Here is a 72089-nt window from a genome sequence, read left to right on the forward strand (position 1 = left end):
ATTTCTTTCTTGAGCTTCGCCTGACTTGAGCGTCGGAGGGTCGCCGTCGGGAATCCCTTCCCGGCCCGACTTCTGTGCAGGTTCGCCGGAGCTTTGTGCCGCCAGTCGAAGATCCACGCCAGCAGCCGGAAGCGCCACGTGCCCAGCATCCGTTGATTCGACATTCGGACAAGATCATATATAATATAAAATATATAATTAAAAAAGAATAAGAAAAAAAAGATTTAATATATTATGTATGTAACGTGTAACATATATGAAAATAAAGTATATAAAAAAAGAGATAAATAAATTATATGACTTGAAGGATAAAATTTAGACAAAGTCTTAATCTCCATCTCTTTAAAAACTCTACCTCCAAGAGTCTCATCCTCTTGATGTGCCGCCGACCCTAAGGAGCTCCTCTCCTTCCCATTGTTCTCCATCAGTTCTAGAGCCCCAAAGGAAGACAAGAAGTGGGAGTTGGTAGAAGGCGTGTTCTCCACCTTGTTATGTAGTAATTAGCCCCTATAGTCTTGTGTAATTTCAGAATTTTTATAGCTTGTAGGGTTAGCCTATTTTTTTTCTTGTTAATGATATCATGTTTCAACCTATATGAATTTTTCATGTTCTCTATCTTGTTAATGTTTTAGTTGGTTTCTATAGTTTGGGAATTTCGGATAACATGGTTGATGTTATGATTTATTGTTTAACATTCATATAGTTTCTTCATTCTTTTGAAATGTATAATGACCCTAAAAATTAGAGGACTCATGGCTACTATACGAAGAACATTTAGATGAATTAAACCCAAATTTAAAGTCATTTAATTACTGGTGAAATTGTTAGGTTCGCTCATGCTTCATAAAATTGGAACATTTGGCTGTTGTTTTAATATTCATGAAGTTTCTTTATTCTTTTGATGTATATAATGATATTAAAAATTAGAAAACTTATGGTTACTGTATGATGAACATTTAGATGAATTAAACCTGAATTTAAAGTCATTTAATTGCTGGTGAAAATGTTAGGTTTGCTCATGCTTCATAAAATCGAAACATTTGGTTGTTGTTTTAATATTCATGAAGTTTATTCATTCTTTTGATGTGTATAATGATCTTAAAAATTAGAAAACTCATGGTTACTGTATAAATAACATTTAAACGAATTAAACCTAAAATTAAATTCATTTAATTTTTGGTGAAAATGTTAGGTTCGCTCATGCTTCATAAAATTGGAACATTTGGTTGTTGTTTTAATATTCATGAAGTTTCTTCATTTTTTTTATGTGTATAATGATATTAAAAATTAGAGAACTCATGGATACTGTACGAAGAACATTTAGATGAATTAAATCCGAATTTAGAGTCATTTAATTGCTGGGAAAAATGTTAGGTTCCCTCATGCTTCATAAAATCGGAACATTGTTTGCTGTTTTAGCATTTCATGTAGTTTTCTTCATTCTTTTGGATACATATAATGACCCCAAAAATTTATAACTCATGGTTCCAATATATAGAACATCTATGTGAATTAAATCTGAATTTGTTGTCATTTAATCACTGGTGAACAAGTTAGGATTCTTCCCGCTTCAATAACTCAGATTCTTATATGTAGTTTTAACTTTTTATGCAGTTTCTTCATTTTATTGATGCTTACAATGACCCTTAGAATTATGGAACTCATAGTTACTATGTAGAGAACATTTTAGGATATTTTATCATAATTTAAGGTCCCTTAAATGCTGTAACAATATATGGGGATCTTTAAATTCGAGGTATTAAGGTCATCGAATGATCATGTTAATTGTTTAATATTACATGTTATAGCTTAAATTTCATGATAAATGTTAAGAAATCAGTAACCTTAACAACTTATCAAAGTGATAATGATAATAATAATGATTTAATGAGGATACCGTGAGTGAGAAGGCCCTAGAGAGAGCCTGTTTACGAGAGAAGACCCCAGAGGGAGCCCGTTTATAGGAGAAGGCCCCAGAGGGAGCCCGTTGATAGGAGAAGGCCCCAGAGGGAGTCCAATATTGGGTAAATTAATTAATAAAAATTTAATGAGGATACCATGAGGGAGAAGGCCCCAGAGGGAGCCCGTTTACGGGAAAAGACCCCAGAGGAAGCCCGTCTACGGGAGAAGGCCCCAGGGGGAGCCTAATATCGATAAGCCTATTGCGACAACATGATGAGGTTTGATGGGAATACTGTGAGGGAAAAGACCCTGGAGGGAGCCGGTTTATGGAAAAAGGCCCCAGAGGGAGCTCGTTTATGGGAAAAAGCCTCAGAGAGAGCCCGTTTATGGGACAAGGCCCCAGAGGGAGCCCAATATTAGTTTCCATAATATGTTATGAATAAGTTATGTTCAGATAAGCTAAATTCATATGCATGTTATGCTATGAATACGTTAAGTCCATAATATGTTTATGCTATGAATACGTTAAGTCCATAATATGTTATAAAAATGTTAAGTTCATGATATGTTATGTTCATACCCACGATTAAGTCTATTCATATGCTTATATTATGCTTATGTTCATGCTCATGATTATGGTTGTTAATATGTATGCTTATGTTTATTCTCTCTTGCTTATATCGATGCCTATGCTTACGTAATAAGTTGAGGAGGTGTTTGGCTAGAGTGTTTCATAAGATTGTTTATAAGATTGTTACAGGTTAAAGGTTCAAATCCCAGCTTATGCGCACTTATTTTTTTTATTGTAACGACCCGACCCCTCGGGCCCTTGGGCGACCACACTGGCGGCCCATTTGGCGACCCCTTGGCGGTCCCTTGGGGGGCCCAACTGGCGACCCCTTTATGTCGTCAACCGACGACCCTCGGGCGTGTGCCGTTACTCACAAGGTCTTTCCATCCTTGGCTAGTGGATTTTTGCCTTCCTCAGGATTCGAACTCTAGACCTCCAGATAAGTACTAGAGTTTATGAATCCTGGTAGCCAAGTGAGCACCCAAGAGCCTGAGGGGTCTCGATCCATTTGGCGGCCCATTTGGTGACCACTTATGTCGTCGACCGTCAACCCTCGGCCGTGCCGTTACTCACTAGGTCTTTCCACCCTTGGCCAATGAATTTTTGCCTTCCCCAGGATTCGAACTCTAGACTTCCAGGCTAAGCACTTGAGTTTATGAATCCTGGTAGCCAAGTGAGCATGCTAGTAGAGAGACCCCAAGTTACCTTGTATGTGATTCCCCTTAGTACACTAGATTATATTTGCTAATTAATTCATAACACTATTTCGAACATGTTGAGTCTCTCGACTCACAGATTATACTTTTTTCAGATAATGAGACAAATGCGACAGGAGGCATTGACCAATGAGCTAACTCAGAACAATGGCAGTACAACTTGAAGACCATCCAGATTAAATTCTGTATTTTGTTATGTTTACTTTTGAACCATCTATGTAATTCGAACTAAGAAATCATTATGAAAATAAAAATAAGTGGCGTCCGCAGTTTATGTTTTATTATGTGTTTTTTTAAAAAAAAACTAGGGGTGTTACAATATGTATGCCCAACACAAAATATGCATCTTCAAGTGTTGGTGTAATTGTACCCTAAGTGGCCAGATTCAATCTTGAGTTTTGATGTTTATGCAAAAGGTTTTTGTTAATATTGTATTTGCATTTGATATGTATATTAAGTTGTGTAGGAAACTTGACAGGACACACAGAGCTTGGAGAGCTCATGATTCAACGAAGTTGAATGTGGATGATGATTTGGCATGGCCAAAGCAACATGCTTATCAACTTAGAGGCCTGATGGAGTCATGGTTCTAATCTACTGGAGCAAATTCCAATCAATGATTGGAAAGATAAGTCGGCTAAGGAGTCAACTCAGGATGATCAACTAGCAAATAAAATATTTCTATTCGTGGCTGAGTTGATTGGACAACTAAGTAATCTATAGTCACTTAACTAAAGATGAATTCTACTCGATTGATGCTACAATACGAAAGGTAGAAGGAGTTGTTGATTTGACAAAGTTGCATTGCAATGGTAGATAATGGACCAATTGATTAATGGTGGATTTCAGATGACCCAAATAGCCTTTGACAGAGTCAAGTTGAAGTGATTAGGAAACTAGTCGATAAATGGTGGATTCAGTCGAACCGTCATTTTTTAAAACTTTCCTTTAAGGTTTTGAGATACTTTACGATCACAAAGAGCACTTAACGTCACTCTTCATTTCAACTTCCTACTTATATCCAATGTAAAACATATTTAAACCCCTCTATCCTTTTGCAAAAACAATCCTAGATACTTAAAGTTCTCGGTTACATGTAATTTGTCATCTCCTAACTTAACAATTGTCTTGCTATATTTAATACTACTAAACTTAAATACCATATATTATTTTTACTAGGCCTAAATTATTCTACTTTCAGTATTTCTCACCAAGATTCTATCTTACTATTTACTCCTTTACTTATCTCATCAATTAAAATAATATCATATGTAAATTATATATACCATGATAACGTTTCTTGGATGTATTCAATGCATTCATCCATAAAATGTAAAAAGTCCTGTCTTTATAGGAAACACTTCAATTAAAGATGTGATTTTTCATGAATTAAATATAAATACCCATAACGAGAACAATTGTCTATGAAAGTACTATAATGTTATTGACCATTCCAAGAAGGTATAGGAAATGGACCACAAATGTGAATATGGATTAACTTCAAGACATATAACTTCTATTGTGACCTACTTTTCAAACACTTATTTGATTTCTCTTAATGCATTTAACGCATGATTTAAAATCCAAAAAATCAAAGGAAATTAAGGATTTCTTTTGACACAAGTCTTTGAATTCTTTGTTTAGAAATGTTTATGCACAATATGGAAGAATTTGACTACAGTTGCTTATACAGAGTTTCATTAATTTGCTAGGCATTAAAATCTATTTTATATAGATTATCAACTTTAAAATGGATACCAATAATATTTGAATTTTGAAAAAGACAACTTTTTATTTCCAAGTGAATAAGAGTAACCAAATTTGTCCAAATAAGAAATAGAAATTAATTTCCATATAATTGGTGATATTAAAAATATCTTATCCAAAGCCAAATAACAGCCACATTTTCTAGCTGTGATCTAAATAACCTTATAGCTTCAACAGGAGTCTTGTTGCCATCACTCATATAAATGAATTTTTTAGCACCAATTGGTGGTCTGCCCCTAAAACAATCTTGCATTGTCACACTTATATTTGAGTAGTGACATTTGAATCTACCCATTTGCCAAATGTGACTGGATACTAAAACCAAATTAACTTTTAAACAAACAAAATAACTCTTAAAAAAACAAAGTTAAGAAATTCACCCTTTATTACAAGCCGTTTTGCATACTTAGAACCATCCTTTTTCACATGTTTGACTTCTTGAATAAAATAATAGATGATTTCATTATTTGTTTCTTTTGCATCTTAGGCCGTGATGTTCCAACATTTATTTCTTGTTGGTAGCATTGCTATTGGAAGAAAATGCTAAGTGAGCACTCTCTATCTTTTCTTTCAATCTCTATTCCTCTTGCACATATTAGACATGAGCTCATTAAGAGTTCATTTCTCTTTGTGTTGTAATTGATCTTAAAATGACTGAATTGTATAGGAGAGATCAAGATCATGTGCATGAGAATGTCATCAAACAATTTTAACTTTAGTGACCTCAGTCTTGTAACAAGATTAGATATTTTTATAATGTATTGATATTTCCTTTTACTTTATGCAACATTGAAACGAAACTTTTTGTTACTAGTGAATTGTTCTACCATTTTGCTCAAGAATTTCTTAGCATTTTCTTCTTCAAGCATTGCACACCTGATTGTATCTAGAATAGGTACTTTGTGATCATTAGACTCATGCAGTTAGAATGCTCCTAGTTCTCATAAAGTGCCCTTTGTGTAACAAAACTGCTACGAGTATGGGTGTGAGGTTATTCCATTTAGATCACATATTCTAGATTCATACACCCAAGGACAATTGTAATATGCTCCTATCATTTTCTAGAGTTAGTACCATTAAGCACTAGAAATCATTTACCTTATATAGAACAAAATAATAAGCTCACAATTAATAATTATGTTATTCTATCAAATATATATAACACTGATGGTTGCTACTCGGAAAATCTAGAGATTTCATTGTACAAAAATTTTGTACAAAGATCTGAACCTTTTCCTAGCTACCATGTGTTCTTTTAAATTAAATTTTGGATCGCCTGCGGAACTTAACACGTTTGATCCAAAACTTAATCTATTCGTTCTTTTAGGTTTTGACTTGGGTCTCCTGCGGAACTTAACACGTTCGACCCAAATCACCTTAAATTATTAATTTCATTAAATATTAATTTCCATAATTGGTTCCCAGTACTGACGTGGCGAGGCACACGACCTTCTTGGATATGGGAGCAACCACCACCGACTAGACAAAACCTTTTATGGAAAGCTAATATTTAATTTCCTAAAATAACTTTAGGTTAAATAAAAAGAACAATCAAATCACAAGGAAAAAATAAAACAAAAGAACACAACATCGAAAAACATATTCGAAATACTAGAACGTAAGTCTCTTGTATTTGGTATTATTTCCATAAATAACTAGTATGATGCGGAAAAGGAAAAACTACTAGTTATACCTTCTAGAAAGACCTCTTGATCTTCTACCGTATTCCTCTTCTAACCTCGGACGTTGTGTGGGCAACGATCTTCCGAGATGAGAAATCACCAACCACCTTCTTCTCCTCCTAGCTAGGTTCGGCCACAACAAGGAAGCTTCACCAAGGAAGAAGATCAAAACATCAACCAAGCTCCAAGAGATGCTAGCTTTCTCTCCTTCTTCTTCTTCTTCTCCAAGTAGTATCCGGCCACCACAAGAGCTCCAAGGGGAGAGAGAGGTTCAACCACCACAAGAGGAAGAGAGGGAGAGGATGATGATGGTCGGCCACACCAAGGAACAAAAGAGGGAGAGAAAATAATAGAGGTTGTATCCTATGAAGGCACCCTCACCCCTTCTTTTATATTCTTTGGCCTAGGCAAATTAGGAAATTTAATTACAATAAAATTTCCTTAATTTCCTTGACATGATTTAATTGAGAAAAATAAAATAAAATTTCCCTAATTAAACTATATTGGCCAGCCACATCAAAAGGAAGTAAATTAGACAAGTTTTAATCAACAAATTAAAGCTTCCTAATTTGTTTCCGAAAATTTTAAAATAAAATTTCTCTTCAAAAATCTCTTCATGGTTGATAAAAAGAAATTTCTATAATTTTAATTTAACAACATGTGAATAATTTTTAAAGAGAAAATAAAATATCTCACCAATCTACAAATAAGGAAAGAGATCTAATCTATTTCTTTAATCTTTTGTAGATCTTTTACAAGAGAGATATTTTAATTTTAATTCTCTTTAATAAATTATATCTTCCACATAATAAAAATTAAAATTAAAATCCTTTTTAATTTAATATGGCCGGCCCCTCTAGCTTGGGTTCAAGCTAGGGCCGACCACACCAATTTATGCTTAGGCCGGCCCTAGCTTGGTTCCCAAGCTAGCTAGCTTGGCCGACCCCTATTAGGTGGATATAGAAAGTGGGTATAGGTGAGTATAATACTCTATAAATAAGAGGCTACGATAGGGATCGAGAGGAGGAATTGGTTTTGGTCTCCCGATAAAATTAAGTATCCTGTGTTCGCCCCGAACACACAACTTAATTTTATCAATAATAATTCATTCCACTAGAGAACTATTATTGAACTACCGTACCAATCTCAAATTACATTTTTGGGCTCCTTCTTATTATGAGTGTGTTAGTCTCCCTGTGTTTAAGATATCGAATGTCCACTAATTAAGTGAGTTACTGACAACTCATTTAATTAATATCTTAGTCCAAGAGTAGTACCACTCAACCTTATCATCATGTCGGACTAAGTCTACCTGCAGGGTTTAACATGACAATCCTTATGAGCTCCTATTGAGGACATTATCAACCTAGTATCTCTAGGACACAGTTTCCCTCTATAATCAACAACATACATTATAAGTGATACCATTTCCCAACTTATCGGGCTTATTGATTCATCGAACTAAATCTCACCCATTGATAAATTAAAGAAATAAATATCAAATATATGTGCTTGTTATTATATTAGGATTAAGAGCACACACTTCCATAATAACCGAGATCTTTATTTTTTTATAAAGTCAGTATAAAAGAAACGACCTCAAATGGTCCTACTCATTACACTCTAAGTGTACTAGTGTAATTATACAGTAAAGATAAACTGATACCTAATTACACTACGACCTTCTAATGGTTTGTTCCTTTCCATTTTGGTCGTGAGCTACTGTTTATAATTTATAAGGTACTCATAACATCATCTTCTGCATGTAGCACCACATACTATGTTATCTACAGTATAAATTAATTGAACAACTACAACTAAATATAGACAATTTGACCAAATGTGATTCTTTATTCATAATGAATGTTTACAAAACTTAGGCTTTCAGTATACACTCCAACAAACACAACATAAGAAATAATCAATTGCCCATTATAAGATACCAAGCATAATCAAATTTAGTCATAATCAAATTTAGTGTTTGGACCCAAATAACAATTTGTAAATGATACTTATAGAAAATATTGGTCTTTGAATATTGATAATAAATCCTTCCGGTCAATAATATGTTTTTCTTTGGAACAACATATTGTATACATGGAAAACACTAAAGTTTATATAGATTTACTAACTTATGTAGTTATGATCTAGTTAAAATAATCTTTCCTTTGGGTTGATTAATTTTGTATAAACTTAAATAAAAACACTTAGTTTCTTTAATAATGTTGATATACTTTGTAAAAGATAAATTTGCATAACAAAGATCGCTTTAGTAACATATCACTTTAATTTAATTTATTTTGAAATTGTAAATATAAATTCTTATAGAAAGGAGAATAAAGCAATAAGGTGGGAGGGATGCTGGTCGACGATTGCTGACCAAAGCCATTCAGCAGATTGCACTAATGTCATCTAACAACCAAGTGTTGTTGATAGTGATCAATGGCGGTCAGAAATAATCAGCAGTCAACCCAAGTATTGGTTGAAGATAAATTAAGGGGGCGTTTGGTTTAGGGTAATAGGAGTGAGGAATAGGAATAGGAATAAAAATCATTGATTCCCATTGTTAATGTTTGGATTATAAGAATAGAAATACAAATAAGGGAATGAATGCTTGAAATTGGGTAATAACTCATTCCCATGTACCTCCCCTTCAATGAGTCATTACCCTATTTTCATCAATAAAAATATTCCCTTATTCCAAAAATACCCTTGACTTAAAACTAAAATTTTCTCCATTAATATCAAATATCAAAATATGTTTATTTATTTTTTCTTTCATATCACTTATCTCTCCTTATTCTCTCTCATTATATTTTCTCTCTCATCTTAGTTTCTCTCTCATCATTTTATCATACACTTTCTCTCTCCTTAATCTCTCTTATCACACACTCTTTCCTCTTTTTTTCTCATTACACTTTCTCTCTCATCATACTTTCTCTCTCCTCAATCTCTTCCATCGCACTCTCTTCCTTCTTTTTTTCCTTATCACACTTTCTCTCTCCTCAATCTCTCTCATCACACTTTCTCTCTCATCATACTTTCTCTCTCCTCAATCTCTCCTATCACACTTCCTCCTTTTTTCCTCAACACACTTTCTCTCTCATCATACTTTCTCTCTCATCAATCTCTCTTATCACACTTACTCCTTTTTTCCTCAACATACTTTCTCTCTCCTCAATCTCTCCCATCATATTCACTGTTCTCTTTTTCTCTCACCATACTTTCTCTCTCCTCAATCTCTCTCATGATACTCTCTCTCCTCATTTTTTCTCACTATATTTTCTCTCTCTTCATCCTCTCCTATCATACTTTCTTTCACATCATATTTTTTCTCATCATGCTCTCTCCAATCACACTCTTTTTTTTCATTTTCTCTCATTACACTTTCTCTCTCTTCATTCTTTCTTATCATACTTTCTCTCTCATAATACTTTCTCTCTCATCATTCTCTTTCATCATATTTTTCTCTCACATCCATCTTTCTCTCACATCTATTTTTTTTCTCTTATTTTCCTTTAAGGGTAAAAAAGGAAACTTTAATTTATTCCGATAGAAGATATACAGCTAACCAAACATTGCTTTTAAGAGTGATATCCATGCTCATACCCATTCTCATTCCACAATACAATGATTCTCATTCCGATTCCTATTCCTAGAAAAGAACCAAACACTTCCTAAGTCATGGGTCAATTAAGGGCTAAAGCAACTCTGGTTAAAGGAAACCAACTCCTCTAAAATATAAAATTGCCTACAGCTGGCAATCCCATTACTTTCAACTCACTACTCCAAAATGAACGTGAAACCACCCACAATTGAAACTCATCGCACTTTTTAATTTTAGAATTCCCACAATTCAACTTGAATACAAGCGAAATTATGGATATACCTACATTATGCACAATTTAATAAGCCACAGTAATCACTAAGAAATTGTAATTTATAGACTCAAATTAAAAAAGAGATAATAATAGGACAATCTAAATTTATATGATTGCTCTGCATCAACCTTATAACCGAATTTAGTTTTGAAAATAATCTCTTATTGTAGAAAAAAATAATCTCTTATGTGGCAAAAAGTGATTTGCTCGCCCCAGCGCTCCCCCAACCCGTCCTTGGTTAATACAGAGAAAGTAAATCATTGATGATTATATTAGTACAGTGGCTAAGACATGAGGGAAGGTATGCTTAGATGCGTTGAGTTTCGACCCATGACCTAATGTGACAACATCCCATGTCTCAACCATCGCACTGCCCTGAGAGACAAAAAAAAATGATCTTTTATGACTTAACATGAGATAACTTTAATACCACTTATGAGAAAAGCTATCATATTATTGGAAAGCTTCAGCATAGATAGAATCTAAATCTTATGTTAAATTATTAAGAAAACTTAATCAGAAACATACTTGAATTCATTGATGCAAAACATGATAACGCTCACGCCAAGTGCCCTTAATCATCGGCCCCACGGTGAGATGAAGGGAGGCAAATCATAAGTGGGAGGGTTATTTGCCACAGATGTGACTGGAATCCTTGCCCATTGATACAAGTCTACCACTTGAATACAATATACCTGAATTCATGGAAACAAAGAAGGTCAAGTTGATAACTTTCCACGTCCAGAGAACCTAAAATTTCACTTATTTTATTTTTGGTCCATCATAAAAATAAAATAAAACAATTTGATCTCTATACACCAAAGCAAGCTCATCCCATATGAGATATTTTAAATGTCTAATAATTTAGTAAGCCTTATTTAATCACTTTTAATGGAAAATAAATAAATAACCATTATGCAAATTAAATTGATATATGTGGACCCACTTTATTTAATAATTTTTTCAACAAAGCTATCCTTTGAGTTGTCTAGTTTGAACTCACGTAAATGAAGAGGATGAATCACATTTTAATAATCAACAAGTGTTAATTAGCTTTGGGTTCAATTTTGGGTGGATGAGTTACGAAGAATTGATGCTTAAATTTGTCACTTGAAATATTTATCTTTCATCTTTGCCCATTCATAAAAACAAGAGAAAGAGGTTTATGCTATTGTGGGGTATGAGTATCGAAAGGATATTCATCTTGGTATCTCATTTTTGATTAGATTGTGCCTTGTTAGGATCAGAGCCTTCATAGTGTGGTGATGTTTGAGCTAGTACCCACTTTGACAATTTTGATATTTTAAGATGGTAGGTGGCATGAGAGACTATAAAGACTTACCTCCTCTCTTCAGCTCCACATGGTTAAAGGAGTTCCTCTTGGGCATGCATAAGTGTCAACTGGGCCTTCACTTAAATACCTCAATATTTTGGATAGGATTGCTGTAAAATACCGAAAAAAAAAATGGTGAATAATGATAAGGGAAATTTCTGGAATTTTTGGAAATTTTTCGGAAATTTTTCAGAGCTCGTATGGATGAGTTTACGGGAATGAAAACTAGGCCTCGGGAAAACATATTTGGGTTACCCTGTTTTAACGAGGAAATATTTATTTTCCTAAATTCTTTTTCTTTTTCTATTTCTTATTTCCTCCGCCGAACAGTGTTGCGTGCCCTAACCCCCTTCGGCGTCGATTTTCCTCCTCGACTCCTCCCGAGCTCTTCGTCCTCCACCCGACGGCGCCCCTTGCTCCGCCACATGTCGAGCCGAGCGCTGATCATCGTCCATAGGAAGCTAGCACGTCGCCTGTGCCCTAGCGCCTCCCGACGCCCTCTTTCTCTCCTCTGGCCGACGCGACGCCGCGATCTTCCACCGGCCGAACCCTTGCTTCCCTTGTGTTTTCTTCTTCCGGCCGCCGAGCAGAGCTGCCTTCCTTTGCCCTAGCGCTTGTGCCGTAGCCGCCCGGCACCGCCCGAAACCTCCTGGCACAGCCGGATCTCTTGCACTCCGCCGAAAGCTTCTACCTCTCCCTCACGAGCCACCCTTACTACAACCTGTGCCCTAGGCACCACCATCTCCTCTCTGTGCCCTAGACTTGTCCCTGCGCGCCACTGCCGATCGCCAGATTGGGCTGTTCCAGCCTCTCTGAGAACCATCATCGCTGCATGTTGCGGTGTTGTTGCGACCAGAGGCGGCCAGCATCTGTCGTTGAGTTAGGACCATCGTTGGCTCTGGCATTGCCGACATAAATCTGTGGTAAGGTTATAGAATCAAGTTTGATTTGAATTACAAGACTAATTGGTGGATTTATTAATTGGATTGTCATGCTGCAAGGAAGCAGGTAGAGGACAATAGTGGATTGTTGTTGTTGTTGGTCGGGAGTCATTTCCAGTACCCCTAGCTGCTAAACTCGGGGACTTTGATTGAGACGGCATCACGACGTCAGATTTGGATCGGATTGGACCTTTCTATTGGAGGCGGGTACCTCTTGACTTATCATTTATGATATTGTCTTTGGATATACATAGTACTTTATAACTACAAGCAATAAACATATTTGCCTTTGGTATGTCACTGTTTGATATCCATAGCATGTTAGGTTTGTCGCCTGTGATGTATTCGTGCTTATATCACATGATTTGTTGCCATGAGTATCTTATTGCCATGAGTACTTTGTTACCTTATGTATCTTAGTTTCTAGAGTAAGTGACATACCATGTTTTACTGAGGTTAGGACTAGGTTCTGGATTTTTGGTTTTAGTCATGTGTATCTAGATTATCTGACACTTAGGTTTTTATGCCATGACTGGCTTGTGTACCTCTGTTTGTTTGTCATATATGATTCGTGTACTTAGACCTTGTGGTTTTGATCTGTGCATATTGTTGGTACATGTGCTATGGAAGGGGGATATGTTTAGGACCTAGGTTGTTATACCAAAGAGGACCTGTATACCCTACATCCGTGGATTTGACCTACTGATACTGTGGTACCCATATTATGTATATATGGATTTTTCTATGCTGATCAGGATATTCCATACTTATTATGTTCAGGACATAGGTTTTTGATATTCTATCTGACCTGTGTACTCTAGATCTTGGTATGTGACCATCGATTTTACAGTACTCATTTTATATATATGGATATGGTTATGTTGATCAGTTTTGCTATGCTTAGTGTCATGCATCATGATTGCATGCTGTGCGATTGTCGGCTCCACTATAGTTGAGCCCATCGCCAGTTACATGTACTGCACACACCACCACTCATGGATTAGTGGTTTATCAGGCAGGTGTGTGTCGGTTCTGCTGTTTGGCTCCGTTGGTCAGGTGACTCAGCGTGGTAGCCGGCAGACAGTTCCGCTCTGTTTGGCTCCGGCTCATGGGTAGTGTGACTCAACGTGTTCTCCGGCAGAGATACCTCCCCGTCTTCGTGTACCGGGAGATGAGAGCATTGAGCTCCCCATTTATGATTTGGGGTAGGAGGATCCCGTCCACTCGGTCACTCATCAGGAGCAGTGACGACAGAGTGCACGGTTGTCATAGCCCTACCCACTCGGTCTCACCATTTGTGTGTGAGATGACTGACTGGCGTCAGGGGTGACCAGGACGCATCATTAGCATCATATGCATTGATGCATTTATATTCTTATGATTGTGTTTGCTGCATTTGGTTGCTGCATTTTGGTTGGATGCATACTTTTGACCTGCATACAGGATTATTGACACTTTCGGTTTGACGACCCTTTTGTCTGGATAGGAGTTCCTGGTGAGTACAGCTTCCTCAGTTACCTTTCAGTTTTGCATATTCCCTATATATGATTAGGAAGTTGTATTCCATGTTTGTTGCTGTTAGATATATCTTACTACTCATGTTCATTGGTATTCGCTGAGTTGTTGAACTCACCCCCGTTGACACTATCTTTTCAGGTACCAGGTTATTTATGGTGTCGCTTGGAGCATCCTGTCTGTTGGTCCCCGCGTCACATCAGAGACATATCGCTGTCTTTCTGTTGTTTATCTTGGTATATGAAATTTCTGTATTTCGAATTGTGTTCTGGTTTTGTTTCCGGGTGTTATGTTGTTGGTTGTGTAAGCCTAGCCGGCTAGCAGTTTTGTGTTTGACTGTATTTGGTTTCTGTCAGTTTTTGTTGTGTTTTGGTTTTGGTACAGCCGAGTGGGCTACTTTACTTTTAACTGCGTGGTTGTGTCAGCCAGAGGCTGAATTTGATATTAACTGCGTGGTGTTTGTTTTCTTTTATTGTTATGATTCCAGCCGCATGTGGCTGAGGTATATTATGCCTGTAGATGTGCTTCAGATTGTCACCCGTACAGGGGAGGTGCTGCCGAAATTTCTTCGGACAGGGACTCCTCTGGGGCGTGACAATTTAGTGGTATCAGAGCAGGTATACGATACTTGCTATGTGTTCTGGATTTTCGAGATTTATCTGATATCAATTTATTTGGTATCAGAGATCGACTTACGTGTCTTATTTTTCCGGTGTTTCGGATTTTGTGTTTTGGTCTTTTCGATGTGACTTTTCGGATTTTGGGACCTGGCAGCAGCAGGACATCTCCAAGCTATAGGAGGTATGTTGGTATACTGTTATCCTACTATTTAGTTAGAGTATGCATTGTTGACTGTGATAGTTATGACACTTTGTATCTGGTATCTGTCTGATGTTGTAGCCATATTACATGTGAGGGGTTAGCCACAGACGATGATCGACCTTAATAGAGATTGAGGGATTACAGTTTCTGGTGATTTTTCATATTGATCCGGTCCGGAAGCTGAGTCGGACGGACCGTCGGGGGAGGTGTCGAGAATGTTGACGAAGTCGCGATGTCCCGGAGGGGGGGTGTGCTGAGATGGCTCCCGTGTTGACCAAGTCTTCAGAAGTCCTCTGGTCAACGCTACCTGCAGCCAGCGACCGGGTTGACCCGGCCCACGGTACCCCGATGCTCGAGGCAGATCCAACGAATATATGAGTACAGGTAGCGTTGACCAAAGGACTTCTGAAGACTTGGTCAACACGAGAGCCATCTCAGCACACCCCCCTCCGGGACATCGCGACTTCGTCAACATTCTCAACACCTCCCCCGACGGTCCGTCCGACTCAGCTTCCGGACCGGATCAAATTTGGCGCCGTCTGTGGGAACACAACAACCTGTTCCGGAACGTGAAGAGGGACAATGTCAGGAGGTTCTCTGCCATTATCATATCACAGTCCCGGAGGATCCCGACACTTCTATCCTCACTCCACTGGTATTCGGGAGTCGAGGGATCGAGTGGAGCTTCAGCTGGCTGACAGGTTAGTTTTTCCATTATGTTTTTTCCCTGACTTCACGGGTATTCGGGAGTTAAGGGACCGAGACAAACCCTTAGCCGGTTGGCATGGCTTCCCAATCAGGTACGCTACGAGCTCTGCTCTCTTTTTACGATTATAGGAACTGTTATATTTCCCTGATAAAAGAGTAAGAGCCTAGTTCCTCGACCAAAGACTAGAGCCTTCAATTTCTGATCGGACACTTGGGGCCCAGCTCCCCGCTCATACACTTGGGGCACAGCTCCCCGCTCATACTCTAGGGGCACAGCTCCCCACTCATACACGTGGGACACAGCTCCCCGATCATAGACTCGCAGTACCACTTCCCGATCAGGACCTAGGGGCCTCACTCTTTGATTACCGGCTAGGGACCTTACTCTCCGATCAGGGACCAGGGGCCCAGTTCCTCCATCATGTGTGCTACAGGCTCTGCACCCTTCACCATGAGGCTCTGCATCCTCTTATTGCTACAGGCTCTGCATCTTTCACCATGGGCTCAACATTCTCTTAATGTTATATGCACCTCACTCTACTATTATTATTTGCTCTGCATCCTTCACTTGTTGTGCAGCCTCTTACATCTACAGTTGTTGCTCTCTTCACCCACGGTGCTCTGCTTCCTTCTATAGCTATGGGCTCTGCTCCCTTATATCGGCTTCCCGCTCTTTATCTTCTCCCCTCACTCCACGGGTATTTGGGAGTTGAGGAATCGTGATAGATCCGCAGTCGGTTTGCATCACACCGCTGTCAGGTATGACATAAGATTTATTTCCTCATGCTGCTACATGCTTCGCTTTTACTAGCTTCAGGGCTTATCTTCCCCCATTCTGGGTTGAGCGGTTTTCACTGGTCGCGGACCAGCTTATTGGATTTCATATTTCCCCCGTTCTGGGTTGAGCGGTTTTCACTGGTCGCGGACCAGCTTATTGGATTTCATATTTCCCCCGTTCGGGGTTGAGCGGTTTTCACTGGTCGCGGACCAGCTTATTGGATTTCATATTTCCCCCGTTCGGGGTTGAGCGATAGTCACTGGTCTCAGACCAGCTTATTGGATTTCTTATCTCCCCCGTTCGGGGTCGAGTCATCGCCACCGGGCGGGGGACGATCCATGACCAAACGCCTTCGGACCATCGCCACCGGTTTCGCGGCCTTGATCGCCAGCACGGGCGCGGGCCTCGCGCAGGACCATGGGACGCACGGCGCGGTTGCGCTGCCGGATGCCGCGAGCGCGACCTACCAACCGGGACCGCCGAACCTACCGAAGGGCACGCAGATCAGCATGGTCTCAGGCGATCCGAGCAAGCCCGGCCCCCATGCGAGAATTAAAAGTGAGCTCTGTTCTCACGCCCAACGACCTTTCAGGTCGGTAGCCCCAGACTCTCGCCTCAGTGCGAGTTATAAGTGAGCTCTGCCCTCACGCCCAACGACCTTTCAGGTCGGCTCCCATGCGAGAATTAAAAGTGAGCTATGTTCTCACGCCCAACGACCTTATAGGTCGGATGCCCCAGACTCTCGCCTCAGTGCGAGTTATAAGTGAGCTCTGCCCTCACGCCCAACGACCTTTCAGGTCGGCTCCCATGCGAGAATTAAAAGTGAGCTCTGTTCTCGCGCCCAACGACCTTTTAGGTCGGATGCCCCAGACTCTCGCCTCAGTGAGAGTTATAAGTGAGCTCTACTCTCACGCCCAACGACCTTTCAGGTCGGCTCCCATGCGAGAATTAAAAGTGAGCTCTGTTCTCACGCCCAATGACCTTTTAGGTCGGATGCCCCAGACTCTCGCCTCAGTGCGAGTTATAGGTGAGCTCTGCCCTCACGCCCAACGACCTTTCAGGTCGGCTCCCATGCGAGAATTAAAAGTGAGCTCTATTCTCACGCCCAACGACCTTTCAGGTCGGTAGCCCCAGACTCTCGCCTCAGTGCGAGTTATAAGTGAGCTCTGCCCTCACGCCCAACGACCTTTCAGGTCGCCTCCCATGCGAGAATTAAAAGGGAGCTCTGTTCTCACGCCCAACGACCTTTCAGGTCAGTAGCCCTAGACTCTCGCCTCAGCGTGAGTTATAAGTGAGCTCTGCCCTCACGCCCAACGACCTTTCAGGTCGGCTCTCATGCGAGAATTAAAAGTGAGCTCTGTTCTCACGTCCAACGACCTTTCAGGTTGGTAGTCCCAGACTTATGACGGTCAGGCCTCAGATTATTCTCTTCTTCCCTTGCTCCACGGGTATTCGGGAGTTGAGGGATCGATGCGGATCCTCAGTCGGTTGGCAGCACTTTGTGATCAGGTATGATAAAGGTTCTATCCCTTTATATTGCTACAGGTTTCGCTGTTATGGGCTTCCAGGTTTATCCTCCCCCGTTCGGGGTTGGGCTATTACTACCGGTCTCAGACCAGAGTATTACCCCCGATCTCGGATCAGAATATCACTAACGATCTCTTGGTCAGGCGGTCAGACCAATGCCCATTCGGTCTTCCAGAGACCAAGTCGTGGTCAGACCTTCAGATCAATTCCTGGTCAGACCTCCAAACTGCTTCTTTCAGGCCTTCAGATTGTTTCTGGGTCAGACCTTCATATCAAGGCTGGGTCAGACCTCCAGCTTGCTTCTTTGTCAGGCCTGCGGATTGCTTCTGGGTCACAAGTCTTCAGATCGAGTACTGGTCAGGCCTTCAAAGCACCTCCCGGTCAGGGTCCCAGACTCTCGCCCCAGTGCAAGTTATAAGTGAGCTCTGCTCTCACGCCCAACGACCTTTCGGTCGGCACTCACCACTCTGCTCGCAGCTCTGCCTGACACTCACCACACTCGCTCTGCTCACTTGCCGCTCTACCCGGCACCCATTATACTCACTCTGCTCGCTGCTCTGCACGACACTCAGCTCTCACGTTTCGCTCATTGCTGTTGCTCGGTCGGCATTCACCGCTTTACTCGCTGCTCTGCCCAGCACTCATCGCACTCGCTTCCCTCGTCGCTCTGCCCGGCGCTCAGCATTTGCATCTCGCTCACCCCGTTCTTATTTTGCTTGATGGGTATTCTCTCTATTTCCATATCGACATTATTCGATTGCCCGATCGGGATTCATTGTCGCTCGGTCGGCGGTGGCTCGGGCATGCGTTTGATATCGCTCATTCACTGTCTTGCGACCCGCTCAGCATTTTCTGATGGATAGGTTATCATTATTCGAGTGCCCGATCGGGATTCATTGTCGCTAGGTCGGCACTCGCTCGGTCTGTACTCGCTCGGTCTCACTTTTTATTGTCAGATCGTGATTTATTGTCAGTCGGTCGGCATTCGCTCGGCAGCTCGCTCATATCGCTCGACGTCTCACTCATATCGCTCGGCTACTCGCTGGACATTCTCACAATCACCCGATCTGCATTTGCTCAGTCGCCTACACGACCTCGTACGAGCGTCTTCGCGATATCACTCGGTCTCCCTCAGCATCTGATCGATCGTTTGCTTGACATGCGTTTCAAATTATTTCTCGTCGCTCATCCGATTCTGTTTGAGTCACATGCTTGACATTGCCATCGCTGCTCGTTCGACGTTATATGATAGACCCGCGTTCAGTAGCGATTCCTTGTTTTGGTTGGATGGGTCTAGTCAGTCGGACTTGCGTCTCCTTCGACTAGATTTGAGGGGGAGGCTTGTGATACGGATAGGGCTGAGGGGCAGAAAGGGAGTTTGAGGGAAGGAGAGGGGCAAGAGGGTCATTCCACTGTTAGGGCATTAAGGGAGGAGGAGGTTACTGTGGAAAAGAGGAGGGGATTCTTTCGTGCGTTTTTTCTCCGCCGCCAACGACCCTTCTTCTTCCCTCTCCGACGTTGTCGCCGGAGCTGATGCCGGCCACCCCCTCTTCTCCACTCCTCTCCTTCTCTTCACCACTGGCCGCTACCATTCCTCCCTTTCCCTCTCTTTCTCTCCACCGCCAACAGGGCTGCTTCGTGGAGGAAGCCGCCGCCAATTCCTTTCTCCCTCGGACGTTGCTCGCCGGCGCCGACCGCCTCCTCTTCTTCTCCCTCCGATCATCTCTGCTCCTCACCCACGCAACCCTCGCCTCGAATGTCACCGTCGTTTTCTCCAGCGATGTCGCAGCTCCTTCTTCCTCCTCCTCGCAGCGTCGGCTGTAGCGACGGCAGCCACTCTCTCCTTCCTCCTCCTTGCAGCGATGACAGCCTTCTCGTCCCCCTTCTCCTCACGACGCTACCACTGAGCAGCAGCATAGCGCCGCCATCCTCCTCTCGCCATTGCCGCCGGACAGATCGGCCACTGCTTCCCTTGTCCTCCTCACGGTGCCGGCCGCAGCCCCCTCTGCTGTTGGCCATCGTCGACACAGCGTTGCCGCCGTAGACTCGTACATCTCTCAACCCCCTATGCTGCTGGTTGGGGCCATCCACAGCCAGGTGGCACCGTCTTCGGCGGTTGACGATGTCCTCCGAACCGTCCTCATCAGTGTGTACCCCTCCGATCCATCCAGTCATACATGTTTGATTACGGTCCAGCATACCGCGTGGTTTCTCTCATTTAGATTGTCTCCGGCCTTCGTGCTGTTACTGTGTTTGGGTCTTCGCGCCTATCTAGCTTGCGCACTATGTTGCAGTGTATGTGTTTATCTCGTCTGTGTATCGTTTCCCGGCCTGCGTGCCGGTCTAGTTTCCCGGCCTGCGTGCCGATCTAGTGTCCCGGCCTGCGTGTCGATCTCGTTTCCCGGCCTGCGTGTCGGTCTCGGTTCCCGGCCTGCGTGCCGGTCTCGTTTCCCGGGCTGCGTGCCGATCTCATTTCCTGACCTGCGTGTCGGTCTCGTGTTCAGGCCTGCGTGCCGCTAATACCATCGGCCTGCGTGCCGGTGTTTTATCCCGACCTGCAGCTCGTCTTTCGAGCCCGTGCCACGTCCAGCTCCTCGCCGTCAGATCCAGCTATATAGCCTGATTGGAGTCATCCACTCTTCCGGGTCGCGACAACTCGAGCCGCGTCCCATCCGAGGGCGCCCCCCTGGGCCAGGGTACGTCCTCCGTTTATATTCCATACGCATTTTATTATTTTATGGATTAGTCTTGTACTCATATATTCGTTGGATCTGCCTCGAGCATCGGGGTACCGGGGGCCGGGTCAACCCGGTCGCTGGCTGTAGGTAGCGTTGACTAGAGGACTTCTGAAGACTTGGTCAACACGGGAGCCATCTCAGCACACCCCCCCTCCGGGACATCGCGACTTCGTCAACATTCTCGACACCTCCCCCGACGGTCCGTCCGACTCAGCTTCTGGACCGGATCACATATCATACACCAGTAGTTTTAGTTTCTGTTATTACTAGTTGGATAGCGGATTGAGGTACATACCAGCCTCTGCTATTATTATTTGGGTAATAGATAGTATCTATATCGTTATGTTGACCTAACCAGTTGTATACCATTTTATTTTAGTAAATTTCATTAGTAAATATTTATTTACTCATGTTAGATCGGTCAGTAGAAGACTGATTTACGTTTGTCGACTTGGGTTGTCATAGATTGATATACCTTTATGATTGTGGAGGATCATTTGTGGGTTATTTGTGCTTAGTTATGTATCTATAGCACATTTAAGTATATGACTTGTACTGGCATGGAAAAGATTGAATTAGCCGTATACCATTGTCGGCTTGGTCAGTCTACAGAGGATCGATGTATCCTATTCTATGGGTAATTTATTTTTTTAGATTGTATGTACCCAGTTGGATAACTTAGAAGGTGACCCTGCCGTTTCAGAATGCCAGGTTGATTGGGTCAAATATGTTGATTTTTCCTATCTTTGTGTCGTGTACATATGATTGTTATAAGTTGTAGGAGTTCTATGATGGATAGTTCATTTGCAGGTAGTGTGAGTATTCACATTTAGATATGGTTATTGTAGGTTTCTTGTGGATTATAGCTATGTAGTTAGCTGTACGTGTCTGATTTACATACTGGATGTATCTTATCGATTTAAATCTGTGACGTGATATGTGCACTTGTGTTTGGTGTAGTATTTGAGGTATTTTGTTGATTATATATGATTAGTGAGTGCACTCGTGTCTATCTTGATATGTTGGAAGTATTATGTTGATCATACTCAAGGTGTATGTATATATGGGGTGAGTATTATTGGAGGTATATTGTCGATTATACCTATGTTGATTTAAGCACACGTGTACGGTATGTGATGTTGGAGGTATTATACTGAATATACCTGAGTTGTGTATATGTTTGGTGTACAATAATTGGAGGATTATGTCGATTATACCTATGTTGTGTGTGCACGTGTGTCAGGTGTATTATTGTAGTATCATGAGGATTCTACTTATGTTGAATGCAGGATGTGGAGTGTCTGCATTATGTCATTTGTTGGACTACCTTGTCAACCCATTTTCTTATCAGCGGGTGACCCACTACGATGTTGATAGAGTTGACTATAGATTTAATTTGCTTACTGGGTTGTTAAACCCTAGGCTACCCACAGTGATTTGTGGTAGAGAGATCTCGTGCAGTCTCTAGTTGGATAATTAGGTGCCTTGGACACTTATGTATTATTTATGATGGAGCGTTGCTCCCACAGGTTATGGATCATTTGTGGTGGAGTGTAACTCCCACATATTATTGTTTGTTTGTGGTGGAGCATTGCTCCCACATATTACGGATTGTTTGTGGTAGAGCGTTGCTCCCACCTATGTGGTATTTCGTGTGATGGAGCGTTGCTCTCACACTAGGGGATCTATTCCTTGGTGATTTAGGTTGTTGGTGATTAGATTTCCAACTTATTATCAGAGATCTTATGGTTAGAAATGTCTGTGATACGGACATTTTGTGTCTTGATTTTACCATTAGGGCTTGGGAAGCCTTAGATGTTTTAGAGACTGGATGATTTTAGTATTCCCAGGATGTTTGGATCGGTGTCCATTGTCGTGTTGACGATGTTGTGATTTATTTTGGATCCGCGGTGAGACACGCACACCATGTTACATAATTCTGGAGATGTTTCGACGAGAACATCTATATATGAAGATCAGTAGTGCGTATTTTGGATTGTCTTTTGTGATGATGTTTGGGACACACGGTCACCGGTAGGAGCAACCATGGTAACCGTGGTTCCACAGGAGATCGAGTTGGTTACCGTTGGGAGTAGACGGAGTCTATAGAGAGGCTCGCAACTTCCTTTGTTTGGCCAATATTTCTGGAGATACGTTGAGGGTTTCTCACGGATTGCTATGCTACTTACACGCCTGACCAGAAAAGGCGTGAAGTTCACTTGGACTGAGGATTGCAAGACCAGCTTCTAGGAGTTGAAGCGGAGACCAGTGTCGGCTCCGATTTTTGGTTTTACCTTTTTGGAGAGGACGGATTCATGCTTTATACCGACGCATCTTTACAGGATTTGGCACTGTTCTGATGCAGCATGATACGGTAGTCTTCTATGTTTCTTGGTAGTTGAAGGAGCATGAGGAGAACGACCTAGTACATGACTTGTGGCTGGCTGTCATTATTTTGCCTTGAAGATTTGGCAGTGTTGTCTGAACAGTGTTACATTTGAGATTCTCACTGACCATAAGAGTCTCAAATATCTGTTCACTTAAAAAGAAACTTAATCTCCGACTGAGGAGATGGATGGAATTTATGAAGGATTACAATTGTACCATTAGCTATCATTTGGGGAAAAGCTAATGTGATTGTCGATGTACTTAGCCGGAAGTCAAGAGAGACTTTGGCTTGCCACTGAGTTGTGGTTATGAACTTGATTCAAGGTTTCTCCGAGTTGGGCCTTGAGGGATAAGGACAGACAGAGCAGGGTATTCTTGTTACCATGGTTGCTCAGTCGTCGATCAGGACGAGGATCTGAGAGCCCTAGGTTGCTGATCAATATTTGCAATTTATTAGCAGCCAGATAGCTTCCGGGCAGCATACCGAGTTCACACGAGACGAGGAGGGTGTTATACACTTCCGAGGCAGATTATGCGTACTTCAGTCTCATCCGGTCTTATAGGAGTTACTTCAGGAGGCTCATCGCTCTCGATTTGCGATCCATTCAGGTGGAACCGCATGTACCGAGATTTGAGGCGTTCCTACTGGTGGAACGGTATGAAGAAAGACATCGTGGAATTTGTAGCTAGATGTCTTGTCTATCAGCAGGTGAGGGCTGAGCACTAGAGACCTGCCGGATTATTTCAGCGGATTCCTATTCCTGAGTGGAAGTGGGATCACATTACCATGGACTTTGTGGTGGGTTTGCCGAGGACACGACGAGGTCATGACGCGATTTGGGTAATCGTTGATCGATTAACCAAATCCGCGCACTTCTTAGCGATCCGGAGGACTGATTCCCTGGATCGATTGGCAGATCTGTATTACCGGGTGATCATCAAATTACGTGGTGGCCCATTGAGTATTATTTCAAATAGAGACCCTCGGTTCACGTCTCGTTTCTGGCAGAGCCTGCGGCATGCCTTGGACAACCAGCTATGATTTAGTACAGTTTCCATCCGCGGACAGATGGACAGTCAGAGTGAATCATTCAGACTTTAGAGGACATGCTGAGGTAGTATGTATTGGATTTTGGAGGCAGTTGGGATGACCATTTTCCATTGGTAGAGTTCGCCTACAACAACAGTTGTTATTCGGGTATCCAGATGGCACCGTTTGAGGCGTTGTATGTTAGGTCTTGTCGAACACCCACCCTCTGGGATGAGGTTGGGGAGGCCCAGTTGTTGGGACCTCATAGAGCTCAGCATGACGCAGAGTTGGTCCGTACTATCAGACGGAGGATGTTAGAGGCGCAGGACCGCTAAAAGAGTTATGCTGATCGAAGACGCAGACTTCTATTGGCGACCATGTATTTCTGCGAGTTTCACCCACGAAAGGGGTGGAGAGATTTGGCCTTAGAGGTAAGCTAGCTTCGCGATTCATTGGGCCTTTCTAGATCTTGGAGAGGATTGGAGCAGTAGCTTACCGGCTGGCACTACCACCGTCCCTGACAGGCGTCCACGATGCATTCCACGTATCTATGCTGAAGAGGTACGAACCCGACCCGACACATGTGCAAACAAATATCTCAGTATCTATTCAGCCTGACGTCACCTATGAGGAGGTTCCGGTATGGATTCTCGACCGGAAAGAGTGTCAGTTGCGGAACAAGACTATCCGAATGGTTAAAGTCGGATGACAGTATCATTTGGACGAGGAGGATACTTGGAAGCTCGAGAATATTATCCGAGCTCGATACCCCCATCTTTTCACTTGAGGTATGTGAGTTATGGTTCCGTTCAGCATTCATACAGTTTAGCTTTTGCTAGTACCTGCTGATGACAGATAACGAAATTTGGGGACCAAATTTTTATTAGTAGGGGAGAATGTAAAATACCGGGAAAAAAAATGGCGAATAATGATAAGGGAAATTTCTGGAATTTTTGGAAATTTTTCGGGAATTTTTCAGAGCTCGTATGGACGAGTTTACGGGGATGAAAACTGGGCCTCGGGAAAACCTGTTTGGGTTACCCCGTTTTAACGAGGAAATGTTTATTTTCCTAAATTCTTTTTCTTTTTCTATTTCTTATTTCCTCCGCCGAACAGTGTTGCGTGCCCTAACCCCCTTCGGCGTCGATTTTCCTCCTCGACTCCTCCCGAGCTCTTCGTCCTCCACCCGACGACGCCCCTTGCTCCGCCACATGTCGAGCCGAGCGCTGATCATCGTCCATAGGAAGCTAGCACGTCGCCTGTGCCCTAGCGCCTCCCGACGCCCTCTTTCTCTCCTCTGGCCGACGCGACGCCGCGATCTTCCGCCGGCCGAACCCTTGCTTCCCTTGTGTTTTCTTCTTCCGGCCGCCGAGCAGAGCTGCCTTCCTCTGCCCTAGCGCTTGTGCCGTAGCCGCCCGGCACCACCCGAAACCTCCTGGCACAGCCGGATCTCTTGCACTCCGCCGAAAGCTTCTACCTCTCCCTCACGAGCCACCCTTACTACAACCTGTGCCCTAGGCACCACCATCTCCTCTCTGTGCCCTAGACTTGTCCCTGCGCGCCACTGCCGATCGCCAGATTGGGCTGTTCCAGCCTCTCTGAGAACCATCATCGCTGCATGTTGCGGTGTTGTTACGACCAGAGGCGGCCAGCATCTGTCGTTGAGTTAGGACCATCGTTGGCTCTGGCATTGCCGACATAAATCTGTGGTAAGGTTATAGAATCAAGTTTGATTTGAATTACAAGACTAATTGGTGGATTTATTAATTGGATTGTTATGCTGCAAGGGAAGCAGGTAGAGGACAATAGTGGATTGTTGTTGTTGTTGGTCGGGAGTCATTTCCAGTACCCCTAGCTGCTAAACTCGGGGACTTTGATTGAGACGGCATCACGATGTCAGATTTGGATCGGATTGGACCTTTCTATTGGAGGCGGGTACCTCTTGACTTATCATTTATGATATTGTCTTTGGATATGCATAGTACTTTATAACTACAAGCAATAAACATGTTTGTCTTTGGTATGTCACTGTTTGATATCCATAGCATGTTAGGTTTGTCGCCTGTGATGTATTCGTGCTTATATCACATGATTTGTTGCCATGAGTATCTTATTGCCATGAGTACTTTGTTACCTTATGTATCTTAGTTTCTAGAGTAAGTGACATACCATGTTTTACTGAGGTTAGGACTAGGTTCTGGATTTTTGGTTTTAGTCATGTGTATCTAGATTATCTGACACTTAGGTTTTTATGCCATGACTGGCTTGTGTACCTCTGTTTGTTTGTCATATATGATTCGTGTACTTAGACCTTGTGGTTTTGATCTGTGCATATTGTTGGTACATGTGCTATGGAAGGGGGATATGTTTAGGACCTAGGTTGTTATACCAAAGAGGACCTGTATACCCTACATCCGTGGATTTGACCTACTGATACTGTGGTACCCATATTATGTATATATGGATTTTTCTATGCTGATCAGGATATTCCATACTTATTATGTTCAGGACATAGGTTTTTGATATTCTATCTGACCTGTGTACTCTAGATCTTGGTATGTGACCATCGATTTTACAGTACTCATTTTATATATATGGATATAGTTATGTTGATTAGTTTTGCTATGCTTAGTGTCATGCATCATGATTGCATGCTGTGCGATTGTCGGCTCCACTATAGTTGAGCCCATCGCCAGTTACATGTACTGCACACACCACCACTCATGGATTAGTGGTTTATCAGGCAGGTGTGTGGCGGTTCTGCTATTTGGCTCCGTTGGTCAGGTAACTCAGCGTGGTAGCCGGCAGACAGTTCCGCTCTGTTTGGCTCCGCTGGCATTTAGTGTAGCAGCGTGGTAGCCGGCAGACGGTGAACTCTGTTTGGCTCCGTTGGTCAGGTGACTCAGCGTGGTAGCCGGCAGAGATACCTCCCCGTTATCGTGTTCCGGGAGATGAGAGCATTGAACTCCCCCATTTATGATTTGGGGTCAGGACAGGAGTACTCCGACAGCATCCCATCCACTCGGTCACTCATCAGGAGTAGTGACGACAGAGTGCACGGTTGTCACAGCCCTACCCACTCGGTCTCACCATTTGTGTGTGAGATGACTGACTGGCGTCAGGGGTGACCAGGACGCATCATTAGCATCATATGTATTGATGCATTTATATTCTTATGATTGTGTTTGCTGCATTTGGTTGCTGCATTTTGGTTGGATGCATACTTTTGACCTGCATACAGGATTATTGACACTTTCGGTTTGACGACCCTTTTGTCTGGATAGGAGTTCCTGGTGAGTACAGCTTCCTCAGTTACCTTTCAGTTTTGCATATTCCCTATATATGATTAGGAAGCTGTATTTCATGTTTGTTGCTGTTAGATATATCTTACTACTCATGTTCATTGGTATTCGCTGAGTTGTTGAACTTACCCCCGTTGACACTATCTTTTCAGGCACTAGGTTATTTATGGTGTCGCTTGGAGCATCCTGTCTGTTGGTCCCCGCGTCACATCAGAGACATATCGCTGCCTTTCTGTTGTTTATCTTGGTATATGAAATTTCTGTATTTCGAATTGTGTTCTGGTTTTGTTTCCGGGTGTTATGTTGTTGGTTGTGTAAGCCTAGCCGGCTAGCAGTTTTGTGTTTGGTTGTATTTGGTTTCTGTCAGTTTTTGTTGTGTTTTGGTTTTGGTACAGCTGAGTGGGCTGCTTTACTTTTAACTGCGTGGTTGTGTCAGCCAGAGGCTGAATTTGATATTAACTGCGTGGTGTTTGTTTTCTTTTATTGTTATGATTTCAACCGCATGTGACTGAGGTATATTATGCCTGTAGATGTGCTTCAGATTGTCACCCGTACAGGGGAGGTGCTGCCGAAATTTCTTCGGACAGGGACTCCTCTGGGGCGTGATAATTACATTTTTTCTTTAGCTTTTGCTCAATGGACTGAAAGAATAATTGATCTATCCCTGAGATTGTCACATTTGGAATCCTAATGTTTTATCTGTTATCTAGTTTGTCCCTCTTCTCCTAACTTTCCAAGAAAACTTATTTGGTTTTTTCTTTCCAAAATGATGTAAGCACATGCTGTCAAAACTACCAAACTTTCTTGGGTCAGATCTGAAAGACACCTATGTATTCTGTTTCCATTCTGTAGGCTTATTCTGATTGTGTGTGTGGATTGTCTTTCTTCTTACTTACAAAATTTGTACCAGCGCTAACTAGTTTTTGCCACCAGCGTGTCCGTGCCAATGAGAGTATGCTCAATTTTGACTGAAACAAGTAAGAAAACATTAACCTAGATTTGTAAAAGAAGGAATTTAATCAATACATTTTAAGGTACTTCTATTCTAATTTGTTTTCTTTTACAGGTTTGAAGATCCAATCTGCTCAGGTCTATCCGCATGGCCTTTGGCAGACATTTCCTGCAGGTATTAGAGGCACTAATGCTGCAATAATTAGGTTTTTAAAATTTTCTAGGTTTTAAATACCTCAATAATTGGGTTTTGAAATTTTAGACCATGTTTTTAGGAGTCAGGATTCTTGTCGTGTCTATAAACAGAATTCCAACCCCCCTTGTGTCTATAAGTTTTTTCTTCTGATACTGCATAAGTGATGTTAGCGTGAACTTTAATTGGGTTTGATATGTTGTTTGCCTGGATTCTCTTCAAAACCTACTTGATCTTCCTGAATCTGCTGTGGCATCCACAAACTAACCTACATACTTCTTACCTTCTTTGAATCCCATGCTCCACTTTTAAAACTCACCACTGCATGTGCAAGTCGATGAATCCACTCATCATCCATCTGTTTCTTGCACAAATCAATGAATCCACGCATCTTTCATCCCTATGCTCACCTCTCGCTATGCCTGCACAATCAAGAAGTCTTGCTTCTTTTGTCACTTTCTGTGTGAGTGGCTCTAACCCTTGCAGACACATTAGATGCGGTTCCAGTTACATTCAGCTCTAGATGAGAACAGTGCCTCCTCCAGCTTCCTTGGACGAGCCGGTAGTGTCACGTGACTCACCACCTTATATAGTTCTTTCTTGCACAAGGCCACCTCCAACCTCTCCTATAACAATGTGCGATGCTTTCCACCAGCAGTCGCAAGACTAGTTCTGCAACAGTAGAAAGTCATGTTACATATGCCCACACCAATCTCATAATTCTCTTTCCATTATTTTTCTGTGGATTTGTTAAAAAGGTTATTATTGCCGAACCTATCAATTTTGGTCCAGTACAAGTTTGGTATCTAGTCTAGCATTCCATGTAGGGAAAATTTGAGATTTTTTTCATCAAATACATCAAGAACAACCAGTTTTGCTGATTGATTGAGAAACTTCGACAATGGATAGGCTCACATTGACTCAACATAATCATGTCTCTTTTCAAATTTTAACAAAATTAGTCACAAAACTTTAGTGTCTTCTTACTCTTGCCAAAAAGAAAATCCATTGTATCCTTAAGCCAGAAAAAACTGTATCGTCTACTGTCTTTTGTTTGCGTCCTAGTTTATCATGTCAGTTTAGTTTGTAATTCCATTTGCATTGACAAATCTCAGGTTATAGCTCTTTTTCTATAGCAAGTTTAAGGAGTGCCTTCAGTTCAAATGTGAATCAGTTGCCTGTCATAACTGACCCTGACATAGAAGGCACATTAAGGGATTTATTGGCAATTAACTGGGATGCAAAACCTGAAACTGTTGTCAATGAGACGAAGATGGCTTTGTCTAAAGCTACTGAAGATAAAGCTGCCCAAGAAGTACTGGCAAATGTCTTTTGTGCAGCTGAGGCATCACTGGAATTTAGTGGGGTATTGGTGTCACTTAGAATGGCACTTGATGATCTATGTGGCTTGAATGGTGAGGTCTGTACCACTTATTTCCGTTCATTTTATAGTTATATGACACAATGATCTCACTTCCCAATCAACTGCTCAAACATTCACATACATGATTATGATTATGTACAGAATGTTGGACACCTGCCGGAGCATCTGGAAGATGCCATCAGAGCTGCATATAAACGATATATCACTTATCTAGACTCATTTGGTCCTGATGAAACCTTTTTGAGTAAAAAGGTTGAGCTTGAATTGGGAACAAAGATGATTCACTTGAAGATGAGATGCAGTGGCATTGGATCTGAGTGGGGAAAGGTAAGTAAACGATGCTGTTATCCTATGTTACCAAATTATTAGCACATGAATTGTTTTAGTATGTTTACTAAACTTCTGTTCTATTTCGGAGTTGGTTTGGTAGTGTGAATCCTGAACTGAACTGAGTAAAAGTTGCACTAAGTTTATTTTTACTAGTAACCATGTGGCGTCCTCATTACCACAATGTGCAAACTGGGAATGAAGACAAATTGAAAATTTTCTTTTATTAACACGATATCTTAATCTTTTCAGTTTATTTCAAATGCTTGATTCGGTTGTCATGTGAATGCCTCATGGTAGTCAACCGAAGGTCAATATCATGTTCCAACTTAAGTTGGCAGATTGAGATTCATATCATATATTGTATTTAATCAATTTCCAAATTGTGAATGATGAGGTTCAGTTATAAATTATAAAATTTATACTTACTTACCTAATAGCATAATATATCCTAATGAAACATGCTGATCATGATTTATATGAAATTGTAAAATGAATGTTAATATCTCATCTTGTTTAACATGTACAAACTATTATCTTTTTTCTTATGAAGAATAAGACACTTCACAATCAAACTATAGAAAAACATTGTTGAGTCTAGCCTCATTTTCCACTTTGAGACTCAACGAGTTGTAGAGGAAGCGGAAAAGCAAGACTCATGAAGAGATGAGTTTGATGGGGCAAGATTTGTTTTCAATCACCATTAATCCACCTTCATTGTTGATTTTATCTCGATTCAACAAGGCTTATTCATCTCAGTGTGTTAGGTGTTTATTCCGTTTTGTTGTTGTAGACTCAGTATCACCACTTGACAAAAATTTCCTTGTGTCATCTTCACTCTGAAATTTAGTTTATCTAACCTTCATGTTTATCATATAGTAGGTAGGAGATTTATTGATTTTTTTTATAGTGGGTGTGTTTTTAATCATATCCAAGATAAATATCATATTGTTTATTATGCTAATTGACAAGTGTAAATAGATTAGATTTAGAACTTGAATTGTGGATGATTCCTTTAGAAACTAAAGAATTTCAAGTAAGTAGAACTAATATTGAGGATATGAGATGTATGTTCAACAATGAGGAAAGAATCAATTGAAAACTTAACATGGTGAAGAGATCTTTGACAAGGTCGAGAGTGGAAGGATGAAGGGGAGAGAAGCTTTTAGAGGCTTATGCGATCATAACTAAGTTAAAAGGAAAGTTTTAAAACCGCCAATGTCGGTTCCAAGCCTAGATAGAAATGATTGAGTGTTGCGTTAGTTTGCCCGCCAACATCAAACACTGACAAATATTCAATGGAAAGTTAAAAGAAAAGTTTTATAAGGTTGTGGTACCATTTGCCCAAATTCTCAAAGGGTTAACCTAACTCACTTTTTTCTTAATCACGTATACCAACTCAAAAATTCTGAAATGCAAAGCCTTTTTCAACCTTGCCTTTGCTCATACCTAAAATACCCCATCAATCACTTTAATTGGAAGCTGCTTGATGGACCAAATTATTATCCTTGTGAGTGTGCAGAGATTTTGAAATTGAAAGTGCTTGCTTCGGTTTATCAAGCAATTTTAACTCAAAACAGCTTGACCAAATAACTTGTTTCAACTTAAAAGATAATAAAACATATTTATTCAGATATATCTCTCTTATGAAGTTTTAGCTCTTAGAAATTTAAAAAGAAAAAATATAACTTTCACGATGCTCCACTCTCTAAATCATAAAATAAAATCAGATTTGAACTCTCACTCCCAAGAACACATATGCGGTCTTAGAATCCTAGTTTGTGCTTTCGAGTTTTCTTCCATCTAGACCAAAAGAAATCAGCTTGACCAAAAGAAATCAGTTTTGTTCTAAGTTAAAATGGACAAACCATTTCAAAACCACAAACTAACATTGTAGTTGGGCTGTTCTTTTCTTTAGGAACACATAGCTAGTTTTATTTTGTAATTTGAAGTTGATCTTGTTTTGATGCTTGTATGAATAAATAAAAGGTGAGTATTTTGGGAATCTTCAAGCTAGGGGTGTAATCTGAGAAAAAGTGAAAGTTAGGTACACTGTTTAAGAATTTTGCCTTGATTAAATTACAATAGTTTTTCATATGATAGTTAACGAATCATATCATACTGTATACATTTTAGCTTTTTTATTATTCAAGAACATATTACTTTAATAGCATTATTATTCAATAATTCAGTACAATATATGGTTTTTATAGTTAAGATTGACAATTGTCATATATAATGGTATTAACTAATTACTTCACATATAACAAATTGAAGTGTCAACTATCTACATATAAATTACAGCTCAAACTGTCTGTTTTAGGCTGTGCCAAGATTTCCAAACTACCAATTGGATGACTGTCAGGTGAAGTCTTGATTGGCATAGGTCGGTACAGAATCTCATCAATACCTGTTGGATGAAGCCTCGATCGGCTCAAGTTAGTATAGTCTCCTGCCACTTGCCACTATGGGCAAAGCAAGTTGACACTGGGTAGCATTTTAAAACTGTGGTCTGAAATTGCAGTTGCTTCATATGTATCTCGTCTTTTAGTTGATACAAATTTGAATTTGTTTCCTTGGGTTAGATTCTTGACTTATACCTGACAGAATATTGTTCGTTTAGCTACTCTTTCACGATCTTTTATTTGCATTCTTCCCGTTAATATATTGAACAAGATCAGAAGCATGCTCATTTATTTGCTTAAATGCCTAAGCATTTTCTGAAACGTGCAGGTTTCCCTTCTTGGCACTTCTGGACTTTCTGGGTCCTATGTGGAGCTCAGGTCATGAAGATGTCTCGATGGGAGTTGGAAGCCTCTCTCCGGCGAGCAGCTGCCTTGGCCAGTCGCGTGGGGTTCCTTTGGGGCAAAAGAAAAACTGAAGAAACTTTTTGTTGTCCATCATGGTTCACATTTTTTTTAGAATAAAGTTATTTGACTTGTAACTTTGTTTCGTCGAACCTCCCTACTTTTGATCTGGCTAGAGGGCCGTATTTATTGAAAATCCATTCAATTCGATTCTCATCACAAAATTTTAATCTCTTACAAGTATTTCCTTGTTACTCACATGTCTTTGTGTAGTCGGGAGATGCGATGCAGTTTTTTAGTTGCTGAAGCGCAGCTTTAGTTCCTGTTTTACATGATAATGTAGGAATAAAATAGAGAAAAATCTTCAATCATAATTGAATTTTGCATGCAATCCCCACTCATAAAAAATTTTATTTTCACTCCCTGCATGTAAAATTTTATTTACTTCAACTCCCTCATGCAAATATTGTGACCTAATTGCCCTCAGATTTTTTAGGTACAAAAGGTCCAAAGATGAGTATAATTTAAAGAAAATCTAGTATATTTTCTATCCAATTGAGTATCATTTAAAGAAAACCTAGTATATTCGAGTATATTTTTAATTAAAATTGTTCTTCATATATTTTAGGTATAAATAATCTAAAAATGAGTATAATTCCTATTAAATTCAGCATTTGAAACTAGAATCGAGTATATTTTCTATTAAATTGAGTACGACTTTTTTTTATTTAATATAATTCCTCCTAAATTCAGTACCATTTGAAAAAAATCTAGTATATTTTTCATCCAATTGAGTATCATTTAAAGAAAATCTAGTATATTTTACATCTAATTGAGTATCATTTAAAGAAAATCTAGTATATTTTCTATCCAATTGAGGTGAAAAAAGAATCGTACTCAATTTGATAGAAAACATACTAGATTCTAGTTTAATGTACTGAATTTAAGAGGATTTATACTCATTTTTAGACTTTTTATACTTAAAATATCAGGAGCAATTAGGTAAGTAAATTAGACTAGGGAGTGAAAAGAAAGATCTTTTCCATTGGGGAGTACATGCAAAATTGTGTTTGCCAATGGGGACTGTATGTAAATTTTCCCATAATGTAAACTACTAAATGATAGAACATCATTGTTGAACATCATTTTTATCTACTTTTGGGAAATAATTAGTATGATGTGAATAGGTAAAAAAAAAGTAATTAGATTTTATACATCATGAAGGGAAGTCTTGATACAATGATAAAATTATTATCGTAAGATTTTATGGTTATATATTTTGAGTCGTGAAAATAACCTCTAAGTAAAACTATAACGAATTTGACAATTGGAAATAGCGTTGAAATCCTTGTGTTCAATCAACTACTAAGTCTGTTGAATATTCTAATCAATTAAAGCTCATCTTCAATTGATTGAACAAGTCACTCGGCTTACACCCTCGAAAGCAAATGTAAAGCTCTAGATCAAGTTTTAATCACTAACTACAATCAAGAATCTATTCTCTCATTGAAGGCTTCCTACAAGTCACTAGGTAGTCTAATCTCCTATGCCATATACATCTGCGGTGATGTATGACTTTTTTCATGCAAATGACTACTAGGATAAGATGTCTTCAGTAATTTATCTGTTTGACGATACTCAACCACGTGGAATGATCAAAACACCTTTTACTTCAATCTGTAATGATGCTACCCAAAAGTATGAATGCCAACATTATTAATTTATCATAACTCATATAGCTCCTAAATCTTCAACCTTACATTATATGTCCATAATGTTATCCAAAGGGGCAAACTCAAAAGTGCATTTCACTCAAAATTTCTCACAGCTCTCTTGCCTCGTTTTCATTCTTATTGATGCTTCATGGTGCCCTCAAATTCACCTCCCGTCTAGCCCTCATTCCCTTAGATACACAAAGTCCTCTAAGTTTGCTCTAACGAGCCATCCTTTATTGTTCACAAACAAAATTCATCTCTTGTAGTCTGCCCTAGAGTACATTTTGCTAGGAATTTTCAATCCCTTAAATGCTCCACATCATTCTTGGTCGATAACCTATGAGCTCACCTCATTATAGGTCCTCAAAGCATTGAACCAATCGATCACGTCATGTGGTAAAAAATAATTCGTTCATCCCAACTTTCCCATTAATATATCCCTAAGTCAACACGAAAAAAAATAAATTATGGATAACTACTAACCATTAATGTAGATGACCAAGACTTGGGGAAAGACATGTTCGAACACACCGAATTTCGACTCTAAAATCTCATATGACAACACCCCATGTCTTAACCACCGCACCACCCCGAGAGATAATTTCTAATTAATTAGATATCTCATATCATCATTCTTTAATCACCTCTATATCCATCATATGACACCTTTGTCCTCACATATATCCAATTGTTAGAGGATGACAAATTTATTACAATAGGACAAGAATCAATTCCCGACAAACATATACCTCAAAAAAAAAAAAAAAAAACTTCTCTCACCTCCTAATTACTCGATGATCGGTTAAAAACTGACCTTATAATTTACTTCCTTTCATATAACCCGAAAATAGACGGTAAACGATGTCTAAGATGAGCATAATCATCTTATTTTTTACTACAATATTACACGCCTTTAAATTATCGAAGAAAACCATGTAACTTGACCACATCAAGTCCTAAAGCCTAAACATGTAACGTTGATTGCCATACGAACTGATAGTAAACAAATCAATTTCTGGCACTGTTGTTCAGAGTGGCAGCCCATATCTGCACACAGCACAGACCCTCCTATCCTAGCGTTAAAATGTACATATGTAGAAAGCCTATAAAAGTTTTGGAAAACTTCCCAGTCATGCTGTACATATCTACAAAAATTTATAAGATCAGTGCATTTTTATCATCTTATTTCTTTTGGTGCTGATTGCTCAATTATAGATTCTTTCACTTCCTTGTACCTTCTTAGCTCCTCTAATGCATTTGCGGTCTTTGACTTGAGCAATGTGGTTGTCAAACTAACAGCATGGTAACCAGGTTGTTCAACATGGGGTGTGCATTCTTTATCAGGCTGTACCTCAGGGTTCCCAGATGGGACTTCAGAACACTGCAAAGACCTTACCGAATTGGGTAGATCTTCCCGAAGTGGTCTTGCACCCTTTAGCATTACGATAAGTGCACCAACAGCAGCATCGGAAGACCGCTGGACTGGGGCTAAGTCTCCTGTTGCTGGTCTCTCACCCAACTGGTCTTTGTTGTTGGAGATTTGAATCCTGAAGGATAGAAGAAATCTGGTGAGGTACTACTGTATTTGCATTTGCACAGAGATATAGATATATCACAGGGATACAATGAGCGATGAGACATTGATAATATAGCATTCACAATAGTTTCATTAGCAAAATCATATGGCAGAAAAAGTAAATCATCTTATGCATTGTTCTGTTAAGTAGTCATGCCTTGCACATGCAAGTGAAACACTGCATCTCCCATGACAGAATGGACATGGGGTAACATATTGCTTTAATTGCCATATTTTCTCACATAGATCAAATTTATTTGTTAGTCGAACAAAAATCAAACATAACTTAATACTTCAGGAGCACTGCATCTCACATGCCAACGTTGTTCAGAAAAGTGGTCATGCTGTTGCACATGCAGGTGAAACACTACATCTCAGATGCCAGCATGCACATTGAGTAAACATATTGCTTTAATTTCCATTTATCTCACATAGTCAAATTAATTTGTTAGTCAAACATAATTTAATACTTCATAAAATTTTATGTCTAGTTTAACGAAATATATATGTCAGAATAAAAGAGATCACTGGATAAAACGGGATGCACAAAGAAATTATCACACATAGATAGATTTAAATTGACATTATATGCAAAAGCTTTGGAAGTCAACAAACCATATCAACTAAGTAGTTTTAACTCACTTATAATTCATAATGTAAATAAAAATAACTTGGAAAGCTAATGAACCCTGTCAACGAAAAAGAAGCACCCTCTGTAATTAATTAGGGGGTGCCAATAGGTTCAATGGCGGATCCAGGAATTTAAGCATAAAGGGGCGATCACGATTTGAGTTGAGCGCGGCCAATTTTTACACGGAACAAGGGGTGGTATCCTCCATCTCCACCAGTGAGGGGTTGAGGCTTTGCACCGTATCAATATGGGCCATGCCAACCAAGGCCAAGCATGGGTTGGGGAAAATAACAAAAAACCCCATAAAAATAGAAAACATTCAAAAATTCAAAAACATAATAAAGGTTTATTATTTTTGAAGAATTAGATTATTTAAATATTGCATGATATAAGAAAAGTACATATGAATACAGAATATATTTTGGCTGTTTAAAACTCACAGATGGAGTTTTAAGTATTATTAGTTATCTTTGATTGTGGAACACCTAATGTGACACTAATGAGGGAAATCACTAGCAACCAATGTTGCATCATTTAATGTCCTGAGGCTGGACTTAGTTGGTTAAGCTCTAGTTGGTAGATGAATATATCATCAATCAAGGAGTTGGATATATCACTAACGAGGTTATGACATGCGTTGGACCTCTTTGATTCAACTCCAACAGTCTAGAAGAATGTCCCTGATTGAAGACATGGTGTATCATCCATAACATGATAGATAACAACTTGCAGTCGTGGTGGTGCAGCCATAGGCCGCTGGCCACTACAATCCTTGGTCATCAGCACACTGTAGATGATACATAAGGCTGTAAACAAGCCAAGCCGAGCCGAGCCGAGCTGAACTGTGTTCATTTCACTTATTGAGCTCAAGCTTGTTTATTGAAAATCTTATCGAGTTTGAACCAGGCTCAAGCTTTTTATCGAGCTCAACTTTTCTAATTTTTAACCTATTATGAATAATTTTACATTATAAAAATTTATAATTTAATATATTTTAATAAAAAGATTAAGAAATTAAATTTAGAATTAAATTAATAAATAAGTTTATTTACAAATTGTTCACGAATATTATCAAACTAAGCTCATTAGTGTTCAAGTTTGTTTATTTTATATATTCTTTTACTATTGAACGAACATAAACAAATTTTATGAAGCCAAACAACAAGCTTGCTCACGAACATCCAATTCATTTACAACCCTAATGATACAATGAGGTCTTCATTGCCAAAGTTACCTTAGTATCAAGTGAATAACAAAGATTGAGATTAAGGATTTAATATTGAGAATGCGGACTGAGGAACTTGAGACTTAAAAATGAGAGGATAGTGTAGGGAATGAGAGATGAGAAATTTGATGGATATATGGTGAAGGGGAGAGTGTTTAATAGAGAATCTATAAATTTTTAATTTTATTTGAATTATTCGGATTATTGTAATTAGTCAAATAAAAATTGATCATGATACTCCTACTATCTTTTTTTTTTCAGAACACCAAGGGGAAATCTATTGGGTAGAAGCTTAGGTCATGCCTTGCATAGCATGCAGGTTGTACTAGAACCTCTTCAACGTTCATACCAAACTCAACCCAATTCATATGCTAGAGCCTTGTATGAGGTTTTGTTGTGCCCAACACAATCTAAGCTAGGGTCATGCCTAGAGTAGCATAAGGGTTGGCAGACACTGCTTGCATGGACCTATATATGAGGTGTGTCATGCACATTCCAAGTTGGTTAAGCCAAGACCCGTTTATTGCCTTATTTATAACACAACTACATGTTTTTTCTATTAATAATGTTAGTCTTAGATTTTACGTGCATTTTGTTATCTATTACAAATAAGATTTTTAATACTTAAATTATATTATTATGGACAATTAAAGTTCACCATTCGTTAATTATAAACCATATATAAAGTCACATGCAAGTTGCATGTACCCTAGGTAATTTAACAAATGCCATTTGATGTTTTCCAAACCTCAATAGTAGGTATGACTAACAATTTAAATGTCCAATGATAAAAATTAAGCATTATGGTATAGTTTTCACTTACAAATAATGATAACTCACAAATGTAATATCAAGTACAACCATATCATCCATGTCAAAGAAAAAATTGGTAATCCTTGTGAATCTAGTGATAAAAGAGCACACCTGTAGTTTGACTCTGTTTGACCTTCTTCATCCACAAATGGGCATGAAATTTCCCAATCATCAAACTCACCCAAGCAAGAAGATGCACTAGAGTTTCTAGAGTATGGTTTGTATGTTGAACTACTTGCATGGTCAGGTAAATTGATGACTTCATCTTTGCAATATTCAAACTCCTACATGAACATCATTTTAGAAGTTTTAACTCAAAATTCATCAAAAGCACTTACAAAGAAAAGCTCATACAAATACGTTTAATTTTTTTAGAGATAATTTGAATATATTCTAGATTGAACACTAGCTGCTACCTTGTGAAGGTTTGTGTCCCTCAAAGAATTTGAAGATCTTGGCGATTCCCCTTTTGTTTGTACTATAGATTCAAGCAAACATGTTTGGGTTTGAGTGGCAACTGTTAGCTGAGATCTAACATTATCGATATGTGAAGATCGCTTGGACCTGTACAACACAGAAATAAGACTATGCAGAGCTCAAAATTCTCCTGTCATAGCACTCTTACAGGTGCAAAATATTTGATAACCATTCACCAATTAAATGGATAATGAAGGAGCATAAAATGGCAGTTGTAGTAAAACAGACGAGAAATCCAAATGCATAGAAACTTCTTTGAAAACCTAAAGCTATATTCTACAAGATTGAGCTTCCTGGTGGAGAGTGTTCATACCCATGCCTGCAGACAGGAGAACGAAGGCTTGAATTATGGTGCATGCCATAAGCATCATAGTGTGTAGGTGAAGAAGAGGAAGATGATGTACATAGATTCTGATGGTCATTATTCCAACTTTGTTGTCTAGTAAAGGAAACTATTGTAGCCTCTACTCTTGCTGAAGGAAGAGATGTGAACCTTTTAAGAGGAACAGTGGTTGCGCTACCAACATAATCCATTATAAATTGAGTTGATAAAGGAGTAGAAGACTCCGATCCAACATCTTCCAAGGCACGGAGGTACGACACTGATAAACTCAGCCTACCACAAGGTGTGGCAATTGGCACAAACGAAAACTTGTTCATATTGGCCTCCTCTGCCTGTGTGAAATGTTCGCCAAAAGAAGATATTTTGTGGGAAAGGCTAAGTGGATTGATTCGACCTGAGGCATTGAGCTTATGGAAAAGCTTGTATGCAGGTAAAAGCCTAATAAAAACATACAAAGAGCGAAGCAAAATGATTGATTGGTCATACAATTTTGTTTCATCTAAGTGAGAAGAGGCCCTGCTGTTTTTCTTACTGCTTTGGTTCTTTGGCTTCAAATTGCTGCTGCATCTCTTCACGCTTTCATACCGCAGGATCCACCTCTCCACAATCTTTTCAGATTTAGGTTCCAGTGCAAGTTCATGATTCCAAGCGAGGTTCCTCAATAAGCATGAAGCCACATCTGGGACCCACTGCCGATGAATAAGGATAATATCGACAACAAGAGGCTCTAGATTGCTCTGCCGCCAGATGTCAAAATTTTCAAGAGCTGCCGGGCAGTCTTGTAAAGCCAGGTTGAACCACTTATCTCTTGGCCTGCTACTCGACAAAGATGATGAAGAGGAAGGAGAAGATATGAAATGATCAACGCTATGGTTACGAGAGGAAACATATGGAGACCTTGACTCGAGTATGATGTGAAGGCTTTTAGCAAAGAATTCAGTGATCACTTGCTCGACAATAGCAGACTCTGAGGATGATTGACTCGGTGTCGAAGCCATGCCAAACAATAAATTCTGAGAATTGGATATATCCACTAGAACTCAGAATCCCAGGAGGAAAGCAGGAATCCGGCGATCAAGTATCCAAGTTGAGCTGAAGGATTCATCAAAGTCAATGCTTTGACAATCAAAACAATTACAAAACAAAAGGGTCAACTCAGATGCCCCGATCTGCAAAAAAAAAAAACAACAAGAAAAATAAGAAAGGATAGTTCCATGAAGCATCGATCAACAGGCAACAGCTACCAACTTAAACCGGAATCAGAACTCAAAAATGAAGCGCTCCGAAGCACTTTAGCGTCCGTCGATCAAGCATCTAGGGTTCTGAAAATCCATCCGATCGATGAACAGCCGGAGGTGTGAGAGCACCGGAAAGCAGCACAAAAAACACATCGGAGTCGGCAGGGAAGTGAAGAAGCCATTGATGAAGGGATTGATCGAGGAAGCGGAGCGGCATGCTCGCGGAGTTGCTTGTTTGAAATCCTCAGGCCGTTGGACCCGGGCACCAGAGAACTGGAACCCTAGTTCGGATGTGGCTTCAGGGAACCACGCTCTCAACTTTGTGCTTACTACTAATACGATACGATCGATATCTCCTGAGATAAAAGTGAAATCTAAAAGTTACCCCTCACCATTTAATAAAAATATATCTAAAAATATATATATATATAATATGTGAATTGCCACTTTTTTATTTATTAATAAAATAATATTTTATCTCGTTTAATCTAATTTATATTCAAAAATATATTTATTTTCAATATTATTATAGTTAGGGATGGATATTATACCTAAATAATAACTTTTTAGGACTATATAGTAAACACGACTCATAATTGTTACAATCTCATAGTTATTATAATTATACAAGTATAGTAACTACCGGTTGTAGTATCCTATAGCTACTACAAAAGCAATTATCAAGGTGTAGTATAGTTAGGCGTACGTAATTTTATGGTTGAAAGGTCCAAAATTCGATATTTGAAGTATCATTACTTATGATTTACGTCTCGATCATAAACTTTTAATTGTGTACCTATATTTATCTCTATATCCGTAGGACAGATTTTGTAGGATCATTATGTGATGATTCCATTGTAGCTACTACAAAAGCATAGCAGTTATGAACATGTCTACTACAATGAAGTATTAATCGGCATAAATATGAATTTAAAGATAAACTATTTATTTTATATTATGATAAAAGATAATTCGTTCATTCCAGAGTTTCCGTCAATCAGCCCCTAGACTAATACAGAGATAAATCATAGATAGTTACTAGCTATTAGTGTAGTGGTCAAGGCATGAGGATGAACTATATATTTATTTTATAACAATTATGATTCGTAACTTTTATAATATAATATTAATTAATTTTAATGAAAGATGAGATGAAATGTTCGTATATAATTAAAATCATAGCGATTGGGAATATCATCAAAGTCCTATATTGAAATGACATGAAAAATATCATGGATGTAAAAGGATAAAAATATCTTTATTATTTTAATAGTTTTTTTTATAGAACTTGATCCGGTGGTAAGAGCCCGGGACCCCCTAACGAGGGGTCAACGCCATGTGGAGGTCAGAGGGCCAGGTGGTCCGTCGAAGAAGGGTGAGCCGGTCGGACGCATGAAAAAAGGGCAGGCCGATCGGCCTGCCCGTAAACGTCTGATAGTGAAAGACACCCTGACAGGGGTCGGGGTTCCGACGCTCAATGAAATAGTAAATAATGACCGAGCGGAAGGCCTAAGAGAAGGCAGGACATAATGGGCGCTCCGGCCGGCCGGCGCAGGGAATTAAAGCCGTCCGGACGACGCTCTTCGCGTCGGCCGTCCGGACGGACATCCCGACCGGGCGGTGGATGAAGGATAGGAACATCTTCTGACAGCCGTCAAGTCCTATGGCTAGGCCATACTCTAAGTCTGACAACAAGGTGTTCTGTTGTCCCATCGAAGACGTGATTGAACTGTAGCAGTATGGTGTCAGGTAAGCTCTCTGACAAGTACATACCGAGGTATGGGCTGCGGACACGTATGCGCCTCGGTGGACGTGCATTAGTTCTTTCACCGCTCTATATAAAGAGCCTCTTACTTCGCCGGAGGTACGCGTTCTTGGATATTCGGAGCCACCTTTTGCTGTCCGCTTACCTGACTTGAGCGTCGGAGGGTCGCCGCTGGGAACCCCTTCCCGGCCCGACTTCTGTGCAGGTTCGCCGGAGATTCGTGCGACCCCACGGAGGTCTACACCATCGACTAGGAGTGCGCCACGTGCCCAGCGTCCTTTGGTTCGGCGATTCGGACAGGATCAATTTGGCGCCGTCTGTGGGAACGCTCCTGCATCCGATCGGCAGCCATGGACGAGGCTGGACGACAACACGTGGTGACGCTCTCGAACGAGAAACTTGACGCTCTGATCGAGATAAGGGCCGCCAAGCTCGTGGAGCAAAAATAAAAAGCCACAGCCGAGCGGTCGGAACAGCAAGCAACCTCGGCGTCCGGTGGTCGAGCGGAAGCACCACCGACCACCGTTGCATTTCATCGAGCCCTATTCCGCACCCCTGAAGCCGTACCAGCTCATAGGGATAGGGGATCTTCTTCGGAGGAAATGCCTAGGCGAGATGACAGAAAGGGGAAAGCCCCCCGAGCGGACGCATCTCCCGAGCGGATCAATCGTCAATTTTCAGAGGCTATTCTACGAGACCCTCTGCCAAAGCACTACGCGCCTCCGACGATCGGCGAGTACAATGGGACAACCGACCCAGATGATCATCTGGGTAAGTTCGATAACACAGCTGCTCTCCATCAATACACAGATGGAGTAAAGTGCCGAGTTTTTCTTACCACTTTCTCGGGATCGACTCAACGGTGGTTTCGGAGATTGCCGGACGGATCCATTACGAGCTTCAAAGATTTCCGAACGGCCTTCCTCCACCATTTTGCGAGCAGTCGACGCTACCAGAAAACGAGCGTGAGCCTGTTCGCCATCAAGCAAGAAACCCGTGAATCGCTTCGAGCTTACATCCAGCGGTTCAACCAAGTGGCGATGGACATTCCAACGGCCACCTCGGAAACCATGATGAATGCCTTCACGCAAGGCCTGGTGGATGGGGATTTCTTCCGATCGCTCATCCGAAAGCCGTCCCGAGACTATGATCACATGCTACACCGGGCGAACGAATACATCAACGTGGAAGAGGCGCAAGCGGCTAGGAAAAAAGAAACTCCAACCAAGCGGGCTCCTTCAGCCGAGCGAAAACAGCACGCCGTTCATCAGCCGCCCAGAGGACCAAGGGCCGAAGTAATCCGATCCCCCCATGTCAGGTCCCACGTGCAAGAGGTAGCCGCCGCTCGGCCCAAGCCAAAAAAGAAATGGACCCCGATGTTTTGCTCCTTCCACCAGACGGATACGCACAACACAAGGGATTGTCGAAGTCTTCCCTTCGTGGCTCATCCTGCGCCCCGGAATGCCGGACGACGGTCTCCCTCAGTCGACAGGCAACGGAGAGCTCATGACGCCGATCGGACGCGAGCTGATAGGCCACAGCAACAGACTCCCGATCGGCATCGTTCCCCAAGGAAGGATAATCACCGAGCATCCAGAGAACGGTCTCGGCCATCCGCTCGGGAAGAGGAAAATAGAAGCAATACTTCCCGAGGCGAGATCAACGTTATTGCTGGCGGGCCGACCGGAGGAGACTCCAACCGAGCTAGAAAGGCGAGCGTCCGGCAGCTCCAGATTCATGCGGTCGGCTGTAGCCAAGAACGAGCGGAAGGACCCGAAATTAGTTTCGGGCCCGGGGACTTGGAAGGAGTCGAAGTACCCCATGACGATGCTCTGCTCATCAAAGCGGTAATAGCCAATTACACAATTCACTGCGTATTTGTTGACACAGGGAGCTCAGTCAACATCATATTCAAGAAGGCGTTCGATCAGTTGCAAATTGACCGAGCCGAGCTGCTACCCATGACAACTCCGCTCTATGGGTTCACTGGTAACGAAGTTCAGCCGGTCGGACAGATCCTACATCGCTGGGAGAAGAGCCGCTCAGGAGGACAAGAACAACAAACTTCGTGGTAGTCGACTCTCCCTCTTCCTACAATGTCATTTTGGGACGACCGGCGCTCAGCGAATTCCGAGCGGTCGTCTCAACCTTCCATCAGAAGATCAAGTTCTTAGTGGAGGACAAAGTGGGAGAGGTACGGGGAGATCAGCTAGCAGCTCGGCGATGCTACATCGAGATGGTCCGAGCAGAAGCCAATTCCGCTCGGAAGGCGCCCCGGATTGAGGTAAACGCCATCACCGAAAAGCCCCCCTCTTTAATTTATGAAGAAAAAGAGCAAGTGCAGATTCACCCAACCCGATCGGATGCCACGACTTTTATTGCGTCCGATGTGGAGGAGAAACAGAAAGATGAGCTGATCCAATGCCTCCGAAGAAATCATGATGTCTTCATCTGGTCGACACATGAGCTGCCCGGAATTTCGCCGAGCATAGCGCAGCACGAGTTGCATGTCCGACCGGACGCTCGGCCAGTGAAGCATAGAAAAAGGGACTTCAGCGCCGAGCAGAATGCCATCATCCGGGCGGAGGTGGAAAAGCTTTTGAAAGCCGGCCATATACGCGAGGTGCAGTTCCCGAGCTGGTTGGCTAACGTAGTATTAGTCTCCAAGCCAGGCAACAAGTGGAGAGTGTGCATTGATTTTCGGGATCTCAACAAAGCTTGCCCGAAAGATTTTTATCCTCTGCCCCGGGTAGATCAGCTGGTGGACTCTACGGCCGGCTGCGAATTAATCTGTATGCTCGATGCCTACCAGGGCTATCACCAAGTGCCGCTCGCCCGTGAAGATCAAGAAAAGGTTAGCTTCGTGACGGCCGACGACACTTATTGCTATAATGTAATGCCGTTCGGATTGAAGAATGCGGGGGCCACATATCAGCGCTTGATGAATAAAGTATTCAGAGAGCAGATCGGGCGGAATCTAGAAGTTTATGTGGACGATATTCTCATTAAGTCCCGCCGAGCGGCCGATCTCTTCAAAGACATGGAGGAAACCTTCCGAACGCTGCGCAAATATGGAGTCAAGCTAAATCCCCAGAAGTGCTTGTTCGGAGCAAAAGGAGGGCGCTTTCTGGGGTACATAGTGACCGAGCGGGGAATCGAAGCAAATCCCAGCAAGGTGAAAGCTCTACAAGATATGCCGCCTCCAAGAAATACAAGGGAAGTGCAGCGTTTGACCGGTCGGATCACCGCTCTGTCCAGGTTCATCTCCAAAACCGCCGACCGGAGCCTTCCTTTTTTCAAGATCTTACGCAAAGCTACAAAATTTTACTGGGACGAAGAATGCGACCGGGCGTTCGAAGATTTGAAGACATTTCTGAACTCTCTCCCGATATTAGCCAAGCCGACTGCGGGTGAGCCACTTCATATGTACTTGTCTTCAACCGAGCATGCAATCGGCTCAGCTTTAGTGAGTTCGAGCGGAGAAGAGCCTGTATATTTCCTTAGTCACATTTTAAAAGATGCTGAATCTCGCTACACTGGGCTCGAGAAGTTGGCTTTCGCTTTGGTCCTGGCCGCTCGGCGCCTTCGTCCATACTTCCTGGCGCATACGATCATTGTCAAAACCAATAGCCCGCTCGGACGTGTCCTACTAAATCCAGAGGCATCCGGACGGCTCATCAAATGGACGACGGAATTAAGTGAGTTCGACATCCAATACCAGCCCCGCTCGGCGATCAAAGCGTAATCCTTGGCCGATTTCGTGACTGAGGTGCAAAGGCCGGAGCCGGAAGCTATGTGGAGAATATATGTGGATGGGTCATCCACTCGGCTCGGAAGCGGGATTGGAATATTGTTGCTCTCCCCTCAAGAAGAAAAGATGCACTTATCCGTCCGGCTGGATTATAAAGCTACCAACAATGAAGCAGAATATGAGGCCCTCATAGCTGGATTGCAGGCTGCCCAGCATGTAGGAGTCGGTCGGGTAACGCTTCATTCGGATTCGCAGTTGGCCGCTCAGCAGCTCTCGGGTACTTTCGAAATTAATAATGCTCGACTCAAGCTCTACGCTGAAGCCTTCGAAAAGCTCAAAGCCGATTTTAGAGAAGTTATTGTTCAGAAGATACCCAGAGCAGAAAATCAAGCGGCCGATGAGTTAGCCAAGCTCGCGAGCTCAATAACGCCGATCGCCATTCAACAGCCAATTGAAAAAGTATTGTTGGTGGCGCATGTCGACCGGATGGCAGGCCTCACGATTCCGAGCGATTGGAGAACACCCATCATAGAGTTCCTCCGCTCGGGCGCCACACCATCCAATGAGTATGAAGCCCAGCTGCTAAGGAGGAGAGCCGGTCGGTTCACACTCATCGGCGATCAACTTTACAAAAAGGCTTTCTCACGCCCGTTGTTGAAATGCTTGAGCTCGGAGGACTCGGCTTACATCCTCCAAGAAGTACATCAAGGATCGTGCGGAGGGCATCCGGGCGGACGATCGTTGGCCAAGAAGATCCTCCTGGCCGGGTACTTTTGGCCGACTTTACAAGCAGACACCGCTCGGACCGTGTCGACGTGCCTTTCATGCCAGAAGTACCATAACTTCTACCACCGACCGGCCGAGGAAATGAAGGCATCTACAGTCTCGTGTCCGTTCGACCAGTGGGGAATGGATATCGTTGGTCCATTTCCTATGGCGACCGGACAGCGGAAATTTCTACTAGTGGCGGTAGATTATTTTTCCAAGTGGGTGGAGGCCGAGCCGCTAGCCAGGATTACCGAACAAATGGTCAAAAAGTTCATATGGCAACACATCATTTGTCGGTTCGGCATCCCTCGCCGACTGATTTCCGACAACGGACGGCAATTCACAGGGAAGGTGCTGGAGGATTGGTGCAAGAGCTACGACATCGAGCAACACTTCACGTCCGTGGCTTATCCCCAAAGCAACGATCAAGCCGAAGTAGCCAATCGGGAAATTCTTCGTATTCTGCACGCTCGGCTCGACCATTTGGGAGGAAGTTGGCCGGATGAAGTGCCGGGCGTCTTGTGGGCCATCCGGACGACTCCGAAGGAAGGGACGGGCGTCACACCATTCCATTTGGTGTATGGTGGCGAGGCAGTTATTCCGGTTGAAGTCGGCGTCGAGTCCGTCTGGATTCAGAGTTATGATGATGGCAACGCCGAACGGAGGAACATGGAGCTGGATTTGGTCGACGAGGAGCGAGCCAAGGCGTCCGTTCGGCTGATGGCGTACCGGCAGCGGATGAAGCAAAATTACAACCGCCGTGTAATCCCCAGATCATTCCAGGTCGGCGATCTTGTCTGGAAGAAAGTCAAGCCGGTCGGCGATGTTGGCAAGTTAGAAGCTCCCTGGGCGGGCCCCTTCAAGGTTATTGAGAAGCTCCGATCGGGAGCATATTATTTGGAGGATGAAGACGGGCGGTAGCTGGATTGACCGTGGAGTGCGAATCATCTCCAGCCTTATCGAGCGGGGTGAAAGGTGCACGAATGTAAATCATTTTTGTATATGTTAGTCGCCCATGTCCTTGTAATGCAGGAAGAAAAATTAATGCAAAGGATGGCCAATGGATTCGCCGATCGGCAGCGTCAAAATTAACCTTGAAGGCCGTCGAGCTCCGACGTTAAATATCGAGAGACGAGCCGGCGTCTATAAACGTCCGAGCGGAAGACCGTCGAGCTCCGACGTTAAATATCGAGAGACGAGCTGGCGTCTATAAATGTCCGAGCGGAAGACCGTCGAGCTCCAACGTTAAATATCGAGAGACGAGCCGGCGTCTATAAACGTCCGAGCGGAAGACTGTCGAGCTCCGACGTTAAATATCGAGAGACGAGCCGGCGTCTATAAACGTCCGAGCGGAAGGCCGTCGAGCTCCAACGTTAAATATCGAGACGAACCGCGCCTATAAACGCGTCCGAGCGGAAGACCGCCGAGCTCCGACGTTAAATATCGAGACGAGCCGGCGTCTATACGCGCGAAGCGGAAGACCGCCGAGCTCCGACGCGTTAAATATCAAGAGACGAGCCGGCGTCTATAAACGCCCGAGGGAAGGCGCCGAGCTCCGACGTTAAATATCGAGAGACGAGTCGGCGTCTATAAACGCCCGAGCGGAAGACCGCCGAGCTCCGGCGTTAAATATCGAGACGAGCCGACGTCTATAAACGTCCGGCGGAAGGCCGCCGAGCCCGACGTAAATATCGAGACGAGCCGCGCTCTATAAACGCCCGAAGCGGAAGACCGCCGAGCTCCGGCGTTAAATATCGAGATGAGGCGTCTATAAACGCCCGGCGGAAGGCCGCCGAGCTCCGACGTTAAATATCGAGAGACGAGCCGCGTCTATAAACGTCCGAGCGGAAGACCGTCGAGCTCCGACGTTAAATATCGAGAGACGAGCCGGCGTCTATAAACGTCCGAGCGGAAGACCGTCGAGCTCCGACGTTAAATATCGAGAGACGAGCCGGCGTCTATAAACGTCCGAGCGGAAGGCCGTCGAGCTCCGACGTTAAATATCGAGAGACGAGCCGGCGTCTATAAACGTCCGAGCGGATAGCCATTCACATGATACGATCAACGACAGCCTGGTCGTTAAGACCAACACACGGCTGAGCGGCTCGCTTATCAAATGTGTACGGAAAACCCCTTTGGGGGTAAGGCACAGAGCAAAAGTTGGTCAGTAGAAGTTAAAAAGATATTAGCGTATAAACGCCGAGCGGCTTCGATAGAACGCCGAGCGGCTGCTCAGTCGCATGATAAAAGACATTAAAAACAATCGACTTGTCTGGTAGAGCGTGGTGCCGAGTGTGGTGCCGAGCGGAAGAGTTTTAAAGAACACTTCAGTCGTGACGAGAGAAAAATTTCTTGCCAAAACAGAAGTAACGGCTGGAATACAAAAAAGTTCATACACAGAAAAAACGCTTATCACGCGTCAAAGTCAAAAAGAGTGTCGGGGATGGCGCCCATCACGGTCGCGAGGTCCTCGGGGGGAATGGCCAGCTCGGCGGGCAGGTGGCCCTTGGTCTTCAGGTAATCCACCGCCGCCTTGATCGCTTCTTCGAAAGTGAGGGATATCTTGTCGGTAAACTTCTCTCCGAAATCTTCCGAGCGGAGATACGCGGCCGACTCCCCCTCTTGATATTCTTTGAGCGCGGCGTGGGCAGCGTCGCTGGCGGATTGGAGATCCTTCAAGTCTCCATCAAATCTTTGGAGATCGGCCGAGCGACTCTCCTTCTCGGTAGCCAACAGAGTATCCAGATCCTTGATGCGTTGCTCCAGCCCTCGGATCTCCACCTTCATCCGGTCCATATCCTCGATGGCCTGGAGCTTCCGGGTGGTCGCCGTCTTGATCTCCTTATCTCGTTGCTTGATCATCGCCTCAAGCCGAACGACCTTGCTCGCCAGATCGGAAGCCCTTTTCCGCTCGGCTTCCAGTGATTTTTTGGCCTTCTCCAGAGCGGCCGTCGATTGTTGGTTGTCCTTGGCGGCTTTAAGTTTTCTCAGTTCGTCCTCCAGTTCGGCCAACCGATTGCTAATGGCAATCTGCTCCACCCAGTTCTACGAGCAAAGGTGAATAGGTTAAAAACTTAATTCAACTACACGAATAAAGAAGAAGAGCATACCCCGGTGGCCTGTTGGAGGTTGTTGTCGCCGAGCTGCCCAGGAGTCATCTCTTTTATGCGACGCCGAGCGTCCTCCCAAGCTTTTGCAAGGTGGCCCGTCAAGGTGATCTGCTGCTCGGGGACCACTGGCCGATCAGCAGCAGCCATGTATTTCTCTGAGGGGAGGCGCAGAACGGTCTTAATTAATTTCGAGCCGCTTGGCTCGCTCTGAGAGGCATCGGCCTTACCGGTGGACGAGGAGGGAAGGTCGCCCAAACGCCTGATACGACGCAGAGTTCTAGAAGGGCTGGATGGCGGCACCTCAGAGCTGGCCCTCGGAGAGCCATGTGGGGTCGGAGTACTCTCGAGGGAAACCGTCCCGGACAACATCGGAGCATCCGCGCCCCGCTTGGGCGGTGGCTCATCAAGTGGAGTGGAGGCAGACGCAGATTCCGGTCGGCGGCGCTTCCGAGTGACTAGCGGAACATCTTCGGCCGAGCGACCCTCCACCTCGGCTTGGGTAGGAGGTTCTGTGTCGCCCGCTGCCTCCTCGTGGGAGGTAGTAGCTGCTACGGCTTCAGGGGCATTCTGAGTCCCCTCACTTGCTTCGCCGGTCGGATCAGCTAGACCAAGGCCCCGCTCGGTGACCTCTTTGTTCGTCACCGCCTCAATCTGAGCGGCTTTCAATTTGAGCTTCTCAGTCGCCTTGGCGCGCCACATGACTTCAGCTGCAGAAGCAAAAAATAAATCAATTAGAACAAAACAAACGGAAATATTAGGGAACTTACTCATACTGCAGGGCAGATCGGCTGTGGTAGAGGACAAGCCAAATATGTGCATTACTCCCGGAAGGAGCAGCTTGTCAATATGATAATGCTGACCAACCAGCCGTTCGGCTGCATGAAGGTAGGCCGCGTCGCCTCTAAATTTGCCGAGCTCCGGCTGCGCTGGCATCGCCGTCTGCCACTTGGTACGAAAAGTTAGCCGCTCGGGAAAGCGTATATAGAAAAAGTGCTCCTTCCAATGTTTGTTGGAGCTCGGCATGCCGTCGAAGAGGACGAAACCTATCCTACATTGAAAAACAAAAGTTCCCCACTCGGCCTGCTTGGGATAGTAGAAGTAGTGAAAAATTTTTGGATCTAAGGGGATGCCGTTCAGTTTGAACAAAACTATTACTCCGCTCAGCAGCCTGATAGAGTTGGGAACTACCTGGCCGAGCGGAATGCGGAAGTAATTGCAGACTTGCAGGAAAAATTCATGGGGTGGGAAGCGTAGTCCGGCCAGAAATTGGTCTCGGAAAAAAAGAACTGTGCCGATCGGCGGTTCATGAGGCCGATCGGCTGGTGTGGCTAATACTATTTGGTGGTCGGAAGGAATGTCGTAGGTTCGAGTGAGGCGCAAGGCGTCCTCCTCGTCGAACCGGCTTTCCATGGTCGAATACCAAAGACCCGGAGCACCGCCGGTTGACTGCGAAGTACTAGTCATGATCGAAAGACAGGAATGCGGGACAAAAGGGGAAGGTTCAAGCAAGGAATGGAGGAAAACCGACTGAAGGAAACGATTAACAGCAAGAAAAAAACGTTGGGAACGAGAAAGAGGGTCTTACGAGCAAGAAAGATGATCGACGGGGGCCTGGGGTAGCCGAAGAGTTGAGTGGCGAGGTCGCCGGAGAAAAAAACGGGCAGAGGAGCGCCGGAGGAGGAGGAAGCAACAATGCGGCGGAAACGGAGTCGTGGGCTTTATATCGCCGCCCGGGAGCAACCTCCACCGTCCGATCCAGGTCGTTGATAACGAGGTCATCATCCAGCCGTTCATTTCAAACGGCGGCTGCCCATCGGAAGTGACGCCACCGCCATACGCTGACAAACGCACGATCGCCACGTGTCAGCAGGATATTGGCCGCATTTAATGAGCTCCCTTTACCGTGCGCAGCGCACGTGATGGGTAGTAAGGGAGAGCATAGGGCATGGATTCCAAGAGAACACAAGGCATGGACAAGATACCGCCGAACGGATGAGTATCCTTATGCCTGGCCGAGCGGCCCAATGCAGCGATCATTGCTCATTTAGATCGGCAGTCCAGTCAGTCGGACTTCGCCTCCTTCGACTAGACTCGAGGGGAAGGCAAGTGATCCGGTGGTAAGAGCCCGGTACCCCCTAACGAGGGGTCAACGCCACATGGAGGTCAGAGGGCCAGGTGGTCTGTCGAAGAAGGGTGAGCCGACCGGACGCATGAAAAAAGGGCAGGCCGATCGGCCTGCCCGTAAACGTCTGATAGTGAAAGACGCCCTGACAGGGGTCGGGGTTCCGACGCTCAATGAAATAGTAAATAATGACCGAGCGGAAGGCCTAAGAGAAGGCAGGACATAATGGGCGCTCCGGCCGGCTGGCGCAGGGAATTAAAGCCGTCCGGACGACGCTCTTCGCGTCGGCCGTCCGGACGGACATCCCGGCCGGGCGGTGGATGAAGGATAGGAACATCTTCTGACAGCCGTCAAGTCCTATGGCTAGGCCATACTCTAAGTCTGACAACAAGGTGCTCTGTTGTCCCATCGAAGACGTGATTGAACTGTAGCAGTATGGTGTCAGGTAAGCTCTCTGACAGGTACATACCGAGGTATGGGCTGCGGACACGTATGCGCCTCGGTGGACGTGCATTAGTTCTTTCACCGCTCTATATAAAGAGCCTCTTACTTCGCCGGAGGTACGCGTTCTTGGATATTCGGAGCCACCTTTTGCTGTCCGCTTACCTGACTTGAGCGTCGGAGGGTCGCCGCTGGGAACCCCTTCCCGGCCCGACTTCTGTGTAGGTTCGCCGAAGATTCGTGCGACCCGACGGAGGCCTACACCATCGACTAGGAGTGCGCCACGTGCCCAGCGTCCTTTGGTTCGGTGATTCGGACAGGATCAATTTGGCGCTGTCTGTGGGAACGCTCCTGCATCCGATCGGCAGCCATGGACGAGGCTGGACGACAACACGTGGTGACGCTCTCGAACGAGGAACTTGACGCTCTGATCAAGATAAGGGCCGCCAAGCTCGTGGAGCAAAAACAAAAAGCCACAGCCGAACGGGATTAAAAGAGGAGTCTGCTTCCCGCCTGAAAAAGGAAAAACTTTAGTCTGCTTCCCGCCTTGTAAAAGAGGAGTGTTTAGTTGATGGATTTGGAAATGAGGGAATGGAATAATAGTAAAAGATAGTGTTTGGATTGTAGATTTGGGAATGACAATTTGAGAATGATTTTTAGATTTATGGGAATCAACCAAACCCATAAAATTAGGTGGATTTCATTTCCATTCTCATTCCTATTCCACTTTACTATCAAACAAATACCTATAGTCATTCCTGTCGTTTAACCAAACGCCATCTAAACTTGGTTTGCCTTTTTATCTGGCCACCAATATATATCTCATCTTCTATTGCATGAGAAATGCTCACACGATCAAAGGAGCACGAGACGAGGAAAAACATACAAGTATATTGAAATAATTTATTTATTTTTTTAAATAAAAAAGAGAATGGTAGGTAGTAATAAAATGATAGATAGAATATGGATACCTGCTCCTTTTACATATATATATAAGGATGAGTATTAAAGTTAAATACTCAATAAATAGATATAAGGATAAATATCTATATAGTATCATCTCTAACTATTTGAGAAGTACAAATTAATTATGATGGACAGTTCAACATCATAACTAATTTAAAATTTTCAGATGTAATATACCCGGTATGAGAATACAGATCAAGTATAAAAAACAAAGATGATTCAATATGTTAATGCTCCATGTGTAAGAGTTTTAACTTAAAATTGTTGAAAAAAGCATAATAAAAGATACTATTTAAAAAAAATGCTTTAAAATTTTATTAATCTCATAATTATCCTCAAATATCCATTTTCCGTTAATTAATGAGGAAAAAATGCATTTCATTCTCAAAATGCACATATTGATAGTAAAACGACTATCAAACTATAAATGTATTTCAAAAAAGTAATTAAAGCATAGAAAAATAAAATTTTCTCTAATAATTAATAATATTGAATAAAATAACTATGGACAGTGACGGATTCAGAAATTTAAATATTTTAGGATGATTTTTACACAGAATAAGGGACAGTATCTTCTATCTCCATCGGTAGAATCTCATAATACTAGGGGTTTTATCGTCGTCAAAGGGGAGGCGGGACAAAGGTTATGTTAAAAAAATAAATTTTTTAAAGGGAGTTAGTTGATCACACTTATTATTTTCTTAAGAGTACTTATTATTTTCATTATTATCTAATTTAAACATATTGTGAAACGTAAAAAAGGTGAAGAATGTTTGTACAAACATACTCTTAAATATTAGATTTTGATGTTTAGATAAAGTTAGACAAAATTATTATTACTAATATGATGTGCCAAATATCACTGCAAGAATAATCAGATTTATCGATTGAATATACCAATGAAATATTATTCTACCGATATATTTTTGATATTATCGACGGAATTCAACTTTCGTCAGTAATTTTATTAATTGGGGGGGGGGGGGAAATGAGATTATCGACTGAATTAAACTTCTGTTGGTAATCTTTTTTGGGGATTCCCGACGAAATTTAGAATTTCGTAGGGAATCCCCAACAGAATTTAGAATTCTGTAGGGAATCCCTGACGAAAATTACGATTCCGTTAGGGATTCCTGATAGAAATTAGATTCTATCGGGAATCCTAAAAATAAGATTAGGGCACGGGCCCTTCTCCTCCTTGCGCGCTTGTTTTCTAGTCTCCGACGATCCCAACACGTTCTCTCCTTTCTAGTGATCTTCGGGTAAGTTCTCTCATTCCCGAGTCCTTTTCTCCCCTACCCGATCTCTGTCGACCGCCAACACGCTATTAGCAGCTTTCCCGACCGCTAGAATGTGGCTGGAGGTTTTTCCGGCCGCTAGCACACCGCTGGCAGCTTTTTTGGCCTGTAGCACACAACTAGCTGCTTTTTTAGCCGCCAATCGTGTGCTGCCGGCTTTTCTGGCCACTAGTGCACGGTTGGTGGATTTTTCGACTGCCAGCCTTTTGATGGTGGCTTAGTTGCGTGCTGCGGGCTTTTCCGACCACTAGTACGCGGCTGGTGGATTTTTCAACTGCCAGCCTTTTGATGGTGGTTTTGCCAGTCGCGAGCCTTATGCCGACGACTTTGCTGGGCGCCAACATACGACCAATGGTTGTGCTGGCCGCCAGCAAGCGGCTATGCCAACTGCAAGCAGCATGGCCAGTCGTTAGCTCGCAGCTGGCTGCTTGGCCGGTCACCATCTGGCAGCGTGGCTGGCCATAAGCTCAGCAGGCCACTAAATCAAGCTCAACCTGTCACAAGCTCGTGGCTACATGCTCGTTTCATTGCATACTTTTTTGTTATGTTTGTTTGTGATTATTTTTCGCTAGTTTTTTTCTAATATACTGCATTTGCTGCTCTCCTCCAGCTAGACTACTCTTCTTCAGGTATAATTTAATAAACAGTAAATATGTGTTATTTTACATGGTTGAATTTAGATGTAGGTTAAGTTAGTATTTTGATATATAACATGATATAGTCATTTGGTGATTTTAATGTTAGTATATTTATATTTATGTTAATTTTAGAGTCCATTATATTTTGGTTGAAGTCTGAAAGATAGCATTATTTGTTATTTGTCTGATATGACATCTTGATTTTTTATTATTTAGGTTGATAGATACTACTGTTGGATCGAGAATTCACTAGAGGGGGGGGGGGGGGGGGAATAACAATTAAAAACTTCGGTGTATAGAGTAAGTAATGGAAAAATAAAAACACAATGCTAACAAGGTCGTTTTACTTGGTTCGGAGCCTTTGTTGACTCCTACTCCAAGGCCCGCACTCGTTGAGTGCTTTCGTTGGGCAATTGCTAATAATTCAAAATGTTTTTACAAATGCAGTACCAGAATTTTAGTAAAGGAAAAGAAACCGACAAATAAGAGAATAATAAGAAAACAAAACTTGTCGGAGAGCCTTTGCAGCGTCGCAGGAGCACAGAAGAGTAGATCGTGAGTTTTTTAGTTGCTTCAGTCTTCACCCTTCTTATATAGGAGGTTCGGGGCACCCGGATCTCTTCAGGGCGCCCTGAATGTAACATAGTCAAGCCAACCAGGGCGCTCCACGTGGCGAAGCGACGTTGTCGATAAAAATTACCTCCGGGCACTCAGACCTCCGGGCACCCGAATCTCTTCCGGGCGCTCGGACCCTTGTTTTCCAGCAATCTCCTTCCTGCAAGAAAACGTTAGTCCGAGACAATGCAAATTCTATATCCTGCAAAACAGAGTGTTAGCACAATTTATAATAAAACAGAATAGTAATTAGATTCTGTCTCCTCGAGACCGGAATCTAGTCACAATCTCGGCTTAGATATCCGAAATAGATCTAAGTCGGATCGACGCTTAATGTTCCCTTCTCGGGAACGCATCCTCACAATTACTCCCCTCCAGTGACTTACCTTCACTTACCTTCCAGATGTCCGGTCAGCCCTTCGACCCATCTGGACTTTATGCCAGCTATCCGGTCAGCCCATCGACCTGGCTGGACTTCGTGCCAAACATTCGGTCAGCCCGTCGACCCGTTTGGACTTCGTGTCAACTATTCGGTCGGCCCATTAACCTAGCTCGGTTTCGTGCCAGACATCAGGTCAGCCCGTCAACTTGTCTAGGTTTCTCCTGTACACTCGGTCAGAGTGTTAGATAATAATGAAACTAACTTAACCTAATTTTATCATTCATCAAAACTTGAGTTAGACCGTTAGTGCTAACCGCACCAACAATCTCCCCTTTTTGATGCAATGACAACCTGGTTAAGTTAGTGAAAAAATATGCAAGTAAAAACAAGCATTTATAAGGTTGTTAAGTTAGCTTTTAAATTTTGTTGTTTGTTTAACTAACTTAAACCACCTAACCCTCTCCCTTTGGCATTCATCAAAAATCAACATAGAACAAATGATAACTTAAAATGCAAGGAAGTCGACAAATGTAAGTCAGATTGACTTGGGGGATAAGCTAGAAACATTAGAAAAATAGTAAAAATTTGTTATTTTAACTTAATTTTTCGAAATAAGATTTGTAAATTGAAAACATAATAAATATAACATTTTAAAAAAATATTAGGGTTAAGTCTAATTTTAATATCAAGTTTTCAAAACTAAATAAGATTTTATTTTTCAAGACTTAGTTTGTAAAATCCAACTAAGTGACATCTGTTTTCAAACCTAAGTTTGTAACCTCCAATTTTTTATAATAAATCTCCAAAAATATATTTTTAAGACCAAGTAGAATATAATTTTTAAAATGAAAAATCTAAGTTACAAACCTGAATAAAGTTTATTTTTCAAAATCAACTTCTTAAACCTAAGTTTGGAAGGTCTAAATTTCAAAACTAAGTTTAAAAAGTATGAATTTCAAAATGAAATTTGAAAATTTTAGAGTTTGAAAATAAAACTAATTTTCAAATCTAAGTTTAAAACAATCTAATTAAGGAGATCTAACTTTTAAAACTAAGTTTGAAAAATCCAAACACAATTTTAAAAAAGAGATATTTTTCAAAAAATTTCAAAACACTTAGTTAGTGTTAAATTGATTTTAAAAGAGATATTTTTCAAAAATTAATTTCAAAATAAGTATAAAAATACTTAATCCTCCCCCTGAACCTGACATTACAAAAATTGTCTAACCAGTTAGCTACTTACTGACTATTAGAGGATAGCAACTTTCACTTGGTTAGTCAGGTTAAGTCTAATCATCATCAGTTAGTGTTTAACTAAACTGAATGACTTAACCTGATTAATGTCTGTTTGATATTTAACGCCCAAACTTATGTCGATGCACTGAAATAAGCATCTTAAGTCTAGACAATTTGCCTATGCATCTCACCCCTTTCTATGTTCGATAATCACAAATAAGGGAATCCTAGGGTGTTGGTGAGATTCTCAAGTACTAGCCCTAAGGGAACATGCTTTCTAAGGAATTGTCCTAGTGTAAGGCTAAAACTGATTTAAAATTCTAAAAATGGAAGATTTTACAAAAATAAAGATTTTATCCTAGAATTTAAAAACATTATTTTTGAAAACAGTTTTTGCAATTTTAGTATTCTAGTCTATTAAACACATCCCTAATTTTCTACATAGATTGCTAAACTCACTTTCAGGGAGGGGTTTGGTAAATATGTTAGCTAAATTAGATTTGGACTCAATGTACTTGAGTTCAATGTCTCCTTTAGTGACATGATCCCTGATAAAGTGGTGTCTAATTTCAATGTGTTTGGTTCTGGAATGATGCACAGGATTTTTTTGTTAAATTAAATGAGCTAATATTATCAATTAATACTTTTACATTTGTAATGTTTAAGTTAAAGTCTTTTAAAGTGTGCATCATCCATAATAGTTGGGCAACACATTCTCCTATGGATATATATTCTGACTCAGTTGTAGACAGAGCAACACAGTGTTGTTTTCTACTAAACCTGCAGCTGACAAGTGATGGACCTAGTAGTTGACATCCACCACTTATGCTCTTGCGGTCTAATTTGCATTCAACATAATCTGAGTCAAAATACCCTATTAATTCAAAATTGTTAGTTCTAGGATACCAAATTCCTACATTTGTTGTTCCTTTAAGGTATCTAAAGATTCTTTTGACTTGAGTCAAATGAGATTCTTTAGCACAGGTTTGGTATCTAGCACACATACTCATTGCAAATAAAATATCGAGTCAACTTGCAGTTAAGTACAGTAGGCTACCTATGTCACTCCTATAGTATTTTAAGTCAATTGGTTTCCTATTTGGATCGTTATCTAGAATAGTGTTAACTGCCATGGGTGTTTTTATTTCTTTAGTATTTTCCATCCCAAATTTTTTAATTAATTCTTTGGTATATTTTTGCTGATAAATATAATTTCCCTCATTTGTTTGTTTGATTTGTAATCCTAAAAAGTAAGTTAATTTTCCTACTAGACTCATTTCAAATTCTTGTTCCATTAAATTTGTGAATTCTTCTAAAAAATCTAAATTAGTTGAGCCAAAAATTATATCATCTACATAGATTTGGGCTATAAATATGTCCTCTTTTATTAATTTAACGAATAGGGTTGGGTCAATTTGACCCTGGTTAAACCCTCTGGATATTGGGTGCTTGCTTAAGTTCGTATAAGACTTTCTTTAATTTAAAGACATAGTCAGGGTGTTCTATACATTCAAACACAGGTGGTTGGCCTACATAGACTTCTTCTTTTATCAATCCATTTAGAAAGGCAAATTTGATGTCCATTTGATGCAGTCTGAACCCTTTATGGGCTGCATAACTGAGTAACATTCTAATGGACTCTAATCTAGCTACTGGGGCATAAGTTTCATTATAGTCAAGTCCTTCAACTTGACTAAACCCCTTAGCGACTAACCTAGCTTTATTTATAGTAATTTCCCCAGTTTCGCTTAATTTATTCCTAAACACCCATTTTGTTTCTATTATTTTCTTATTTTTGAGTGGTGGTACTAAGTCCCAAACTTCATTACGCTCAAATTGAGCTAGTTCTTCTTACATAGCTATGGCCTAATCTGGATCAAGTAATGATTCAGCTATGGTTTTGGGTTCAATTTTTGAAATCAGAGAAATCTAACTTAGGTTTCTAAAAGATGACCTAGTCTGAACCCTTAAATCTGGATCACCAATTATTTGGTCAATTGGATGATTTGGGTTGACTCTTATAGTTCTAGGCGGTTGATTTTCTAATGGTTCTTCTTCTTCTTCATGATCAATGGTTCCTCCTTGATTACTATTTTCTTGAATAAATTCAATTGGTTGAAGTTGAGTTTGTTCTAGGTTTTGTTTAGATTCCTCAAATTTTAAATTAGTAGTTTCTTCAATTCTTAGTGTAACCTTATTATATATTCTTTACCCTCTACTGTTTAGGGAGTATCCTACAAAGATTCTATCTTCTACTTTAGAAGTGAATTTTCCTAAGTGTTCTCTTGTGTTTAAGATAAAGGCTGGACACCCAAATACTTTAAAATATTTTATATTGGGTTGTTTATTATAATAAGCTTCGAAAAAGGTTTTATTATGTGTTTTATTTAGTGTTGTTCTTGTTGGATCGAAAAGAATTTAGATATCTCCACAATAGCATGATATTGTCCACTTTGGGCCTAAGCCCTCATGGTTTTGCTCTTGGGCTCTACCCAAAAGGCCTCATGCCAATGGAGATATCTTTTCTCTTATAAACCCATGATCTTTCCCATGTGTTTCCAATATGGGACTATTTTTGCAACCTTGCAACCCCAACAATCCCCCCCTCAAACAAAGGACCATAGGCTTCCCATGTCCAATCCTCGACCCACCAGGTCTTCCTGCCCCTCGGTCCACCCGACCTACTAGGACTTCCTTGCCTAGTCGCAACTAGGACTTCCTGCCTGGTGTCTGGTCCTCTTGATCCGAACATAGGAGCCCCCACTTTCTTTGTTCGAGGTCAATATTGTACCCACATGCTCAATCAGACCATAGCTCTTGTGCACAGTCGGCGGTTAAACCTTCTGGCAGTCCGGGCTCTGATACCACTTGTAAGACCGTTGGATTCGATAGAGGGGGGGGTGAATATCGATTCGATAAAGATGAGTATAAACGCAGCGGAAAACTAAAATAGACACAGGTGTTTTTTTACTTCGTTCGGAGCCTGTGACGACTCCTACTCGAAGGCCCGTACTCCGTGAGTACTTTTGTTGGGCAATCACTATCAATTCGAATGAAGATTACAAATAAGTACAAGAATTGACAGAAATAAAATACCGACAAGAGAAGAAGAGTTAGACTTTAAGAAAGCGCTTTGTCGGAATAGCCTCGTGGCGTCGCAGGAGCGTAGAGCAGCAGAGCAAGCAGTAAGTTCTCAGTGCAGACTTGATGTGTTTGAAGCTCCTACCTGGGGCTTCTTTTATATGCTGTCCCGGGCGCCTGGATCCCTTCCGGGCGCCTGGAACGTGACGTAGCTGCACGAACCATGATGCTCCACGTGGCGACGACTCGGCTGGATGAAATTTGCCTTCCGGGCTCCCGGACCTCCGGGCGCCCGGACCACCTTGTTTCAGAAAGCTCCTTTTTCCTGCAAAACAGGGTTAGTCCGAGGCAAATATGTATCCTGTAAAACAGATTGTTAGCACAGTTAAAGTTCAATAGATGGATAAGAAAGAGTATGACTTAGATTCCGTCTTTCCGAGACCGGAATCTAGTCACGATCTCGACTTAGATATCCGAAATGGATCTAAGCCGGATCGACGCCTAATGTCCCCTTCCCGGGAACGCGTCCTCACTGTCACTCCCCTTCAGTGACTTACCTCACTTACCTGCCAGACGTCCGGTCAGCCCGTCTCGACTTCTCGCCAAGCGTCCGGTCAGCCCGTCGACCCGCTTGCTATCCGGTCCGCCTGTCGACCTAACTGGACTTCTTGCCAAGCGTCCGGTCAGCCCGTCGACCCGCTTGGACTTCTCGCCAGCTATCCGGTCAGCCCGTCGACCTAGCTGGACTTTTCCTGCACACTTGATAAAAGTGTCAGACAACAACAAACCTAACTTAACCTGATTTGTCATTCATCAAAACCTGAGTTAGACCGTTAGTGCTAACCGCACCAACAATCTCCCCCTTTTTGATGGAATGACAACCTGGTTAAGTTAGTGATAAAAAAAATATGCAAGAATCAAGCATGATTATTGAGGTTTTTAAGGTTTAAGTTAGTTTTTCAAGTTTGCATTAAGTTGCTCTAACTTAACCAACCTAACCCTCCCCCTTTGGCATACATCAAAAAACGAGGGTAAACAAACATAGTGAGAATTACTGAAAACAATAAGACTTTGAAAAATAACTGAGTTTTTAAATCCAAGAAAATTTGAGTAAAATCAAATTTTTAAGAACTAGACTCAGGACAATTTTCAAAGTGAAATTAAGTTTAAATCTTTACTTTTAGTTTTCAAAGGAGTTTGGTAAAAGTAAGAACATATTTTTAGAATGTGTTTATAAAATTTGTTCTCCAAAATCAAATTTTTCAAAACGGTATTAGATTCAAAAGCGGTTTAAAATACTTGAAAAAAGTCAGTTTTTAAACAAGTTGTTTTTAAACTTTGATTTTCAAAATTAAGTTTAAAATTCAATTTGGCAAACTAAATAGTTATATTTCTCCCCCTGAATTTGATACCTATCTCTAACCAGCTGTCTAACCAATTAGGTACTAACTAACTATCAGAAGATAGTAGCGTTCACTAGGTTAGTCAGATTAAGTTAATTATAATCAGTCAGTGTTTGACTTGACTGATGAACTTTAATCTGATTAATATCTGATTTGTATTTAACGTCCAGACTTATGCTGATGCACTGAAATAAGCATCTTAAGTCTAGACAGTTGGCCTATGCATCTCACCCCTTTCTATGTTTGTCAAACACAAGCAAGGTAACCCTAGGGTGTTGGTGAGATGCTCAAAAACTAGTCTTATGGGTACATGCTTTCTAAGGAGGTAAACTTAGTCTAAGGCAAAAACTGTTTTTGAAAGTCTAAGAATGGAAATTTTGAAAACAAACAAGTTTAACCTATAAGTTGATAAAATCATTTTTGAAAGGATTTTTGAAATTTCCTAGGCTATTGAGCACATCCCTAATTGTCGTCGTAAGTTGCTAAATTCACTTTCAGGGAGTGGTTTTGTAAAAATGTCAGCTAAATTTGATTTAGACTCAATGTACTTGAGTTCAATATCACCTTTAGTAACATGATCCCTGATGAAGTGATGCCTAACTTCAATATGTTTGGTTCTTGAATGATGCACAGGATTCTTAGTTAAGTTAATCAATTTTTAATCAATCATTAACAAAAAATCTTAATTTTGAAATTAATTTAAGTTTAAAATTTTGAAGTTAATTTTTAAGTTAAAATTAAAATTTTGAAATTAATTTTTAAGTTAAGATTAAAATTAATTTTTAAGTTAAGATTAAAATTTTGAAATTAATTTTTAAGTTAAGATTAAAGTTTTGAAATTAATTTTTAAGTTTAAAATTAAAATTTTGAAATTAATTTTTAAGTTTAAAATTTAAATTTTGAAATTAATTTTTAAGTTTAAAATTAATTTTTTAAGTTAAAATTTTGAAAATGATTTTTAAGTTTAAAATTTTGAAAAAAAATTTTGAAACTAATTTTTAAGTTTAAAAATTTTGAAAATTATTTTTAAGTTAAAAATTGAAATTTTTAAGTTAAAATTTTGAACATGATTTTTAAGTTTAAAATTTTGAAAATAATTTTTAAGTTTAAAATTTTTGAAACTAATTTTTAAGTTTAAAAATTTTGAAAATAATTTTTAAGTTTAAAATTAAAGTTTTGAAATTAATTTTTTAAGTTTAAAATTAAATTTTGAAAAGTTTAAAATTAAAATTTTTGAAATTATTTTTTAAGTTTAAAATTTTGAAAATGATTTTTAAGTTTAAAATTAAAGTTTTGAAAAAAATTTGAAATTAATTTTTAAGTTTAAAATTAATTTTTTAAGTTAAAATTTTGAAAATGATTTTTAAGTTTAAAGTTTTGAAAATAATTTTTAAGTTTAAAATTTTTAAAAATTTTGAAAATAATTTTTAAGTTTAAAATTGAAAATTTTAAGTTAAAATTTTGAAAATGATTTTTAAGTTTAAAGTTTTGAAAATAATTTTTAAGTTTAAAATTTTTGAAACTAATTTTTAAAGCCTTATTCATCTCACCCGAACTATATTATCAATCAGGGAAACCTATGGTTTTGTGAGATGAAATTGGTTTGATTATAGAGTTTTGGTTTAACTAGTGTTAGATTCAGACTTAGCTTTGGTTTCCACAAATAGGCATTCTTCGGATAAACTTCTAAGCTTGGTGAGTCTCATGGACATCATTAGAAGTAACCAACCTTTCGAAGTTTTCCGAATAGTCCTATCCACGGAACTTAGTACTAAATCTTGGTCTAACTGGTTAGGATTCGTTTAAGGGTAGCTTCGGTCAGTTCCACTTGGCCAAATGCACCAGATCGAAGCCATATCTTTCTAGACATGCGATGCCCAAGCTTCCCTAACGTACTATCATCCAAAACTTCACCAGACCATGAGTCAAGTTAAACTTGGTCTCCTTTTAATCCTAATTACCCTGTCGGGTTAGTTTGTTTTGGGTTACCATATCGGGTATGTTAGTTTTGGAGGTGCCGGCTATTCTCCCCCTGAATTATTGGCCCTTAATTTAGATTTTGGGTTTGTGTCGATTCTTTTTATAGTTATAATCAACTTGGTGATAATCTAAATTTTGTTGAGTTTTGAATTTTGATTTTAAGTTAAATTTATATTTTAGTTTTTGATCTGATTTATTCAAGTTTATATAATGTATTTTATCTTTAGGTATATAGAATTAATTAAGTCCTACTTGCGTGGTTAAGCACGCTTTCGAGACCCAAGCTTGTTTAGTTGCTTTGTGTTGGGTTAATAATGATTTAAAGGTTTTGTTTGAGTTTGACTTATATCCAAGTCCGGTTTTATTATAGCATGCCTTTTGGTTATTTAGAATTAAATCTAAATTTTTAGATCTTGTTGTGAATTTTTCCAACAATTCTTTTAACTTATTAATTTCATTTTTTAATGATAAATTCTCCTCCTCAAGTGTTCGATCTTGAGTTGGATTCGAATTTTTTAATTGTTCCTTGAGGTTTTGATTTTCCTCAAGAAGCGATTTATTTTCATTTTCCAACTTAACTACTTTTTTATTTAAACACGAGATAATTCTAAAGAATTTACGATTTAAGTTTAGGTATACCTCTTCGGAACCTTCGGAAACGAGTGCGGACTCGTGGCTTGATTCCGATTCCTCTGATTCGTCTTCCGTTTCAGCTTCGTGAGCCATCAGCGCGAGGTGACTTTGGTGCTTTTGCCTTTCTCCTTCCGATTCGTCTGAGGAGGAATCGTCCCATGTTGCTTTGAGGGCTTTCTTCTTTGTTGACTTTGGTTTGTCAAGTTTCAATCTTGGGCATTCATTCTTGTAGTGCCCCTTTTTGTTACATCCGAAACATGTGACATTTCTTGAGTCGGCTGGCGAACTGATCTTCTGAAGATCCTGTTTGCTGAAGCTTCTCTTTTTCTTGGTGAACATTTTCCTTACCAGGTTCACCAGGTGTTCTTCGTCTTCAGAGTCTTGATCGGAATCTTCTTCAGATTCGGGTTTGTTCTTCTTTTCTTTAGAGGAACCTGCAAATAAAGCTACATCTTTCTCGACCCCGGCGTTAGTTTGCTCATGAAGTTCTAATTCACAGAAGAGTTCATCCAATTTTAATTTAGATAAATTTTTTGAAATTTTGTAGGCATCTACAATTGATGCCCACAAATTATTTCGCGGAAAAGCATTTAACGCGTACCTTATTAAGTCTCGGTTCTCCATTTGGTGGCCTATCGCGTGGAGACCGTTGAGGATATCTTTGATCCTCGCGTGGAGCTGACTTGCCGTTTCTCCTTCCTGCATTTTTATATTAAAAATTTTATTTAACAGCAAATCTCTTTTTGTTACCTTCGCATCGCTTGTTCCTTCGTGCAGCTTAATCAGTTTATCCCAAAGTTCCTTAGCGTTTTCATGCGGTCCGACCCGGTTCAGTTCTTCTCGTGTTAGTCCGCAGTGTAGAGTATTGATGACTTTGTTTTCAATTGATGCCTTTTTCTTTAAATCATTTGTCCATTCTTCAGGGTCTACTATTTTCCCGGAGTTGTCTACTGGAATTTTGTAAGTCTTTGTGACGCTCATCCATTGGTCGTAGTCTGTCTTCATGTAGACCTCCATTCTCCTCTTCCAGTACGAAAAATCATCCCCGTTGAATAGGGGAGGACGTACTGTGCTGAAGCCTTCTTGTTGAGACATCTTATCCTGCACACACTAAATTAACTGGAAAAAGAAAATCCCAAGACTTCGTCTTGGATTAGCAGTGCGGGGAAAAAATAGAAACTCTAAGTTGGTGTTGTACCAATTTAGATTTTAAGTGCAACGGGAAAAAAAATCTTCCAAAAAGATAATAATATTAGTTTGGAATTAAAAAAAATGTTTCACCCCCTGTCTGATTGGTGGTTGCACCAAATCAGAGCGGTACCTGCTCTGATACCACTTGTTGGATCGAAAAGAATTTAGATATCTCCACAATAGCATGATATTGTCCACTTTGGGCCTAAGCCCTCATGGTTTTGCTCTTGGGCTCTACCCAAAAGGCCTCATGCCAATGGAGATATCTTTTCTCTTATAAACCCATGATCTTTCCCATGTGTTTCCAATATGGGACTATGTTTGCAACATTGCAACCCCAACAGTTCTATTTTGCATATAGCAGGCTGTACTGACAACTTCTGCCCAAAAATACTTAGGCAGATTATATTCATTCAGCATAGTCCTAGAGGCCTCAAGTAGAGTTCTATTTTTTCTTTCTACAACTCCATTTTGTCGGGGAGTTTTAGGACACGAAAATTTATGGTGATATCCGTTTTTGAGACAAAATTTATCAAACTAATGATTTTTAAATTCTCCCCCATTGCCACTTCTAATTCTTTTAATTTTAAGGTCTTTTTCATTTTCAACTTGTTTACAAAAGTTTGTAAAAATTTCAAAAGTTTCTTCCTTATTTTTTCAAGAATTTTACCCAGGTGAACTTAGAATAGTCGTCTATTATTATTAGGCAATATAAACTACCATTTATTGATTTGACCCCTATTTGATTGGTGGTTGCACCAAATCAGATTGGTACTGGCTCTGATACCACTTGTTGGATCGAGAATTCGCTAGAGGGGGGTGAATAGCGATTAAAAAACTTCGGCGTATAGAGTAAGCAGCGGAAAAACAAAAACACAATGCTAACAAGGTCGTTTTACTTAGTTCGGAGCCTTTGTCGACTCCTACTCCAAGGCCCACACTTGTTAAGTGCTTTCGTTGGGCAATTACTAATAATTCAAAATATTTTTAAAAATGCAGTATAGGAATTTTAGTAAAGGAAAAAAAATCGACAAATAAGAGAATAATAAGAAAACAAAACTTGTCAGAGAGCCTTCGCAGCGTCGCAGGAGCACAGAAGCGTAGATCATGAGTTCTTTAGTCGCTTCAGCCTTCACCCTCCTTATATAGGAGGTTCGAGGCGTCTGGATCCTTTCAGGGCACCCTGAATGTGACGTAGCCAAGCCAACTAGGGTGCTCCACGTGGCGAAGCGACGTTGTGGATAAAAATTGCCTCCGGGCGCTCGGACCCTTGTTTTCCAGCAATCTCCTTCCTGCAAGAAAACGTTAGTCCAAGGCAATGTAAATTCTATATCCTGCAAAACAGAGTGTTAGCATAATTTATAATAAAATAGAATAGCAATTAGATTTCGTCTCCTCAAGACCGGAATCTAGTCACGATCTTGACTTAGATATCCGAAATGGATCTAAGTTGGATCGACGCCTAATGTTCCCTTCCCGGGAACGCGCCCTCACACTCACTCCCCTCCAGTGACTTACCTTCACTTACCTTCCAGACGTCCGGTCAGCCCTTCGACCCATCTGGACTTCGTGCCAGCTATCCGATCAGCTCGTCGACCTGGCTGGACTTCGTGCCAAACGTCCGGTCAGCCCGTCGACCCATTTGGACTTCGTGCCAGCTATCCGATATGCCCGTTGACCTAGCTGGACTTCGTGTCAGACATCAGGTCAGCCCGTCGACCTGTCTGGGCTTCTCCTGCATACTCGGTCAGAGTGTTAGATAACAATGAAACTAACTTAACCTAATTTTTTCATTCATCAAAACTTAAGTTAGACCGTTAGTGCTAACCGCACCAACAACTACAAGTTCAATATATGAAAAAATAATCTAGATTTCTTTTGGTTCACTAAGTTGAATGTTTGATAGAAAGTGAACATTATATCTGATCTAACCTATTATGTTGTTAAATGGAAACTACCCACACTATATTATGTTTGATTATTTTATTTAAGCTTAAATTAAATTATACAAGTTTAATAGTATTTTAAATTGTATTCTCAATAGGTAACAATGTATATGAACAAAACTTGGATGTACAATCGATTAGAAAATAGATTTATTAGAGATAATTGTATTGCTAAAGTTGAACAGTTTATTAACTTTGTTAAGAATCATCCAGAATGTGTGAATGGTGTCGAGTTACGATGCCCATGTAATCATTCCAAATATGGAAATAGAGTCTTCCATGATAAGGATATCATGAAAGTACATATATATAGAAATAATTTTATGACAAATTACTACAACTGGTACTGTCATGGAGAACCTTATTTGACAGAACACATTGGGCCTTCTATTATTTCATCATCTGACACAACTGTTACTACGCTTGAATTATCAATTAATGATATTGTAATGGAATCAATGGTCCACGATGCAATGAATACAGTTGATTATTTCAATATAGATGAAATACCAACATCTGAATATTAGCAACTATATGAAATGTTAAAGGATAGTGAAAGAGAAGTGTGAGAAGACATTCCTTCTGGTCATTTCCAACTATCAGCTACTGCAAGGTTATTGAATATGAAAGCAGAACATTATTTTTCAGAAAGATGTTATGATGACATATGTCAATTAATGTCAGAGTTGCTCCTTACTAATAACATAATGACGGATACCTTCTACAGTACCAAAAATTAGTTAAAGGTTTAGATTTGCTTATAGAAAAGATTGATTATTGTATAAGCAATTGTATGATATTTTGGAATGAAGATAGCGAACTTATTGAATGCAAAATCTATACTCACCTTCATTATAAGTATATACTCACATACCAGGGAAGAAGAAGAAGAAAAATATTGCTTGGAAAGTGATGCATTACTTTTCTTTAACTGCTAGACTTTAACACTTGTATACATATACTACTACAGCTTGCCACATGATGTGACATTATGAACATGAGAGCAGAGGAGGTATTATGTGTCATCCTTATGATTTTTCTGCATGGAAATATCTTGATACTGTATTTCTCTCCCTTATAATGGAATCATGTAATGTGAGATTGAGACTTTCTGCAGATAGATTTCAGTCATTTGATTAGTCGGGACAATAATATTCATATTAACCAGTGATATTAACACCTTATAATTTACCACCATAGATGTGCATGAAAAATGAATTTATGTTCTTTACTGTGCTTATTCCTTGTCCAACCAATCCCAAAGAGAAGATAGATATTTTCTTGCAATCTCTGATTGTCGAGTTGAATGAATTATGGAATGAGGGTCGGTCACTTATGATGTTGCAAGTAAAATTAATTTTAAATTGCATGTTATATTATTATATACAATAAGTGATTTTTCAGCATATTCAATATTGTCGAGATAGAACACAGGTGACAAACGAGGGGTTAGAAAACCTTTCTTGGAGTCTTGCATGCTAAAACGAGCAAGGATTGTATCGATATATGAAGCTTGGGACAAGCACAATATCCTTTTCTTGCGATCTCTTATTACTTTGATCCCAAGAATATGTGCACATTCTCTTAAGTCCTTCATATCGAATTGCTTGGACAACCACACCCTTATTTCTGACAACACTTTGATATTATTTCCAACTAACAAAATGTCATCTACGTATAGTACAAGAAATACTACAACGTTTTCATCACACTTCTTGTATACACAAGACTCATCCGGACACTGAATAAATCCATATGATTGGATTACTTCATTAAACCGAATGTTCTAAGATCTTGAAGCTTGCTTCAGTCCATAAATCGATCGATTGAGCTTACACACTAGATACTCTTTGCCTTTTTCAATAAATCCCTCTGGTTGCTTCATATGGATGTTTTCTTCAAGACTTCTGTTAAGGAAAGCTATCTTGACATCCATTTGCCAAACCTCATAATCCATATGAGCGGCAATGGATAAGAGTATCTGGATAGACTTAAGCATGACCACTAGCGAAAAAGTTTCCTCATAATCGATTCCCTCTTTCTGAGTGTACCCTTTCGCAACAAGCCTTGCTTTGAAGGTTTCCACCTTCCCATCTGACTCTCTTTTCCTTTTGTAGATCCACTTACATCCAACGGCTTTTACACCATTTGGTGGTTCTACAAGCTCCCAGACCTTATTAGAATACATAGATTCTATTTCTAAATTCATTGCTCTTTGCCAAGATTTTGCATCTATATCTTGGAGTGCTTCGTCATATGTTCAGGGATCAGGTTCATGTTTACCTGGGACCAAGTTCGACGATTCTCCCAAAAACATAAATCTTTCAGGTTGTCTAACAACCCTCCCACTACAATGAGGCACTGTCTGTTGTTGTGTATTATTTGTGATACGTGTTGCAGTTTCTTGTGATATTTCATCTTGCACTGTTGGTACTAAAGTAGGCATGCCCTCTCGCATTTCTTCTAGAACAATTTCACTCATGGGCTTATGGTTCATTACATAATCTTCCTCTAAAAATCGAGCATTGGTGCTAACAATGATCTTCTAATTTTTAGGATTATAAAACAAACCACCTTTCGTTCCCTTAGGATATCCTACAAACAGACAAACTTCTATACGTGATTCCAACTTGTCAGTATCTCCCTTCAGCACATATGCTGGACTACCCCATATCCGAATATGACTCAGACTAGGCTTACGCCAATTCCATAATTCCATGGGAGTAAAGGGTACTGATTTAGAAGATACCATTTCATAATGTACATTGCTGTTTCCAGAGCATATCCCCAAAATGAATTTGGTAATTCTGAATAACTCATCATCGATCTAACCATTTCCATAAGAGTCCTATTCCTTCATTCTGCCACACCATTCTGTTAGGGTGTACCAGGTGCAGACAATTGGGATTGAATCCAAACCTCTGATAAGTAATTCCTAAACTCTCCAAAGAGGTATTCGCCACCACAATCAGACCGTAGTGTCTTGATACTTTTACCATGACGTTTCTGCACATTAGCCTTGTACTTTTTGAACTTATCAAAGCATTCAGACTTACGGCGCATCAAGTAAATGTACCCATATCTCGAATAGTCATCTATAAAAGAGACAAAATATTCGAAACCACCTCTTGCCTGGATAGACATAAGATCAGAATGAACCAGTTCCAACATATCTTTGGCTCTATACCCCTTGGACTTAAAAGGTCTCTTGGTCATTTTACCTTCCAAGCAAGATTCGCAAGTTGGAAAGTTTTCCAACACTAATGAACCCAAGAGTCCATTGGCTATAAGCCTTTGAATCCTACTCAAGTTAATATGACCAAGCCTTAGATGCCAAAGATATGTTTGGTTCATTTGCGAAGGTTCCTTTCTCTTATTAGAATTAGTAGATGTGCTATTAATTTTCATTTGTTGCTTTATGGGAGTTATTGGATTTAGAGTATACAAATTGTCTACTAATATACCAGAACAGATAATAACCC

At 41.0% G+C, this 72089-nt stretch overlaps 2 protein-coding genes across 6 annotated transcripts; one reads left to right on the forward strand and one right to left on the reverse strand.

Annotated features, from left to right (window-relative positions):
• Positions 1 to 28547: 28547 nt before the first annotated feature.
• On the forward strand, positions 28548 to 33317 carry LOC121979941 (succinate dehydrogenase subunit 5, mitochondrial-like). The gene is made up of 5 exons (XM_042531916.1): positions 28548 to 28578; positions 28668 to 28727; positions 29861 to 30165; positions 30271 to 30456; positions 33190 to 33317. Exons 1-5 carry the CDS (start codon positions 28548 to 28550, stop codon positions 33244 to 33246), a joined length of 639 nt encoding a protein of 212 aa, XP_042387850.1. The 3' UTR covers positions 33247 to 33317.
• A 2618-nt stretch (positions 33318 to 35935) lies between these two features.
• Positions 35936 to 41612, reverse strand: LOC121981515 (autophagy-related protein 13b-like). Of its 5 annotated transcripts, none has more exons than XM_042534078.1 (5): positions 41310 to 41612; positions 40014 to 41212; positions 39640 to 39787; positions 39335 to 39507; positions 35936 to 36525 (listed from the first exon to the last, which is right to left on the reverse strand). In XM_042534078.1, exons 2-5 carry the CDS (start codon positions 41039 to 41041, stop codon positions 36156 to 36158), a joined length of 1719 nt encoding a protein of 572 aa, XP_042390012.1. In that variant the 5' UTR covers positions 41042 to 41212; positions 41310 to 41612; the 3' UTR covers positions 35936 to 36155. The 5 variants fall into 5 exon arrangements, with proteins under 5 accessions (XP_042390012.1, XP_042390013.1, XP_042390011.1 ...); XM_042534079.1 differs by having other exon boundaries at positions 41298 to 41612; XM_042534077.1 differs by having other exon boundaries at positions 41292 to 41612.
• Between the last annotated feature and the right edge of the window lie 30477 nt (positions 41613 to 72089).

This window comes from Zingiber officinale, chromosome 5A (genome assembly GCF_018446385.1).
Source record: "Zingiber officinale cultivar Zhangliang chromosome 5A, Zo_v1.1, whole genome shotgun sequence".
Classification (NCBI taxonomy): domain Eukaryota; kingdom Viridiplantae; phylum Streptophyta; class Magnoliopsida; order Zingiberales; family Zingiberaceae; genus Zingiber; species Zingiber officinale.

Bases quoted from the DNA above. Each gene is read 5' to 3' on its own strand.
- LOC121979941 (XM_042531916.1), top strand. From the start codon at position 28,548: ATGAGAGTATGCTCAATTTTGACTGAAACAA. The intron at 28,579-28,667 runs GTAAGAAAACAT...TTTCTTTTACAG, and splicing joins CTCAATTTTGACTGAAACAA to GTTTGAAGATCCAATCTGCT. The intron at 28,728-29,860 runs GTATTAGAGGCA...GACAAATCTCAG, and splicing joins TTGGCAGACATTTCCTGCAG to GTTATAGCTCTTTTTCTATA.
- LOC121981515 (XM_042534078.1), bottom strand. From the start codon at position 41,041: ATGGCTTCGACACCGAGTCAATCATCCTCAGAGTCTGCTATTGTCGAG. The intron at 39,788-40,013 runs GTATGAACACTC...TGTGTTGTACAG, and splicing joins TCTCCTGTCTGCAGGCATGG to GTCCAAGCGATCTTCACATA. The intron at 39,508-39,639 runs GTAGCAGCTAGT...ATGTTCATGTAG, and splicing joins GGGACACAAACCTTCACAAG to GAGTTTGAATATTGCAAAGA.